This window comes from Hordeum vulgare, chromosome 6H (genome assembly GCF_904849725.1).
Source record: "Hordeum vulgare subsp. vulgare chromosome 6H, MorexV3_pseudomolecules_assembly, whole genome shotgun sequence".
NCBI lineage: Eukaryota > Viridiplantae > Streptophyta > Magnoliopsida > Poales > Poaceae > Hordeum > Hordeum vulgare.
This window is the reverse complement of record NC_058523.1, coordinates 6,807,287-6,868,234: the sequence shown is the minus strand read 5'-3', so window position 1 is coordinate 6,868,234 and position 60,948 is coordinate 6,807,287. Positions and strand designations below refer to the sequence as shown.

At 44.7% G+C, this 60,948-nt stretch overlaps 3 protein-coding genes across 4 annotated transcripts; all 3 read left to right on the top strand.

The window, feature by feature from the left end:
* The first annotated feature begins 1,495 nt into the window (after positions 1-1,495).
* On the top strand, positions 1,496-31,987 carry LOC123404857 (protein FAR1-RELATED SEQUENCE 5-like). The gene is made up of 8 exons (XM_045098801.1): positions 1,496-1,508; positions 1,666-1,810; positions 2,554-2,836; positions 2,908-3,598; positions 3,703-4,160; positions 4,262-4,567; positions 4,658-5,085; positions 31,855-31,987. The coding sequence occupies exons 1-8, from the start codon at positions 1,496-1,498 to the stop codon at positions 31,985-31,987; spliced, it is 2,457 nt and encodes an 818-aa protein (XP_044954736.1).
* A 12,629-nt stretch (positions 31,988-44,616) lies between these two features.
* Positions 44,617-47,167, top strand: LOC123402187. The gene is made up of 2 exons (XM_045096065.1): positions 44,617-44,883; positions 45,822-47,167. Exon 2 carries the CDS (start codon positions 46,231-46,233, stop codon positions 46,897-46,899), a length of 669 nt encoding a protein of 222 aa, XP_044952000.1. The 5' UTR covers positions 44,617-44,883; positions 45,822-46,230; the 3' UTR covers positions 46,900-47,167.
* A 5,360-nt stretch (positions 47,168-52,527) lies between these two features.
* LOC123402757 (MKI67 FHA domain-interacting nucleolar phosphoprotein) lies at positions 52,528-56,046 on the top strand. 2 transcript variants are annotated; one of them, XM_045096711.1, is made up of 9 exons: positions 52,528-52,644; positions 53,189-53,311; positions 53,431-53,551; positions 53,633-53,688; positions 53,773-53,820; positions 53,909-54,006; positions 55,027-55,096; positions 55,168-55,278; positions 55,788-56,046. In XM_045096711.1, the coding sequence occupies exons 2-9, from the start codon at positions 53,222-53,224 to the stop codon at positions 55,836-55,838; spliced, it is 645 nt and encodes a 214-aa protein (XP_044952646.1). In that variant the 5' UTR covers positions 52,528-52,644; positions 53,189-53,221; the 3' UTR covers positions 55,839-56,046. The 2 variants fall into 2 exon arrangements, with proteins under 2 accessions (XP_044952646.1, XP_044952644.1); XM_045096709.1 differs by having other exon boundaries at positions 52,541-52,638.
* Positions 56,047-60,948: the final 4,902 nt, after the last annotated feature.

Genomic DNA, 60,948 nt, shown 5'->3' with positions numbered 1-60,948 from the left:
AAAAATAAAAAAACTAACTGTGAATTACAAAAATGATCATCAACTAAAAAACAATCGCTGATTTTATAAGATGTTCATGCATTTTATAAAATACACGAAAATAAAGAAAACATTTAAAAAAATCACTTGTCCACTAAAACAATGTCCGTGGCTCCTAAAATGTTCACAATTTATAAAAATAAACTGTTTGCGAATTATAAAATATATGCACGAGTTTTACCATGCCACAATTTAATTTTATTGCAAAATCTAGAAATATTCATGATTTTTAAGAAATGTTGACATTTCCAAAAACCAATTGGAGAAAATGAAAAGGATATGTTAAAAATACGAAAATATTAAAATGAAATATTAAACTAAAAATAACATGAATAAAAAAACGAACATTACCCCACAGAAAAAATGAAAGGAAAACGATGGCCGGTCTACTTGGGCCGGCGCAAAATGTGTTCCTAGCGGAGCGCGGGGTACTCTCATGTCGCTAACAAGGGACCTGCACGCCGAATAGGATTATTTAGGTCAGATTATCAGTCTCGCTGCATCCAGTCAGATTATTTAGGTCACCACTTCCTTTGGTTCATGCGTGTTTTTTCTGGTTCTCATGTTTTTTGGTTTCTATTGATTTTTTTTCTTTGATTTTTCTCGGGCCACAGACTCCCGGGAGCTTATAAACTTAAAGGATACCTAAACGTGTATCCATTGAGCAGTATCTTCATTTTGTTTCTTGCTGGTACTCTTTTGTACACCGCTAAAAGAGGGGCTTTATTCATTCGTACGCACCGCCTTCTAGATCATTTGTTGATATTTTTTTTCGTTTGCGATAGCAAACCGCTCACGCCGAATGGTGACTTCTAGATCACTCTAAAGTTGAGCGAGTCTATGATTTTTTTTGCTAATATCTACATATAGATCAAGTATAGTATGTGTGTGTAATTGTGTTTAATGATGAATCTAATAATACTCCGATCAACTTTAGAAAAGTTGTCTTCCGCATGGTAATACTTGAGATTTACTCCGTAAAAACGGAGAGTGGTGTTTAAATTGGAATATGATCTGCACCTAGGTTAGGCAAGCAACCGCAGCAAGCATTGGGAGGATATCTTCTACCTACTGTACATGACAAAGAGTGTGAAGTTTGTGTGACCGAGCACCTCGGTGCTTTATATCTGCTACGTTGAGCCATGCGTGTGGATCATGAACTGTCGCGTCAGTGTCCCCTGGCAGGCTGGGCTAGCATTAGGAGCTAGATTGTGTAGGCGTAGCTACTTGGTACAAGTGTTTGACACATTGGTCCATTTACGTGAAGTGTTTTCGGAGCATGACGTCCTCTCTTGGAACATGACTTGTGACCGTGTATGTACCCAGCAGACGGAGCGCTTACCTAATCGTCAACCTAAGGGGATCCCATTTGCTCTGCCCACTAGCTCTTCTTCGTCGACCTGGGGCGCAGCTCCGTCCGCTCCCCCAATGGACCAGTCGATGGGAGAGATGCGTCATGGAGCGCCGAGGTAACAAATCCTTCAAGTATTTCTCTAGCATTTGTCGTCGGATCCGCTGCGTCGTGCTTTCCCCCCAATGGGGAAATCTCTGCGGCTAATAAAAAATCTCAGATCTCATGTGTTTTTCCCTGGATCTACAGCCTTGATCTCATTGCTTCCGGTCCAGTATGTTCTGCTCATCCGGGTGAGTCTCAAGCTTCTATGAGCATAGCTGTTGGAGAAGAAATACATGGGAAGGACTTCCTGGACGACGGAATAAGTGTCGAATTCAGTGCAAGATGCACGGAAGCAACCAACGGCTGGACTAGGAGGTATTGTCCTCGAAGGCGCTCATTTTTCATTTGATTCCAAAAAAATCGATTTCTTACTTGCTTCGAACTGAAATGCTTTGAGCAATTTGATTGTGTCTCAGTTTTTGTGTGCTGGTGGCATATTCTAAGTACTTCCCATATATGCTTTGTCGCACTGGAGTTGTAGTCAATATTTAAGAATATACAATGGTTATGAATATACAAACTAAAAGCTTTCTAATTTTGATTCGAAGTATGGATTTAGTTTGACGTCAAATTAATTTTGAGCCTGCAAGGCTTTAAGTAACTAATTCGGATGTGGTTGTGACTTGATGAGTGGCCTGGTCTTGTAAGGATTTTATGGAAAACACATCAATAGTCGAGGGGTTGAATTCGTAGTTTTAATTTGATGCATGGTGCTCGATGGATTCGATATGACGTGTGTGTTTTGTTTGATGGCTCTGCCGTTCTGCTTTTTGATCTAATAGAATGCTCTTGTAAATTGAAATTTGATTGGATAGCTTTTCTTATTCGAACTTGTAAATGTAATTTAGCCGTACATAGATGATATCAAATGAGAAGGTAGTTGCAAATTTTTTAAACTATGTGACTTTGTTGAATGCTACGTTATAGCCTGTGTTTTTGTTGTTTTGTGTTTGGATGTAGAATTTTTGTGTTTGGCTGGTCTTAATAACAATAAATCGACTAATGTTTCCTTTGTCTGTTTTATCTGCCTGGCATTTTTCTTTAATTGTATATACAAGGGTTAGGATTGGCAAGGCACCCGTCGAAAGGGAAATGAGTGCAGCGAGGAAGAGTGCATTGGAATTATCAGTGAGAGCTTACATAACCAAGCGCGATGGGAATGTTGCCAACCCTGTTATTGGAACCCCGTTCGACTCCATAGACGAGGCTTACAATTTCTATAATTTATATTCATGGGAAGTTGGTTTTGGTATTAGGCTATCAAAAAGCCGGCTCAATGTTAACCGGTCAAGGTGCATGCAAGAGATTGTGTGCGGCTGTGTGGTTAGTCTTTGTTTCGTTGTCTTGCTAGTTATTCCGTTACATTGGATACCACGGAATTTATTGGTTTGTATAATTTTTTGACTTTTCAGGGAAAGCCGGTGAAAGATAACACTAGATCATCCAGGTGTGGGTGCAATGCTATGATCAGGCTATTAAGGTCGGAAGACAATGGGTGGTACATATGTGAGCATCGCTCGTCACACAACCACCCTCTCTCGATGACGTGTGGCGAAAAAATGCACCGGCAATCTCACAGACACATTGACCGTTACACTAAAGATTTGGTTACACAGCTAAGGCAAAACAATGTTAGTCTTGGAAAGGTCTTCAGTATAGTTGGAAGTTTTTTTGGGTGTATCAAAAATGTTCCATTCACCAAGAGGGCGTTAAAGACACTGTGTGGCAAGATTAATAAGGAGCATAGTGATTCTGATGCCAGGAAAACAATGGTCATTCTATCTGAGATGAAGGCAAATGACTCGGCGTTCAATTATACTGTCCAGGTTGACGAGGAGAGCAGGATAAAGACACTTATGTGGGTGAATGGTAATAGCATCGACCAATTCATGTGTTTTGGAGATGCTATAACGTTTGACACAACATATCAGACAAACTTATACGATATGCCATTTGGATTATTTGTTGGTGTGAACAACCATTTCCAGAGTATAATTTTTGGTGTAGCGATGCTTAGGGATGAGAAAGAGGATACATTCAGATGGGTCTTTCGTGAGTTCATTATAATGGTTGGTGGGAAGCATCCACAGACGATACTTACTGGTATGTCTTGTGTTGGATTGTCATTCTTAACACAAGCTCGTCATTTTAAATGTCTATTTTGTGAATGCTTACATCTCACATCTTGCCAATGGATGTTATTTCAGATCAGGCTCGTTCGATGGAATTGGCGATTGAGGCAGAGCTGCCAAATACAGTGCACAAGTGGTGTAAGTGGCACATGTTGAAGAAAGCGAAAGAATCAATGGGCGCATTGTGGGGGAAGAATAGTGATTTCAAGACTGAGTTTCACAAGTTGGTCCATCACATGGTGAACGAAGAAGAGTTTGAAGGTGGGTGGGCTGCAATGCTGGAGAAGTACTCGTTGAAGAAACATCCATTCCTGACACAAATCTACGAGGTGCGTCGCAAATGGGCGAAGCCGTATTTTAGGGGATTGTTCTGTGCAAAAATGACAAGCACGCAACGGAGTGAGAGTGCAAATCACATGCTGAAGGGGTATGTTCCGCCTGGCTGCCCTATGCATCTATTCCTACGCCAATATGAAAAACTACAATTTGACAGAGATTCTGAAGAAAGCTTCCAGGAGAAGTGCACCTCACTGGTTAGTTAGCGTTACCGCGTAGTGTGGTCAGTCATCTGGTATCAACTTTAGTTTTCCCCCTTGTTAAAGGAGATCTAACAAAATATATTACATGTATGCAGAGTGGAGTATCATTAAGATTTAACCTGCCAATTGAGAGACATGCAAGCAAAATTTACACGAGGGCTATGTTTGAGCAGTTTGGGGAAGCTCTCTACAAGGCTGGTGCCTATGTAGTTGATGTAGTCCAGCCTATGGCAATTTATAAGCTAACACATGTTGATGCAGCAACGCGTGCGAGATGGAGCAAAGTTGAGTTCATAGTTAAAGTGAACGATGACAAATCATTTTTTATCTGTGAATGCGGGTCATTTGAGCACTCTGGCATGGTATGTTGCCACTCGTTAATAGTAAGTTTCATGACATACGTGGAACAAGATAGGTTTACGGTTTATATGAGAAGACATGATTGTGCTCGGAACTAATATCGTTTTGAACTGTGACAAGTCATGATTGAGCTGCGGCTTGGCAGAATACCAACAAAGCATATATTGAAGCGATGGACGAGGGATGCACGAGATATCTTGCCTGAGCGACTTGTCCGGTACCAAAGAGACAGTGGGCCTCCTGCTAGCAATACATACAGGCATCATACTATGTACATTCAAGCTTTGGATTGCGTACGGCTCGGTGACAGCAATGTGAAATGTTTTGAAGTTTTCACGGCGATGATGAAGGAAGTTTATAAAACCCTATTGCCTCTAAGTCAGGATAAGGATGGTATGGGACTTGAAGATCGCGAGACAGCTGTTGATGGCAACAATATGGTTGATCGTGTGCCGGAACTATCAAACTGTTCAGGAATTGCTCCCGCAAAGTCTAAACGGTCAGCGGGGAGGCCGTCTTCAAGCAGAGAGAAGGCTCCATATGAAGAGAAGCTGAAGAGGTCTAGATTTTGCACCATATGTCGGGGTGAGGGTCACAAAAGTACAACTTGCCCTGATCGAGGTGATATACCCAAAGCCCCCAGGAGGTTGCCGAAGTGTGGAAAATGTGGAGTGATTGGTCACCGAAAGACTGCTTGCGGCAAAATTGTTTATCCGTTTGAGCCGAATTTCCTTTAGGCACGTCGCATTTTCTAAAAAAAATTATGGCAGGTGCGCACAAACAATTTCTGTTGGTTTCGTATTAAGGCAGTGTGCCAGAATATTTGATGGCAAACATAACGTTGCTATGATTTATGTAATTGCGAATTTTGTACTTATATTGGTTCTGAGAATTTTTATGCTTCTATTGTGACATGAGTCCTCGATAAATCCTATGACGTTGAATGGGTGTACTTATATTGGAAAAATAGGAAGTTCATATTTTATGGAAACTGCTATATGTACATGTTTCATGCTATGTTTTTATCGTTGGTGAAAAAAGCATGCATTGTTGACCTGGAATTGAAGCATACACCAATCCTGTTTGACATCGATTTCAAAACAAAACATTGCCTGATGTGTGCCTGTAGGGCTAACATTTTTCGCACAAGGTTTGTGGGAGAAAAATATACAAATGCTGATGTCTGGCAGGGTGCCGATTAGTGGACAACATGCATTCTGGGAGGGGGTCACTTGCTAGATGGATCGGATGGTTCGAGGCTTGCGCTACAAGACAGACATGGGTCCGGTTGATGGCGATAATGGTGAGTGGACTGGTCATACATGTGCCATGCAGTGCAGCCCATGCACTTGGCACTGTTGGCACGCTGTGCGAAGCGATACTTGGTACACTGGTGAAAAGATCTCCTATTAATGCATCAGATCGACCCTTGTGCGCGCGCGACAGGCAAGCGTGCTTGATTTCTACCGAGGCCGGGTTGGGATCTGTACCGAGTGATTGATTGGAAAGCAACAATTATTACAGAGCACATACAGAGAGGAGAACACGCGGGCGTGGTCTGCGCCGCTGCCGCTGCCGCAACCCCTTCTCATTGGACTTTTTTTCCCTTGATTAATTACAACTACGGCGTGTACATACAGCAGAGGAGAACACATGGGCAGGTTGGCGTGTACATGCAGTGGTTATGCATTTACTACATCTGTACTACGCTGTGGTGTGCATGCAACACACCGATGTACTGTGTATAGGTACATATTGTGAATAAAAAATACCTTCTCTAGTTGTTGTTACCGAGGATTCAAACTTTCACCTTTGAGAGCGTTTGGGATTTGAAATTCAAAACTATAGAATTGGAGGGGAACTGAAAAATTTTCTGTTTCTATTTAAGGGGGTGGCGGGGTTGGCCGAAAACCTTAGCCAAAACGAATTTCATGGCGCCCAGCAGCAACACCAACATGTCGCCTGGCTTGACGATTTTGTCTGCTTCGACCTGGGTGGCAAGCTCGCTCGTAGTGAGTTATAGGACAGTTTTGCTAGTTAGTAAAGAGTGCAGACAAAATATACCACGTGTATCTTAATAGACTTAATTTTCTTGGCGTGCAGCTTGATGGTGGTGGTAATGTACTGCCGGTCCCACTGTTGGGGAACGTCGCATGGGAAACAAAAATTTTCCTACGCGCACGAAGACCTATCATGGTGATGTCCATCTACGAGAGGGGATGAGTGATCTACGTACCCTTGTAGATCGTACAGCAGAAGCGTTAGAGAACGCGGTTGATGTAGTGGAACGTCCTCACGTCCCTCGATCCGCCCCGCGAACAATCCCGCGATCAGTCCCACGATCTAGTACCGAACGGACGGCACCTCCGCGTTCAGCACACGTACAGCTCGACGATGATCTCGGCCTTCTTGATCCAGCAAGAGAGACGGAGAGGTAGAAGAGTTCTCCGGCAGCGTGACGGCGCTCCGGAGGTTGGTGATGATCTCGTCTCAGCAGGGCTCCGCCCGAGCTCCGCAGAAACGCGATCTAGAGGAAAAACTATGGAGGTATGTGGTCGGGCTGCCGTGGCAAAAGTTGTCTCAAATCAGCCCTAATACCTTAGTATATATAGGAGGGAGGGGGAGGGAAGAGGCAGCCTCAAACCCTCAAGGTTTGGCCGAAATTGGAGGTGGAGGAGTCCTACTCCAATCCTACTTGGAGTAGGATTCCACCTTCCCACTTGGAAACTCTTTCCACCTTGTGTTTTTTCCTTCTCAAACCTTATGGGCCTTAGTGGGAACTTATTCCAGCCCACTAGGGGCTGGTTTATCTCTTCCCATAGCCCATGAGACCCCTTGGGGCGTGACAACCCTCCCGATGGTCCCCGGCACCCCTCCCGGCACTCCCGGTACACTACCGATGAGCCCGAAACTTTTCCGGTAATGCACGAAAACCTTCCGGTAACCAAATGGGGTCATCCTATATATCAATCTTCGTTTCCGGACCATTCCGGAAACCCTCGTGACGTCCGTGATCTCATCCGGGACTCCGAACAACATTCGGTAACCAACCATATAACTCAAATACGCATAAAACAACGTCGAACCTTAAGTGTGCAGACCCTGCGGGTTCGAGAACTATGTAGACATGACCCGAGAGACTCCTCGGTCAATATCCAATAGCGGGACCTGGATGCCCATATTGGATCCTACATATTCTATGAAGATCTTATCGTTTGAACCTCAGTGCCAAGGATTCGTATAATCCCGTATGTCATTCCCTTTGTCCTTCGGTATGTTACTTGCCCGAGATTCGATCGTCAGTATCCGCATACCTATTTCAATCTCGTTTACCGGCAAGTCTCTTTACTCGTTCCGTAATACAAGATCCCGCAACTTACACTAAGTTACATTGCTTGCAAGGCTTGTGTGTGATGTTGTATTACCGAGTGGGCCCCGAGATACCTCTCCGTCACACGGAGTGACAAATCCCAGTCTTGATCCATACTAACTCAACTAACACCTTCGGAGATACCTGTAGAGCATCTTTATAGTCACCCAGTTACGTTGCGACGTTTGATACACACAAAGCATTCCTCCGGTGTCAGTGAGTTATATGATCTCATGGTCATAGGAATAAATACTTGACACGCAGAAAACAGTAGCAACAAAATGACACGATCAACATGCTACGTCTATTAGTTTGGGTCTAGTCCATCACGTGATTCTCCCAATGACGTGATCCAGTTATCAAGCAACAACACCTTGTTCATAATCAGAAGACACTGACTATCATCGATCAACTGGCTAGCCAACTAGAGGCATGCTAGGGATGGTGTTTTGTCTATGTATCCACACATGTAAATGAGTCTTCATTCAATACAATTATAGCATGGATAATAAACTATTATCTTGATACAGGAATTATAATAATAACTATACATTTATTATTGCCTCTAGGGCATAATTCCAACAGTCTCCAGGCGGTGGTGTTCCAGGCGGTGTTAACTGTGAAACAATTCCACATTGTCTTAAGTGCGCACCAAACTCGAAACTCAGATATTCACCCCCACGATCAGACCGTAGGAACTTGATCTTCTTGTTACGATGATTTTCCACTTCACTCTGAAATTGCTTGAACTTTTCAAATGTCTCAGACTTGTGCTTCATCAAGTAGACATAACCATATCTCTTTAAATCGTCAGTGAAGGTGAGAAAATAACGATATCCGCCGCGTGCCTCTACGCTCATTGGACCACACACATCGGTATGTATGATTTCCAACAAGTCACTTGCACGCTCCATTGTTCCGGAGAACGGAGTCTTAGTCATCTTGCCCATGAGGCATGGTTCGCACGTGTCAAGTGAATCAAAGTCAAGTGACTCCAAAAGTCCATCAGCATGGAGTTTCTTCATGCGCTTTACACCAATATGACCCAAGCGGCAGTGCCACAAAAATATGGCGCTATCATTGTTTACTCTAACTCTTTTGGTCTCAATGTTATGTATATGTGTATCGCTATCAACATTCAATATGAACAATCCTCTCACATTCGGTGCATGACCATAAAAGATGTTACTCATAGTAATAGAACAACCATTATTCTCAGACTTAAAAGAGTAACCGTCTCGCAATAAACAAGATCCAGATATAATGTTCATGCTCAACGCAGGCACTAAATAACAATGATTTAAGTTCATCACTAATCCCGATGGTAGTTGAAGTGACACTGTGCCGACGGCGATTGCATCAACCTTGGAACCGTTTCCTACGCGCATCGTCACTTCGTCTTTCGCCAGCCTTCGTCTATTCCGCAGTTCCAGCTTCGAGTTGCAAATGTGAGCAACAGAACCGGTATCGAATACCCAGGCACTACTACGAGAGCTGGTTAAGTACACATCAATAACATGTATATCAAATATACCTGATTTTTCTTTGCCCGCCTTCTTATCTGCCAGATACTTGGGGCAATTGCGCTTCCAGTGACCCATACCCTTGCAATAGAAGCACTCTGTTTCAGGCTTAGGTCCAGCCTTGGGTTTCTTCGGCGGATTGGCAACAGGCTTGCCGCTCTTCTTCGAATTGCCCTTCTTGCCTTTGCCGTTTCTCTTGTAACTAGTGGTCTTGCTCACCATCAACACTTGATGTTCTTTACGGAGTTCAGACTCTGCGACTTTCAGCATCGCAAACAACTCGCCGGGAGACTTTTTCATCCCTTGCATGTTGTAGTTCAACACAAAGCCTTTATAGCTTGGCGGCAGTGATTGAAGGATTCTGTCAGTGATAGCTTCTTGCGGGAGTTCAATCCCCAGTTCAGCTAGACGGTTTGAGTACCCAGACATTTTGAGCACATGTTCACTGACAGACGAGTTTTCCTCCATCTTGCAAGCATAGAATTTATCGGAGGTCTCATACCTCTCGATCCGGGCGTTCTTCTGAAAGATGAACTTCAACTCCTGGAACATCTCAAATGCTCCATGACGCTCAAAGCGACGTTGAAGTCCCGGTTCTAAGCCATACAAGACTGCACATTGAACTATTGAGTAGTCCTCCTTACGCGCTAACCAAGCGTTCTTAACATCCTGATCAGCCGTAGCGGGTGGTTCATCTCCTAGCGCAGCATTAAGGACATAATCCTTCTTTCCAGCTTGTAAGATTAGCTTAAGATTACGAGCCCAGTCTACAAAGTTGCTTCCATCATCTTTCAACTTAGCTTTCTCTAGGAACGTATTAAAATTGAGGATGACACTTGCGTGAGCCATGATCTACAACACAAATATATTCAAAGTGGACTTAGACTATGTTCAAGATAATTAGAGTTCAACTTAATCAAATTAGATGCCAAACTCCCACTCAAAAAGTACATCTCTCTAGTCATTTGAGTGGTTCATGATCCACCTACACTATCCCAAGTCCGATCATCACGTGAGTCGGGAGTAGTTTCAGTGGTAAGCATCCCTATGCTAATCATATCATCTATATGATTCATGATCGACCTTTCGGTCTCATGTGTTCCGAGGCCATGTCTGCACATGCTAGGCTCGTCAAGCTTAACCCGAGTGTTCCGCGTGCGCAACTGTTTTGCACCCGTTGTATGTGAACGTTGAGTCTATCACACCCGATCATCACGTGGTGTCTCGAAACGACGAACTGTAGCAACGGTGCACAGTCGGGGAGAACACAATTTCGTCTTGAAATTTTAGTGAGAGATCACCTCATAATGCTACCGTCGTTCTAAGCAAAATAAGGTGCATAAAAGGATTAACATCACATGCAATTCATAAGTGACATGATATGGCCATCATCACGTGCTTCTTGATCTCCATCACCAAAGCACCGGCACGATCTTCTTGTCACCGGCGCCATACCATGATCATCCATCAACGTGTCGCCATCGGGGTTGTCGTGCTACTTATGCTATCACTACTAAAGCTACATCCTAGCAAAATAGTAAACGCATCTGCAAGCACATATGTTAGTATAAAGACAACCCTATGGCTCCTGCCGGTTGCCGTACCATCGACGTGCAAGTCGATATTTCTATTACAACATGATCATCTCATACATCCAATATATCACATCACATTGTTGGCCATATCACATCACAATCATACCCTGCAAAAACAAGTTAGACGTCCTCTAATTTTGTTGTTGCAAGTTTTACGTGGTGACCAAGGGTATCTAGTAGGATCGCATCTTACTTACGCAAACACCACAACGGAGATGTATGAGTTGCTATTTAACCTCATCCAAGGACCTCCTCGGTCAAATCCGATTCAACTAAAGTTGGAGAAATCGTCACTTGCCAGTCATCTTTGAGCAAAGGGGGTTACTCGTAACGATGAAACCAGTCTCTCGTAAGCGTACGAGTAATGTCGGTCCAAGCCGCTTCAATCCAACAATGCCGCGGAATCAAGAAAAGACTAAGGAGGGCAGCAAAACGCACAGCACCGCCCACAAAACCTTTTGTGTTCTACTCGAGAAGACATCTACGCATGAACCTAGCTCTGATACCACTGTTGGGGAACGTCGCATGGGAAACAAAAATTTTCCTACGCGCACGAAGACCTATCATGGTGATGTCCATCTACGAGAGGGGATGAGTGATCTACGTACCCTTGTAGATCGTACAGCAGAAGCGTTAGAGAACGCGGTTGATGTAGTGGAACGTCCTCACGTCCCTCGATCCGCCCCGCGAACAATCCCGCGATCAGTCCCACGATCTAGTACCGAACGGACGGCACCTCCGCGTTCAGCACACGTACAGCTCGACGATGATCTCGGCCTTCTTGATCCAGCAAGAGAGACGGAGAGGTAGAAGAGTTCTCCGGCAGCATGACGGCGCTCCGGAGGTTGGTGATGATCTCGTCTCAGCAGGGCTCCGCCCGAGCTCCGCAGAAACGCGATCTAGAGGAAAAACTATGGAGGTATGTGGTCGGGCTGCCGTGGCAAAAGTTGTCTCAAATCAGCCCTAATACCTTAGTATATATAGGAGGGAGGGGGAGGGAAGAGGCAGCCTCAAACCCTCAAGGTTTGGCCGAAATTGGAGGTGGAGGAGTCCTACTCCAATCCTACTTGGAGTAGGATTCCACCTTCCCACTTGGAAACTCTTTCCACCTTGTGTTTTTTCCTTCTCAAACCTTATGGGCCTTAGTGGGAACTTATTCCAGCCCACTAGGGGCTGGTTTATCTCTTCCCATAGCCCATGAGACCCCTTGGGGCGTGACAACCCTCCCGATGGTCCCCGGCACCCCTCCCGGCACTCCCGGTACACTACCGATGAGCCCGAAACTTTTCCGGTAATGCACGAAAACCTTCCGGTAACCAAATGGGGTCATCCTATATATCAATCTTCGTTTCCGGACCATTCCGGAAACCCTCGTGACGTCCGTGATCTCATCCGGGACTCCGAACAACATTCGGTAACCAACCATATAACTCAAATACGCATAAAACAACGTCGAACCTTAAGTGTGCAGACCCTGCGGGTTCGAGAACTATGTAGACATGACCCGAGAGACTCCTCGGTCAATATCCAATAGCGGGACCTGGATGCCCATATTGGATCCTACATATTCTACGAAGATCTTATCGTTTGAACCTCAGTGCCAAGGATTCGTAAAATCCCGTATGTCATTCCCTTTGTCCTTCGGTATGTTACTTGCCCGAGATTCGATCGTCAGTATCCGCATACCTATTTCAATCTCGTTTACCGGCAAGTCTCTTTACTCGTTCCGTAATACAAGATCCCGCAACTTACACTAAGTTACATTGCTTGCAAGGCTTGTGTGTGATGTTGTATTACCGAGTGGGCCCCGAGATACCTCTCCGTCACACGGAGTGACAAATCCCAGTCTTGATCCATACTAACTCAACTAACACCTTCGGAGATACCTGTAGAGCATCTTTATAGTCACCCAGTTACGTTGCGACGTTTGATACACACAAAGCATTCCTCCGGTGTCAGTGAGTTATATGATCTCATGGTCATAGGAATAAATACTTGACACGCAGAAAACAGTAGCAACAAAATGACACGATCAACATGCTACGTCTATTAGTTTGGGTCTAGTCCATCACGTGATTCTCCCAATGACGTGATCCAGTTATCAAGCAACAACACCTTGTTCATAATCAGAAGACACTGACTATCATCGATCAACTGGCTAGCCAACTAGAGGCATGCTAGAGATGGTGTTTTGTCTATGTATCCACACATGTAAATGAGTCTTCATTCAATACAATTATAGCATGGATAATAAACTATTATCTTGATACAGGAATTATAATAATAACTATACATTTATTATTGCCTCTAGGGCATAATTCCAACACCCACATGAAGCTTCCCATTCTTCTTCGCTAGCTACCGCCATTGATGAGGTTTTTAAACTACATCCTTGAAAGAAAAATGTATGCTTATTTTCTGGGTTTAACTAAAAATAGCTGCTATTATCTAAAGGCTAGTGTGCTAGGACAAGGTCCGATAGCAAGGTATGTGGTGGATGATAGCCGAGATGGTACACAGGTTAACTATAAGCTTCTGTACTAAAACTTGTATGCGGTTCAAAAAAATATATAGACTCATCGTTTTCTTATTGCTAACCATGCTGCTGTGGGGCCGGATTGCAGCTCGTGAAGAGCATGTGTACATCGAGAAGGGCACAGGGGACTTCGATCCGATGGTTGCAGGGGTGTGCTTGTTGGGGAACGTCGCATGGGAAACAAAAATTTTCCTACGCGCACGAAGACCTATCATGGTGATGTCCAACTATGAGAGGGGATGAGTGATCTCGTACCCTTGCAGACCGTACAGCAGAAGCGTTAGAGAACGCGGTTGATGTAGTGGAACGTCCTCACGTCCCTCGATCCGCCCCGCGAACAATCCCGCGATCAGTCCCACGATCTAGTACCGAACGGACGGCACCTCCGCGTTCAGCACACGTACAGCTCGACGATGATCTCGGCCTTCTTGATCCAGCAAGAGAGACGGAGAGGTAGAAGAGTTCTCCGGCAGCGTGACGGCGCTCCGGAGGTTGGTGATGACCTTGTCTCAGCAGGGCTCCGCCCGAGCTCCGCAGAAACGCGATCTAGAGGAAAAACTGTTGGGGAACGTCGCATGGGAAACAAAAATTTTCCTACGCGCACGAAGACCTATCATGGTGATGTCCATCTACGAGAGGGGATGTGTGATCTACGTACCCTTGTAGACCGTACAGCAGAAGCGTTAGAGAACGCGGTTGATGTAGTGGAACGTCCTCACGTCCCTCGATCCGCCCCGCGAACAATCCCGCGATCAGTCCCACGATCTAGTACCGAACGGACGGCACCTCCGCGTTCAGCACACGTACAGCTCGACGATGATCTCGGCCTTCTTGATCCAGCAAGAGAGACGGAGAGGTAGAAGAGTTCTCCGGCAGCGTGACGGCGCTTCAGAGGTTGGTGATGATCTTGTCTCAGCAGGGCTCCGTCCGAGCTCCGCAGAAACACGATCTAGAGGAAAAACTATGAAGGTATGTGGTCGGGCAGCCGTGAGAAAGTCGTCTCAATTCTGCCCTAAAAGCCCCATATATATAGGAGGAGGGAGGGGGACCTTGCCTTGGGGTCCAAGGGATCCCCAAGGGGTCGGCCGAGCCAAGGGGGGGAGGACTCCCCCCCAAACCGAGTTGGACTTAGTTTGGTGGGAGGAGTCCCCCTCCCTTCCCACTTCTTCCCTCTTTTTTTTTCTTTTCCTTTGATTTTCTTATCTTGGCGCATAGGCTCCCTTGGGGCTGTCCCACCAGCCCACTAAGGGCTGGTGTGTCCCCAAAAAGCCTATGGGCTTCCCCGGAGTGGGTTGCCCCCCTCCGGTGAACTCCCGGAACCCATTCGTCATTCCCGGTACATTCCCGGTAACTCCGAAAACCTTCCGGTAATCAAATGAGGTCATCCTATATATCAATCTTCGTTTCCGGACCATTCCAGAAACCCTCGTGACGTCTGTGATCTCATCCGGGACTCCGAACAACATTCGGTAACCAACCATATAACTCAAATACGCATAAAACAACGTCGAACCTTAAGTGTGCAGACCCTGCGGGTTCGAGAACTATGTAGACATGACCCGAGAGACTCCTCGGTCAATATCCAATAGCGGGACCTGGATGCCCATATTGGATCCTACATATTCCACGAAGATCTTTTATCGTTTGAACCTCAGTGCCAAGGATTCGCATAATCCCGTATGTCATTCCCTTTGTCCATCGGTATGTTACTTGCCCGAGATTCGATCGTCAGTATCCGTATACCTATTTCAATCTCGTTTACCGGCAAGTCTCTTTACTCGTTCCGTAATACAAGATCCCGCAACTTACACTAAGTTACATTGCTTGCAAGGCTTGTGTGTGATGTTGTATTACCGAGTGGGCCCCGAGATACCTCTCCGTCACACGGAGTGACAAATCCCAGTCTTGATCCATACTAACTCAACCAACACCTTCGGAGATACCTATAGAGCATCTTTATAGTCACCCAGTTACGTTGCGACGTTTGATACACACAAAGCATTCCTCCGGTGTCAGTGAGTTATATGATCTCATGGTCATAGGAATAAATACTTGACACGCAGAAAACAGTAGCAACAAAATGACACGATCAACATGCTACGTCTATTAGTTTGGGTCTAGTCCGTCACATGATTCTCCTAATGATGTGATCCCGTTATCAAGTGACAACACTTGCCTATGGCCAGGAAACCTTTGACCATCTTTGATCAACGAGCTAGTCAACTAGAGGCTTACTAGGGACAGTGTTTTGTCTATGTATCCACACAAGTATTGTGTTTCCAATCAATACAATTATAGCATGGATAATAAACGATTATCATGAACTAAGAAATATAATAATAACTAATTTATTATTGCCTCTAGGGCATATTTCCAACAGTCTCCCACTTGCACTAGAGTCAATAATCTAGTTCACATCACCATGTGATTCCAACGAATCCAACACCCATATAGTCATGGGGTCTGATCACGTCTTGCTCGTGAGAGAGGTTTTAGCAACGGTTCTGAAACTTTCAGATCCGTGTGTTCTTTACAAATCTTTATGTCATCTTATAGATGCTGCTACTACGTGCTATTCGGAAATGCTCCAAATATCTACTCTACTATACGAATCCGTTTCACTACTCATAGTTATTCGGATTAGTGTCAAAGCTTGCATCGACGTAACCCTTTACAACGAACTCTTTAACCACCTCCATAATCGAGAAAAATTCCTTAGTCCATCAGTTACTAAGGATAAATTTTGACCGCTGCTAGGGATTCAATCATGGATCACTCTCTGTACCTCTCAACAGACTTGCTGCAAGGCAGACATCAGGTGCGGTACTCAACATGGCATACTTTAGAGTCTACGGCTAAGGCATAGAAGACGACCTTCGTCTATTCTCTTTATTCTGCCGGGGTCGGGTTTTGGGTCTTACTCAAATTCACACCTCACAACGCAACCAAGAACTCCTTCTTTGCTGATCTATTTTGAAATCCTTCAAAAACTTGTCAAGGCATGCATCTTGTTGAAACTTCCATTAAGCGCTTTCGATCTATCTCCATAGATCTTTGATGCTCAACGTTCAAGTAGCGCAATCTAGGTATTCCTTTGAAAAACTCCTTTCAAACAACCTTGTATGCTTTACATAAATTCTACATTACTCCTGATCCACAATATGTCAACCACATATACTTATCAGAAATTCTATAGTGCTCCCACTCACTTCTTTGGAAATACAAGTTTCTCATAAACCTTGTACAAACCCAAAATCTTTGATCATCTCATCAAAGTATATATATTCCAACTCCGAGATGCTTGCACCAGTCCATTGAAGGATTGCTGGAGCTTGCATACTTGCTAGTATCTTTAGGATCGACAAAACCTCCTGGTTGTATCACATACAATGTTTGCTCAAGGAAACCGTCGAGGAAACAATGTTTTGACATCCTACGTGCAATATTTCATAAATAATGCATCAACAACTAACATAATTCTAACAGACCTTTAGCATCACTATGAGTGAGAAAGTCTCATCATAGTCAAATGTTTGATCTTTGTCGAAAACATCTTTGCGACAAGTCGAGCTTTTCTTAATAGTGACTTATCACCATCATCGTCTGTTTTTCTTTAAAGATCCATCTTTACTCAATAGTCCTATGACCATCAAGTAATTCTTCCAAAGTCCACACTTTGTTTTCATACATGGATCCCCTCTCGGATTTCATGGCTTCCAGCCATTTGTCGGAATCCGGACCCACCATTGCTTTCTCCATAACTCGTAGGTTCATTGTTGCTCAACAACATGACCTCCAAGACAGGGTTACCGTACTACTCTGCAGTAGTACGCGACCTTGTAGACCTACGAGGTTTGTAGTATCTTGATTTGAATGCTCGATGATCACCATCATCAGCTTTCACTTCAATTGGTGTAGGCGCCACAGGAACAACTTCCTGCGCCCTGCTACACAATGGTTGAAGTGATGGTTCAATAACCTCATCAAGTTCTACCACCCTCCCACTCAATTCTTTCAAGAGAAATCTTTCCTCGAGAAAGGACCCGTTTCTAGAAACAAACACTTTGCTTTCGGATCTGAGATAGGAGATGCACCCAACTGTTTTGGATATCCTATGAAGATGCATTTATCCGCTTTGGGTTCGAGCTTATCAGACTGAAACTTTTTCACATAAGTGTCGAAACCCCAAACTTTCAAAAAACGACAGTTTAGATTTCTCTAAACCTCAGTCTATACTGTGTCATCTCAACGGAAATACGCGGTGCCCTATTTAAAGTGAGTGCGGTTGTCTCTAATGCATAACCCATAAACGATAGTGGTAATTCGATAAGAGACATCATAGTATGCACCATACCAAATAGTGCGTGGCTATGACGTTCAGACACATCATCACACTATGATGTTCCAGGTGGCATGAACTGCGAAACAATTTCCACATTGTCTTAACTGTGTACCAAAACTCGTAACTCAGATATTCATTTCCATGATCATATCGTAGACAGTTTATCCTCTTGTTACGACGAACTTCACTCTGAAACGGAATTGAACTTTTCAACATTTCAGACTTGTGATTCATTAAGTAAATACTCCTGTATCTACTCAAATCGTCAGTGAAGTAAGAACATAATGATATCCACTGCGTGCCTCAGCACCCATTGGACTGCATACATCAAAATGTATCACTTCCAACAAGTTACTATCTTATTTCATCTCAATGAAAACAAGGCCTTGCTCATGTGGTATGATTTGCATGTCACTAGTGATTCAAAATCAGGTGAGTACAAAGATCCATCAGCATGGAGCCTCTTCATGCAATTTATACTAACATGACTCAAGCGGCAGTGCCACAAGTAAGTGGTACTACTATCATCAACTTGTATCTTTTGGCACCAATATCATGAACATGTGTAACACTACGATCGAGATTCAATAAACCATTTAAGGTGATTATTCAAGAAAATAGAGTAACCATTATTCTCTTTAAATGAATAATCATATTGCAAAACACGTTCCAATCATGTTCATGCTTAACGCAAGCACCAAATAACAATTATTTAGGTTTAACACCAATCCCTATGGTAGAGGAAGCGTGCGACGTTTGATCATATCAACCTTGGAAACACTTCCAACACGTATCGTCACCGCGCCTTTAGCTAGTCTCCGTTTATGCCGTAGCTTTCATTTCGTGTTACTAATCACTTAGCAACCAAACCGGTATCCAATACCCTCATGCTACTAGGAGTTCTAGTAAAGTACACATCAACATCATGTATATCAAATATACTTCTCTTGACTTTTGCCAGCCTTCTTATCTACCAAGTATCTAGAGTTGCTCCGCCTCAGTGACTGTTCCCCTCATTACAGAAGCACTTAGTCTCAGGTTTGGGTTTAATCTTGGGTCTCTTCATTAGTGCAGCAACTGTTTTGCCGTGTCACGAAGTGTCCCTTCTAGCCCTTGCCTTTCTCGAAACTTAGTGGTTTTACTAACCATCAACTATTGATGCTCCTTCTTGATTTCTACTTTCGCAGTGTCAAACATCGCGAATCACTCAAAGATCATAGTATCTATCCTTGATATGTTATAGTTCATCATGAAGCTCTCATAGCTTGGTGGCAGTGACCTTGGAGAACCATCACTATCTCATCTGGAAGATTAACTCCCACTTGATTCAAGCGATTGTCGTACTCAGACAATCTGAGCACACGCTCAACGATTGAGCTTTTCTCCTTTACTTTGTGGACAAAGAATCTTGTCGGAGGTCTTGTACCTCTTAACAAGGGCACAAGCATGAAACCACAATTTCATCTCTTTAGAACATCTCTCATGTTCCGTGACGTTTCAAAACGTTTTCGGCGCCTTGCTTCTAAGCCATTAAGTATTTTGTACTGAACTATCGTGTAGTCATCAGAAACATGTATGTCGGATGTTCACAGCATCCACAGACGACGCTCGAGGTGCAGCACACCGAGTGGTGCATTAAGGACATAAGCTTTCTGTGCAGCAACGAGGACAATCCTCGGTTTTACAGACTCAGTCTGCAAAGTTTGCTACTATCAACTTTCAACTAAATTTTCTCTAGGAACATATAAAAACAGTAGAGCTATAGCGCAAGCTACATCGTAATTCGCAAAGACCATTAGACTATGTTCATGACAATTAGTTCAATTAATCATATTACTTAAGAACTCCCACTCAAAAAGTACATCTCTCTAGTCATTTGAGTGGTACATGATCCAAATCCACTATCTCAAGTCCGATCATCACGTGAGTCGAGAATAGTTTCAGAGGTAAGCATCTCTATGCTAATCATATCAACTATACGATTCATGCTCGACCTTTCGGTCTCATGTGTTCCGAGGCCATGTCTGCACATGCTAGGCTCGTCAAGCTTAACCCGAGTGTTCCGCGTGCGCAACTGTTTTGCACCCGTTGTATGTGAACGTTGAGTCTATCACACCCGATCATCACGTGGTGTCTCGAAACGACGAACTGTAGCAACGGTGCACAGTCGGGGAGAACACAATTTCGTCTTGAAATTTTAGTGAGAGATCACCTCATAATGCTACCTTCGTTCTAAGCAAAATAAGGTGCATAAAAGGATTAACATCACATGCAATTCATAAGTGACATGATATGGCCATCATCTTGTGCTTCTTGATCTCCATCACCAAAGCACCGGCACGATCTTCTTGTCACCGGCGTCACACCATGATCTCCATCATCATGATCTCCATCAACGTGTCGCCATCGGGGTTGTCATGCTACTCATGCTATTACTACTAAAGCTACATCCTAGCAAAATAGTAAACGCATCTGCAAGCACAAACGTTAGTATAAAGACAACCCTATGGCTCCTGCCGGTTGCCGTACCATCGACGTGCAAGTCGATATTTCTATTACAACATGATCATCTCATACATCCAATATATCACATCACATTGTTGGCCATATCACATCACAATCATACCCTGCAAAAACAAGTTAGACGTCCTCTAATTTTGTTGTTGCATGTTTTACGTGGTGACCATGGGTATCTAGTAGGATTGCATCTTACTTACGCAAACACCACAACGGAGATATATGAGTTGCTATTTAACCTCATCCAAGGACCTCCTCGGTCAAATCCGATTCAACTAAAGTTGGAGAAACTAACACCCGCCAGTCATCTTTTGAGCAACGGGGTTACTCGTAGCGATGAAACCAGTCTCTCGTAAGCGTACGAGTAATGTCGGTCCGAGCCGCTTCGATCCAACAATACCTCGGAATCAAGAAAAGACTAAGGAGGGCAGCAAAACGCACATCACCGCCCACAAAAACTTTTGTGTTCTACTCGAGAAGACATCTACGCATGAACCTAGCTCATGATGCCACTGTTGGGGAACGTCGCATGGGAAACAAAAATTTTCCTACGCGCACGAAGACCTATCATGGTGATGTCCATCTACGAGAGGGGATGTGTGATCTACGTACCCTTGTAGACCGTACAGCAGAAGCGTTAGAGAACGCAGTTGATGTAGTGGAACGTCCTCACGTCCCTCGATCCGCCCCGCGAACAATCCCGCGATCAGTCCCACGATCTAGTACCGAACGGACGGCACCTCCGCGTTCAGCACACGTACAGCTCGACGATGATCTCGGCCTTCTTGATCCAGCAAGAGAGACGGAGAGGTAGAAGAGTTCTCCGGCAGCGTGACGGCGCTCCGGAGGTTGGTGATGATCTTGTCTCAGCAGGGCTCCGCCCGAGCTCCGCAGAAACACGATCTGGAGGAAAAACTATGGAGGTATGTGGTCGGGCAGCCGTGAGAAAGTCGTCTCAATTCTGCCCTAAAAGCCCCATATATATAGGAGGAGGGAGGGGGACCTTGCCTTGGGGTCCAAGGGATCCCCAAGGGGTCGGCCGAGCCAAGGGGGGGAGGACTCCCCCCCCAAACCGAGTTGGACTTGGTTTGGTGGGAGGAGTCCCCCTCCCTTCCCACTTCTTCCCTCTTTTTTTTTCTTTTCCTTTGATTTTCTTATCTTGGCGCATAGGCTCCCTTGGGGCTGTCCCACCAGCCCACTAAGGGCTGGTGTGTCCCCAAAAAGCCTATGGGCTTCCCCGGAGTGGGTTGCCCCCCTCCGGTGAACTCCCGGAACCCATTCGTCATTCCCGGTACATTCCCGGTAACTCCGAAAACCTTCCGGTAATCAAATGAGGTCATCCTATATATCAATCTTCGTTTCCGGACCATTCCAGAAACCCTCGTGACGTCCGTGATCTCATACGGGACTCCAAACAACATTCGGTAACCAACCATATAACTCAAATACGCATAAAACAACGTCGAACCTTAAGTGTGCAGACCCTGCGGGTTCGAGAACTATGTAGACATGACCCGAGAGACTCCTCGGTCAATATCCAATAGCGGGACCTGGATGCCCATATTGGATCCTACATATTCCACGAAGATCTTTTATCGTTTGAACCTCAGTGCCAAGGATTCGCATAATCCCGTATGTCATTCCCTTTGTCCATCGGTATGTTACTTGCCCGAGATTCGATCGTCAGTATCCGTATACCTATTTCAATATCGTTTACCGGCAAGTCTCTTTACTTGTTCCGTAATACAAGATCCTGCAACTTACACTAAGTTACATTGCTTGCAAGGCTTGTGTGTGATGTTGTATTACCGAGTGGGCCCCGAGATACCTCTCCGTCACACGGAGTGACAAATCCCAGTCTTGATCCATACTAACTCAACCAACACCTTCGGAGATACCTGTAGAGCATCTTTATAGTCACCCAGTTACGTTGCGATGTTTGATACACACAAAGCATTCCTCCGGTGTCAGTGAGTTATATGATCTCATGGTCATAGGAATAAATACTTGACACGCATAAAACAGTAGCAACAAAATGACACGATCAACATGCTACGTCTATTAGTTTGGGTCTAGTCCGTCACATGATTCTCCTAATGATGTGATCCCGTTATCAAGTGACAACACTTGCCTATGGCCAGGAAACCTTTGACCATCTTTGATCAACGAGCTAGTCAACTAGAGGCTTACTAGGGACAGTGTTTTGTCTATGTATCCACACAAGTATTGTGTTTCCAATCAATACAATTATAGCATGGATAATAAACGATTATCATGAACTAAGAAATATAATAATAACTAATTTATTATTGCCTCTAGGGCATATTTCCAACAAAAACCGTGGAGGTATGTGGTCGGGCTGCCGTGGAAAGGTCGTCTCAAATCAGCCCTAAAACCTCCGTATATATAGGTGGGAGGGAGGGGGACCTTGCCTTGGGGTCCAAGGACCCTCAAGGAGTCGGCCGAGCCAAGGGGGAGTCCCCCTCCCTTCCCACCTCCTCCTTTTTTTCCCCTTTTTCCTTTGATTTCTTATCCTTGGCGCATAGGACCCTTTTGGGCTGACCCACCAGCCCACTAAGGGCTGGTGCGCCACCCTTATAGCCTATGGGCTTTCCCGGGGTGGGTTGCCCCCCCCCCCCGGTGAACTCCCGGAACCCATTCGTCATTTCCGGTACATTCCCGGTAACTCCGAAAACCTTCCGGTAATCAAATGAGGTCATCCTATATATCAATCTTCGTTTCCGGACCATTCCGGAAACCCTCGTGACGTCCGTGATCTCATCTGGGACTCCGAACAACATTCGGTAACCAACCATATAACTCAAATACGCATAAAACAACGTCGAACCTTAAGTGTGCAGACCCTGCGGGTTCGAGAACTATGTAGACATGACCCGAGAGACTCCTCGGTCAATATCCAATAGCGGGACCTGGATGCCCATATTGGATCCTACATATTCTACGAAGATCTTATCGTTTGAACCTCAGTGCCAAGGATTCGTATAATCCCGTATGTCATTCCCTTTGTCCTTCGGTATGTTACTTGCCCGAGATTCGATCGTCAGTATCCGCATACCTATTTCAATCTCGTTTACCGGCAAGTCTCTTTACTCGTTCCGTAATACAAGATCCCGCAACTTACACTAAGTTACATTGCTTGCAAGGCTTGTGTGTGATGTTTGTATTACCGAGTGGGCCCCGAGAGACCTCTCCGTCACACGGAGTGACAAATCCCAGTCTTGATCCATACTAACTCAACTAACACCTTCAGAGGTACCTGTAGAGCATCTTTATAGTCACCCAGTTACGTTGCGACGTTTGATACACACAAAGCATTCCTCCGGTGTCAGTGAGTTATATGATCTCATGGTCATAGGAATAAATACTTGACACGCAGAAAACAGTAGCAACAAAATGACACGATCAACATGCTACGTCTATTAGTTTGGGTCTAGTCCATCACGTGATTCTCCCAATGACGTGATCCAGTTATCAAGCAACAACACCTTGTTCATAATCAGAAGACACTGACTATCATTGATCAACTGGCTAGCCAACTAGAGGCATGCTAGGGACGGTGTTTTGTCTATGTATCCACACATGTAAATGAGTCTTCATTCAATACAATTATAGCATGGATAATAAACTATTATCTTGATACAGGAATTATAATAATAACTATACATTTATTATTGACTCTAGGGCATAATTCCAACAGTCTCCCACTTGCACTAGAGTCAATAATCTAGCCCTCACATCACCATGTGAATTACATTGTAATAAATCTAACACCCATACAGTTCTGGTGTCGATCATGTTTTGGCCGTGGAAGAGGTTTAGTTAGCGGGTCTGCTACATTCAGATCCGTGTGCACTTTGCATATATTTACGTCCTCTTCCTCGACGTAGTCGCGGATGAGGTTGAAGCGTCGTTTGATGTGTCTGGTCTTCTTGTGAAACCGTGGTTCCTTTGCTAAGGCAATGGCACCAGTGTTGTCACAGAACAAGGTTATTGGATCCAGTGCACTTGGCACCACTCCAAGATCCGTCATGAACTGCTTCATCCAGACACCCTCCTTAGCCGCCTCCGAGGCAGCCATGTACTCCGCTTCACATGTAGAATCTGCTACGACGCTTTGCTTGGAACTGCACCAGCTTACTGCACCCCCATTAAGAATAAATACTCATCCGGTTTGCGACTTAGAGTCGTTCGGATCTGTGTCAAAGCTTGCATCAACGTAACCTTTTACGGCGAGCTCATCGTCACCTCCATACACGAGAAACATCTCCTTAGTCCTTTTCAGGTACTTCAGGATATTCTTGACCGCTGTCCAGTGATCCACTCCTGGATTACTCTGGAACCTACCTGCCATACTTATGGCCAGGCTAACATCCGGTCTAGTGCACAGCATCGCATACATGATAGAACCTATGGCTGAAGCATAGGGGACGGAGCGCATATGCTCTCTATCTTCATCAGTTGCTGGGCACTGAGTCTTACTCAATCTCGTACCTTGTAAAACTGGCAAGAACCCTTTCTTGGACTGTTCCATTTTGAACCTCTTCAAAACTTTATCAAGGTATGTGCTTTGTGAAAGTCCTATCAGGCGTTTTGATCTATCCCTATAGATCTTAATGCCTAGAATGTAAGCAGCTTCTCCTAGGTCCTTCATAGAGAAACTTTTATTCAAGTAACCTTTTATGCTCTCCAAAAGCTCTATGTTGTTTCCAATCAGTAATATGTCATCCACATATAATATTAGAAACGCCACAGAGCTCCCACTCACTTTCTTGTAAATACAAGATTCTCCAACCACTTGTATAAACCCAAATGCTTTGATCACCTCATCAAAGCGTTTGTTCCAACTCCGAGATGCTTGCACCAGTCCATAAATGGATCGCTGGAGCTTGCACACCTTGTCAGCATTTTTAGGATCGACAAAACCTTCGGGTTGCATCATATACAACTCTTCCTTGAGGAAACCGTTAAGGAACACCGTGTTGACATCCATCTGCCAGATTTCATAATCGAAAAATGCAGCTATTGCTAACATGATTCTGACGGACTTAAGCATCGCTACGGGTGAGAAAGTCTCATCGTAGTCAACTCCTGGAACTTGTGAAAAACCCTTTGCCACAAGTCGAGCTTTATAAACGGTCACATTACCGTCAGCATCCGTCTTCTTCTTAAAGATCCATTTGTTCTGAATAGCCTTGCGGCCCTCGGGTAGTATCTCCAAAGTCCACACTTTGTTCTCATACATGGATCCTATCTCGGATTTCATGGCTTCTAGCCATTTGTTGGAATCTGGGCCCACCATTGCTTCTTCATAATTTGCAGGTTCATCGTTGTCTAACAACATGATTGATAAGACGGGATTACCGTACCACTCTGGAGCAGTGCGTGATCTCGTCGATCTGCGTGGTTCAACAGAAACTTGAACTGGAGTTTCATGATCATCATCATTAACTTCCTCCTCAACCGGCGTCGCAACGACAGAGGTTTCCCCTTGCCCTGCGCCACCATCCAGAGGGATGAGAGGTTCGACAACCTCATCAAGTTCTATCTTCCTCCCACTCAATTCTCTCGAGATAAAGTCCTTCTCGAGAAAAGCTCCGTTTTTAGCAACAAACACTTTGCCCTCGGATTTGAGATAGAAGGTGTACCCAACTGTCTCTTTTGGGTAACCTATGAAGACGCACTTTTCCGCTTTGGGTTCCAGCTTTTCAGGCTGAAGCTTTTTGACATAAGCATCACATCCCCAAACTTTAAGAAATGACAACTTTGGTCTTTTCCCATACCATAGTTCGTATGGTGTCGTCTCAACGGATTTTGATGGTGCCCTATTTAAAGTGAATGCAGCTGTTTCTAATGCATAACCCCAAAAAGATAATGGCAAATCAGTAAGAGTCATCATAGATCGCACCATAACAAAGTACGATTACGACGTTCGGACACACCATTACGCTGTGGTGTTCCAGGCGGTGTTAACTGTGAAACAATTCCACATTGTCTTAAGTGCGCACCAAACTCGAAACTCAGATATTCACCCCCACGATCAGACCGTAGGAACTTGATCTTCTTGTTACGATGATTTTCCACTTCACTCTGAAATTGCTTGAACTTTTCAAATGTCTCAGACTTGTGCTTCATCAAGTAGACATAACCATATCTCTTTAAATCGTCAGTGAAGGTGAGAAAATAACGATATCCGCCGCGTGCCTCTACGCTCATTGGACCACACACATCGGTATGTATGATTTCCAACAAGTCACTTGCACGCTCCATTGTTCCGGAGAACGGAGTCTTAGTCATCTTGCCCATGAGGCATGGTTCGCACGTGTCAAGTGAATCAAAGTCAAGTGACTCCAAAAGTCCATCAGCATGGAGTTTCTTCATGCGCTTTACACCAATATGACCCAAGCGGCAGTGCCACAAAAATATGGCGCTATCATTGTTTACTCTAACTCTTTTGGTCTCAATGTTATGTATATGTGTATCGCTATCAACATTCAATATGAACAATCCTCTCACATTCGGTGCATGACCATAAAAGATGTTACTCATAGAAATAGAACAACCATAATTCTCAGACTTAAAAGAGTAACCGTCTCGCAATAAACAAGATCCAGATATAATGTTCATGCTCAATGCATGCACTAAATAACAATGATTTAAGTTCATCACTAATCCCGATGGTAGCTAAAGTGACACTGTGCCGACGGCGATTGCATCAACCTTGGAACCATTTCCTACGCGCATCGTCACTTCGTCTTTCGCCAGCCTTCGTCTATTCCGTAGTTCCTGCTTCGAGTTGTAAATGTGAGCAACAGAACCGGTATCGAATACCCAGGCACTACTACGAGAGCCGGTTAAGTACACATCAATAACATGTATATCAAATATACCTGATTTTTCTTTGCCCGCCTTCTTATCTGCCAGATACTTGGGGCAATTGCGCTTCCAGTGACCCAAACCCTTGCAATAGAAGCACTCTGTTTCAGGCTTAGGTCCAGCCTTGGGTTTCTTCGGCGGATTGGCAACAGGCTTGCCGCTCTTCTTCGAATTGCCCTTCTTGCCTTTGCCGTTTCTCTTGAAACTAGTGGTCTTGCTCACCATCAACACTTGATGTTCTTTACGGAGTTCAGACTCTGCGACTTTCAGCATCGCAAACAACTCGCCGGGAGACTTGTTCATCCCTTGCATGTTGTAGTTCAACACAAAGCCTTTATAGCTTGGCGGCAGTGATTGAAGGATTCTGTCAGTGATAGCTTCTTGCGGGAGTTCAATCCCCAGCTCAGCTAGACGGTTTGAGTACCCAGACATTTTGAGCACATGTTCACTGACAGACGAGTTTTCCTCCATCTTGCAAGCATAGAATTTATCGGAGGTCTCATACCTCTCGATCCGGGCGTTCTTCTGAAAGATAAACTCCAACTCCTGGAACATCTCAAATGCTCCATGACGCTCAAAGCGACGTTGAAGTCCCGGTTCTAAGCCATACAAGACTGCACATTGAACTATCGAGTAGTCCTCCTTACGTGCTAACCAAGCGTTCTTAACATCCTGATCAGCCGTGGCGGGTGGTTCATCTCCTAGCGCAGCATTAAGGACATAATCCTTCTTCCCAGCTTTTAAGATTAGCTTAAGATTACGAGCCCAGTCTACAAAGTTGCTTCCATCATCTTTCAACTTAGCTTTCTCTAGGAACGTATTAAAATTCAGGATGACTGTCGCGTGAGCCATGATCTACAACACAAATATATTCAAAGTGGACTTAGACTATGTTCAAGATAATTAGAGTTCAACTTAATCAAATTATATGCTAAACTCCCACTCAAAAAGTACATCTCTCTAGTCATTTGAGTGGTTCATGATCCACTTACACTATCCCAAGTCCGATCATCACGTGAGTTGAGTATAGTTTCAGTGGTAAGCATCCCTATGCTAATCATATCAACTATATGATTCATGATCGACCTTTCGGTCTCATGTGTTCCGAGGCCATGTCTGCACATGCTAGGCTCGTCAAGCTTAACCCGAGTGTTCCGCGTGCGCAACTGTTTTGCACCCGTTATATGTGAACGTTGAGTCTATCACACCCGATCATCACGTGGTGTCTCGAAACGACGAACTGTAGCAACGGTGCACAGTCGGGGAGAACACAATTTCGTCTTGAAATTTTAGTGAGAGATCACCTCATAATGCTACCGTCGTTCTAAGCAAAATAAGGTGCATAAAAGGATTAACATCACATGCAATTCATAAGTGACATGATATGGCCATCATCACGTGCTTCTTGATCTCCATCACCAAAGCACCGGCACGATCTTCTTGTCACCGGCGCCACACCATGATCATACATCAACGTGTTGCCATCGGGGTTGTCGTGCTACTTATGCTATTACTACTAAAGCTACATCCTAGCAAAATAGTAAACACATCTGCACGCACAAACGTTAGTATAAAGACAACCCTATGGCTCATGTCGGTTGCCGTACCATCGACGTGCAAGTCGATATTTCTATTACAACATGATCATCTCATACATCCAATATATCACATCACATCGTTGGCCATATCACATCACAATCATACCCTGCAAAAACAAGTTAGACGTCCTCTAATATTGTTGTCGCATGTTTTACGTGGTGACCAAGGGTATCTAGTAGGATCGCATCTTACTTACGCAAACACCACAACGGAGATATATGAGTTGCTATTTAACCTCATCCAAGGACCTCCTCGGTCAAATCCGATTCAACTAAAGTTGGAGAAACCGACACTTGCCAGTCATCTTTGAGCAAAGGGGGTTACTCGTAACGATGAAACCAGTCTCTCGTAAGCGTACGAGTAATGTCGGTCCAAGCCGCTTCAATCCAACGATACCGCGGAATCAAGAAAAGACTAAGGAGGGCAGCAAAACGCACATCACCGCCCACAAAAACTTTTGTGTTCTACTCGAGAAGACATCTACGCATGAACCTAGCTCTGATACCACTGTTGGAGAACGTCGCATGGGAAACAAAAATTTTCCTACGCGCACGAAGACCTATCATGGTGATGTCCATCTACGAGAGGGGATGAGTGATCTACGTACCCTTGCAGACCGTACAGCAGAAGCGTTAGAGAACGCGGTTGATGTAGTGGAACGTCCTCACGTCCCTCGATCCGCCCCGCGAACAATCCCGCGATCAGTCCCACGATCTAGTACCGAACGGACGGCACCTCCGCGTTCAGCACACGTACAGCTCGACGATGATCTCGGCCTTCTTGATCCAGCAAGAGAGACGGAGAGGTAGAAGAGTTCTCCGGCAGCGTGACGGCGCTCCGGAGGTTGGTGATGACCTTGTCTCAGCAGGGCTCCGCCCGAGCTCCGCAGAAACGCGATCTAGAGGAAAAACCGTGGAGGTATGTGGTCGGGCTGCCGTGGAAAGGTCGTCTCAAATCAGCCCTAAAACCTCCGTATATATAGGTGGGAGGGAGGGGGACCTTGCCTTGGGGTCCAAGGACCCTCAAGGAGTCGGCCGAGCCAAGGGGGAGGACTCTCCCCCCCCCCCCAAACCGAGTTGGACTAGGTTTGGTGGGAGGGAGTCCCCCTCCCTTCCCACCTCCTCCTTTTTTTCCTTTTTCCTTTGATTTCTTATCCTTGGCGCATAGGACCCTTTTGAGCTGTCCCACCAGCCCACTAAGGGCTGGTGCGCCACCCTTATAGCCTATGGGCTTCCCCGGGGTGGGTTGCCCCCCCCCCCCCCGGTGAACTCCCGGAACCCATTCGTCATTCCCGGTACATTCCCGGTAACTCCGAAAACCTCCCGGTAATCAAATGAGGTCATCCTATATATCAATCTTCGTTTCCGGACCATTCCGGAAACCCTCGTGACGTCCGTGATCTCATCTGGGACTCCGAACAACATTCGGTAACCAACCATATAACTCAAATACGCATAAAACAACGTCGAACCTTAAGTGTGCAGACCCTGCGGGTTCGAGAACTATGTAGACATGACCCGAGAGACTCCTCGGTCAATATCCAATAGCGGGACCTGGATGCCCATATTGGATCCTACATATTCTACGAAGATCTTATCGTTTGAACCTCAGTGCCAAGGATTCGTATAATCCCGTATGTCATTCCCTTTGTCCTTCGGTATGTTACTTGCCCGAGATTCGATCGTCAGTATCCGCATACCTATTTCAATCTCGTTTACCGGCAAGTCTCTTTACTCGTTCCGTAATACAAGATCCCGCAACTTACACTAAGTTACATTGCTTGCAAGGCTTGTGTGTGATGTTTGTATTACCGAGTGGGCCCCGAGATACCTCTACGTCACACGGAGTGACAAATCCCAGTCTTGATCCATACTAACTCAACTAACACCTTCGGAGATACCTGTAGAGCATCTTTATAGTCACCCAGTTACGTTGCGACGTTTGATACACACAAAGCATTCCTCCGGTGTCAGTGAGTTATATGATCTCATGGTCATAGGAATAAATACTTGACACGTAGAAAATAGTAGCAACAAAATGACACGATCAACATGCTACGTCTATTAGTTTGGGTCTAGTCCATCACGTGATTCTCCCAATAACGTGATCCAGTTATCAAGCAACAACACCTTGTTCATAATCAGAAGACACTGACTATCATTGATCAACTGGCTAGCCAACTAGAGGCATGCTAGGGACGGTGTTTTGTCTATGTATCCACACATGTAAATGAGTCTTCATTCAATACAATTATAGCATGGATAATAAACTATTATCTTAATACAGGAATTATAATAATAACTATACATTTATTATTGCCTCTAGGGCATAATTCCAACAGTGTTGTGCGGAAGAGTTGGTTCTGGATGATGGCGATAATGCGTCATGCGTTGGAGCTGTGGATGAGAAAGCAGATGAAGACGACGCAAAGAGTCGTCCAACGAAGCGCGCCAAGCTCTAGTTTGCGCAAAATAAATATGGTGATGGAATCTACGAAGTTCACGTCTGTGTGATCAAAAATGATGTAACTTGTAGTGCATCTGAACTTAATGGGAAGAGGATTAACTGTTAAGATGAACCTCCTGATATTGGTTTGGCATCGTCGTAATTACTTCTTTTATGCGAGAAATGGTTTTGCATGCATGCATGGGTGGGTGATTTGCATTGACGGGTGGGGTAAGCATTGAGTAATCATACATTGAAGAAGTAAAAAAATTGAATGACTAGGATAACCGGTCTCACCTACCCATGTGCCATCAGCCAGCTTGGCCACCAGTTCTATTTAAAGCATGCCCTGGACCGGCCCATGCTTATCCCCACAAGAACAACAAGAATATCCGCAGGTTCAGGTGGGGGGTCTGCACCAAGAACACCAGCAAGAAAGAGAAGGTTGGTGATCTTAATCTCCTCGTGTTAACTGCATCTCATTGAAGCTGGCTTGCCATCTAATAGTGTTTCTTGTTTCGATGCTCTTGTTCCACATAACAACGTTCCATTCGGAGACGAGCATGGCGCGTGGTCGTCCAAAGGGGAGCTCGCCGACGGCATTGAGGCAAGGAGTAGCCGTCGCATCGGCAACGACTAGGAGTGTTCGGACTGTGCAAACTAGCTTCACCTCCATGGCCTTGCAATCCATCGCAGGTGAATGGAACCCTCTGGTCCGAGAAGTATTCGCTGAAGTAGGAATGTCAGAGCTTTGCAAGATTAGAGTCTTAGGAAACACAAATAGGATCTTCTCCATGTCTTTGATTTCTAGGATAGATCTGGATACCATGACGATGGACATGGGGGATGGTGTTTTTCTAGAGTTGAATGCTAGAGAGGTTGCCAAAGCTACTGGCCTACCTCCGGGTGGTAGGAAAGTAGACATCTGAGCTGGGCAGTGCCTTGCTGACCGTGAGGTTTTGCTAGCAAAGGTTCATGCTATCCTTGGCACTGACATGCCTCGTTCAAACAGCATCCCAGTTTATAAGGTGAAAAAAATAGTACAATCTGCTAGCAAAGATGCTATACAGGGTGATGAGCGGACTGCGATGAAGGCGGCTGTAACACTTTTAGCTAGTTCGACCTTTCTTGTTCTGAGAGGTGCGACAGCCAAGATAGCAAATGAGCTACTGCCGGTTGTAGATGAGCCCGATAACATCGCAGAGTTCGATTTCTGTGACTATGTTGTTGAGGGGTTGAGGGAGGCGGCAAGAAAACTTAGAGAGGACCTATCAATGGATAATGCAAATGTAAAACTGGAGGGATGCCTTATAGTGCCACAGGTTAGTTTTGTCATGCTTGTATATTTTTTGTTGTGGTGTAAACTTCTCTCAAAAGCATCGCTTCTGGCAGATCATGTGGCTGGACTATCATGAACATGGCCTGCATGGGAGAGAGACTCTTCAGTTGCCAAGAATTGGGCATTACTCGGACACAAAACTGAAGGACCTCATCAGGAAGCATGCCACCGCGCAAGGGATTGAATGTGGCCTGGAGGTAGAATTATTCATACATTGCATTTAATTCAATGTTCTTTCTGTTTTCACCATTCCTTCCGGTTCGTTCCTTTTTGCTGCTCAAAGTTTGTTTGCGTTTTCTCTGGTTCTTGTTTTGTGGTCCATGCATTTCATTTGTTACTCTCTGTTGTTCGTTTTTCAGTTAGGCGATGTTCCCCGATCACCAGCAATTAGTGTACCTAGGTCATGCTCACAGGCGGCGCGTGCACAAGCAGTTGCCGCGCAGATGGTGGGGCATGCTAGTGGGTCACGCAGCGCAGCTGGCCCGGTTGATATGGATAACTTACCACTGTTGCCAACAAAGGTTTGGCGATGGATTAATTTTCATGAAAAAATGTTTCTCTTTGAAACGCGTATTTAGTAAAATGCATACTAAAAAAAGTTTGGTTGTCTTTTTTTAGGTTGTTGAAGCTTTCAAAGCTACCATGGAGTTCCATTACAAGAGATGTGAGGTGGAGATGATGAAGCTGGTGGACAACATGAGGGACAAAATCGCAGTAGAAATTAGAGTCGCGTCGTCAGCAAAAAGGCAGCGGGATGCTGAGGAAGCTTTGGATTTCTTTATTGGGCAAGTGAAGAAGCAAGCTTCTCTGGCTGTGGCTTCCCAAGTTCGTGTTCCTCATCAAGCTTCTGGGTCCGCGGCTCCAAAAGTTCATGTTACTCATGGGGCGAGTGCTTCTACATCTGCAGGTTGGCATAGCATCCCTTGCTAGTTTCGTGTACACGCATGCTACCGTTTGCTACATTTGCATCCTAGTATTTGTGTTGTTGATCATCTGCAATTATGCACCTAATTAAGTATAGCAGCAATTTGGCATAGCATCCCTTGCAGAGTTGCTCGTGATTTGGCAGCAATTTCAAGAGAAGCAGTAAAGTCGATGATGGAACTAGACGTTTGTGCTCAACATTCTGCCGATGGAGGTAATACGCCTAATGCTCATGAGTTACATCATAATAAAACCTATCTCCTCATTGATTACCATCAATTTCGTTGTGAGCCAGGTGCTAGTTGTAGTCATGGATTAACAGATGCTTCTACTAAAGGGCAGCCAGGTATTGTGGAAGGGAGTTATTCGGCTGCACATCATCGGCCTCGAGGTACGCAAACAAACATTGCTGAGTAGTTTCACTGTTGCCATGCATGGGAGAGTAAGGACAAATTTTTAATGACCTCCAACATTTCATATAGGAGAGGTACTAGCCAATCTGGGTAGCGAACCGCACGACAAATGCATGGTTGTGGATCTGAAGTGCAAGGGAATAGCTACAGGTTTGCTCGATCAGTATAATCCTGCTGTTGTTTTACTTTGGTACTAATTGCTCCACTCGATGCATGTGAGTCAGGTGTCCCAAGGCCCACCCGTCAGCAAACCATGCATGAACTTCTCCCACCCGCGCCTAACGTAGAGGTCGCCGCTCCAAATGCATACCATGAGCCTATGATCGACACTTCATTTCTTTATCTCATGACTGAGGGTATGAATTATTAAGTCTCACTATGTTGCAATATATGTGCCATACATCCATGGAAAAAAATTTGCGGCACCGTACCTAAAAAATCTATTATTTTCTTAGACACGTTACCGCATCAAATTGTTGGGCAGAGCTCTTCGGGGTTGGTTAGTCCAACTACTAGTTCGATTGCAACTTGCACGCCGATAAGTAACAAGAGGATATGTATTGCATCCGTTGACACAACTTCTCCGCTCGGTACTAAAGTTCATTCAATCTCAACACTTCCAAATGATGTTTAGGGTTGCATCCTGATATTCATGTGCACGTGATCGCGCAGCTGTTATCCCTGCTGAGGAGTACTTTGCACAAGAACAGGAATACGGTTTCTCACCGTTTGAACTTGAGTTGTCTCACGCCGACCTGTACCCCGATCATGTCTGCCAAAACTTTTACGAGGACTTCATTTACCTTTCTTGCGCGAAGAGTCTAAGCAGGTCAGCTCTATGAGCCGCCAAAAAATGTGTTGATCTTTTATGTCGGTGTATCTCTTGTGCTAATGATTTACATTGTTTTATGGGCAGCACCTGGTACAAGAGTTCTTCCCCAACAATTTTGGTGATGGATGGGCATAAGCTGAAGTATCAGTTCAGCCTGGGTGGTGCGATGTTCCACAACGGCATGGAAGCTTGGGTCCGTTGGTTCAACGAGAGGGAGAAGAAGATGTTTTATAGGGTTGGATTGCCAGTTTCCAGGGGTCTCCTCTCACCAGATGTACCTGTAAGTTAAACAATGGCAACTGCGCATGATTAATTTGCATGTCTGTTATGGTTTGATGCGCTTGTGAACATTTGTTTTGTGTTTTTATTGTATTTCAGCTACATATGGAGAACACGTGGAACAGAGAGGCTCCATCCATGTTGAGGAGCTTGATGTCAACAAGTAGCCTTGGTTATGCACTCAGGCTTTGGAGGATGGTATGTACCATGCACATGTTAGTTCACTGGATAAACGTGATGTCTAATTTATTTGTGTTATATTTGCAGATCATGGTTCCAATAACATTTGATAGGGATTGGTGTTTGTATGTGTTTGACAAGCTTCTCAAGCGCTTGAGTGTGCTTGACCCCATCTTTACAGGGATGGCAAAAGAGGATTACAGAGATAAGCATGGCGTAACTATTGACTACATGCTTAAAGGTATGAAGTACGTGGGGGAAATGCTAGATGACGGCTGGTCCATGCATATACCAGATTGGGGTGTGAAGTACAACATCTACATGCATCTTGCGTGTCCCAGGTAACTGTACAAACTTGATTTAAGATTAAGTTCTTTCATTTCTATTTTCCAGCGGTGAATCTCCTGGTTACATTGCTTAAACTTCAATGGGACTAGACTAGAGGAGGACATACCTCGGGTAATTTGCAAAACATGGTTATGAGTATTCCTATCAAAAAATTTACATTTGCGCGATCTTTTGCTAACCCTCAAATGTGTTGTGTTTGGTTCTGCAGGCTGGATTGGCGTCTAGGAGGAAGAGGATGTTGTACGAAACTTTGGCGGCCCAGTGCAACACTGCTCCTCGCACTGGCTTCATGGTCCAGGTGGCAGAAGAAATTTAGGTTAACATGCGGATGAAGGAGTTCCATCCCGTGTCGGTCAAGCGCATGTGCGTTGGCTTGGTTAAGTAGCGTAATAGTTAAGCTTGCTGTCTTGGCGATCCTTTTGTGAACCTATCAGTGACTATGGTGCTTTTGTGAACCATGTATTATTCTGCTGTAATATTACTTATTGCCGAGACATCCTAATCACTACACCAGCTAAGTCTGTGTGCTAGCCGTTGGTATGTGCCTAGCCGTTTTCAATATGCTTGCATGGTGCTTTCGCGTAACGTCTCTACGTATTTTGAATTGGCAAGTAGCCGTCGGTATTAGGATTGGACATGGGGGGTCTATAAAAACGACCCAGCTTTCCTTGGCCAGCCTCATCCTCGCCCCACAACTTAGAATACACACAAAATGGCGTCTTCCGGCTCTTCGTCCTCAGCAGCTCGGTCTTCTTCGCGTAGAGGGTTTGGGGCCCCCATGAGGTCTCCCGTGAGGTACCGCCATGGGCCTGTAGACTACGAGCCAGCTGATGTGTGTGACTGCAAAGAAAAAGCAGCCATGTGGATATCGTGGAGCGATGATAATCCAGGGAGGAGGTACTTTAACTGTATGCGTTTCAAGGTGAGCAAATGCAGAAACTTGCTCTTCGTTATTCTGTCGAATCTTTTCTGGTTTTTATATTTCAGACCAAACACATTGCTCTTTCCCCTTTGATCAGCAAGGCGGGTGTGATTATTTTTCATGGCGCGATGACCCTATCAAGGACCCGTTCCTAAAGCAACTAATAGTTGATCTAAGGGACAGGATCTGGATGCTTGAGAGGATGAACGAACATCTACATAGTGCTGCAAGGACCGGTGAGGAGGAAATCGCCAATGAGACTCGTCAGCTGAGAGACAGACTTGAAGCAATGAACGAAGGTGCCCTGGCTGCTGAACGAGCTGCGAGAGCTGTCAATGGTACAAATCAAATGAGGATTGCTTTGCTCATTCTGGTGTTTGCTGTGCTTTTGTACCTGACGGCGACACGTTAGGTTTTTAGTATGCTTCCAATCCACTTAGCTACTTTTATATGTGTTCCCCTATGGAGTTTCATTTCGGTTTGTCCCCCATCTACTAGCTTAGTTAGTTGGTGGCAAGTTGTCCAACTAGTTTATGATTTGGTTGGTAGTCATTTGTATCAAGATAATTGCTGAGTATGTTGGTTGTTTGCAAAAAAAAAGATAAGTGTCAAACCACTGGACAAAAATGGAGGAAATACCATCCTGATTCCATTCGATTATGTGATGTGCAGTAATGTGATACAGGAAGAAGGAACACATGAAAACATTTGCCATCTTGGTCTATTTGAGAAAAAAATATAAAAACAAAAATATTTGGTGTTCGTTAAAGGAATTGAGACATGGTGATCTTCATAGAGCTAGGAATGATCCCTTGATGGCTTCAATGGCGTCCGACGGGATCATTGACTCGTTACCATCCGTGCGCATCATCTCATAAAGCAACCAGTTCTTATGTCTCTCCAGATTGTCCTAGTTTCAAAATCAAAGTGTATCGAGTGTTAATACACGAACACATACAAAAACAGGAGCTAGCTTCCATGTTAAAAATGGTAGGTACTAACTTTCGTCACTGGGATTTGGAACTTCTCCCCGTCGAAATTCCATGCAAGGAATGTAGTCCCTGCACCATGATTATATCTGTGGCAAAAAACGATGAAGCAGGTTTGTAATTCAACTTCAATCTATATTAAAACAAAATAATCTTTAGGGTGTTAAGGTTATAGAAACATACTTTTCCATATTCTCAATCATCGGGACTGGAAAAGACCTAGTCCATTCTCCGCAGCTGCAATGCCAGTTCTCAAACATAATTTGCAAACATCTAAAAAGTGCACTATGAAGTTTGTCTGAGACGTATGTGTGCATGTTCACTTGGCGATTGCTGAAGCCAAAAGGTCCTACTGCAGGGTCAAGTACTACGATCCTTCTTTTCAGCATGTCAAATGAGTAAAGTGCCCAACCATCAGGTAGAATTGCTGGGATATGCCACTGCGAGAAATATTAATCAATTTTATCAAAATATGATCTTATTCCGTTGTTGAGATGTATCAAAAAATAAAAAACTTACAAGCCTGCTTGATGCTGGGTTCAAATCAGCCACTCCGTCCGTGAAGCTTGTCCGAATAGATTGGATGGTCAATGGGTCAGCGTTAGACAATACCGCGGTCTGTTGCAATGATAGTAGTGTTTAACATTTACAATGAAAAAAAAGTATTTTGTCGCTGTATATGAGTTGACAACGTATGCAATGATCTTACAGCGAAATCAGGCTCCAGGAATTTCCTCCATATCATTGTTGTTGTGTCCTTGTTGTAGAACTTGTCCATTTGGCCGAATCGCCTGAAGATGATAGCGCCCACCTCGTGGCTGAGTTCGTCAATACCGGCTAGTTGTTGATGCAGTTCAATGCCATCTATACATATGAGCCTTGGCTTTGGGTGGGCAATCCATTGTCTATGCATTGGTAATAAATAGTTAGCGCGGATGCCGCGAACTAGCAAAATATGAGATTTTGGTAGAAAGGTGAGTTGATCACGAAAATTTTGTTTCAAAAAGATGAGTTGATTACCATACAAGAAAAGAATATGGTTTACTTTTCTAGTGTTAATCGTGAAGCTGCTAGGAACCAATCCTTGATAGTTCTCAGAACAGTTTGGCTTGGGGGGAGTGGTACTGATCCAACTGACCATGGATCACGTGCCAATTTACATTTTGGTAATCATATCTTACTCGGCACAACATCGTTTGTAGTTCCGAAAGTGACGTAATTAGATGATGGTCTTAGCTCGACGTAGTAGCTGACAATACCTGATCAAAAAATGAATATACAATGTCGGCAACTTGATTGTGTGCACCGTCCTTTGCAAATATAGATGAGTTGTTCAGAATATCGATGCCAGATCGCGTTCGAACTTGGATTGGTTCATTTGGTGAAACACATATCTTCTTTTGCGACTCGGTTGCATTGCTGCTGCCCATCACACAATTCCTCTTCCGGGCATTTGAACTATTCCCAGAATAACTACCTGCCGCATAACAATTAAAGTTAGACACACAAAATAATAGACTGTGTGTGTATGAAATAGCAATGCATGACAATTTGGAAAACAAACGATTAAGCGTTAACAAAACGGACCTTCGTTAGCAAAAATGCCTTCTAGTCTAGTGTTTATCTTATTGGATATCGGGGTAAAAAAAACAGTTCCTTCAATGTTAGGAGCTGGTGCATTTTCCGCATCGATGTCATCTTCGTTTTTTAGCCTGCATTCTTTCCTACCAAACGCCTTGCAGCAGGTGCAATTGTCAGCAATGCATGATACTAACTTGTCTACAAAGTTGAACATTGTTGACTGGAACGACTGTCTCATTTCTGAAATATGAGCCAATCCCCGTGCATTGTGTTCGTTGAGAATCATACCAAGCTTTTCTCCCGACTGCATTAAATGGTAATTTCATAAAAAAAATATGAGAGACGTTTTAGGCGTCTAAACAGAGTTACGGTTGGGCATCAAAGGGGCATGGACTTACTATTGTCGGGTATTTTGTGCGTATATGATTAGCAAATTCTAGTGGACCAGTCTTGATGTAGCTTGCTCGTTTGACGGGAGCAGATGTAAACTATGCCCGTTTCGGTGTCGGTGTAGGCCGAGGAAAATTGTTTGCAGGATCGTTGACACACACGAGTTCCTTGCTGACATTTTGTTCCCTATGAACCTGGTGCGTTGAACAAAAGAGTTTGGAGCGTCAGATAAAAAAAGTGTGATTGGATATTATAGAGAATGTGATTCTAGGACTAACCGAGGAACGGTGGTAAGATATTTCTCCTCCTCCCATGTTTACAGATATGGCGTCAACCATCTTTTTCATGGAATCATAATCAAAAAGTGCAAATCTTGGGTAGACACCCTGCGGTTTGCTGTTGACGTCGAGATCTAGACTATCTAGAACAAGAACCTGCACATGTGTTTGGTGGGGTTAACAACATAAATTACCTGTGCGTGTGCCATGTTGTGAAAAAAAAATTGGTTTCGTGTACCTGCAGGAAAAGATGGCACCCAACAATGTGTATGGTTGGGGGTCGCCTCAATACATCTGACTTGAACTTCCTCACAGCTTGGAATAGGTGAGATAGCAGGTAACGACACCAATTCCATTCTTTGATTTTGGTAACATCGTTTAAGGCTGACCAGAAATCAATTTTGATGTAGTCGTGTTTGGCAGATGGCGCAAGGGCATGCCCAACTACAAAGATTACAAAAGCAATTTTGAAACAGTCCTTATCTATCTTCCTGGAGTCAACTGTGATGTCGCGGTTAAGGTATTCCTCTGATGCCTTCAGACTATGTCGCTAATGCCTGCTGCAACCCGTGTAAATTCAACGCAAGCATCTGATGGCTCCACACCTTCAGAAAGAATTGTGTGCTCACCGATTGGGATGCCAAACACATAATGTACTTGGTTGTCTGTGAGCTCGAGCATCCCCTGGCTTTCTAGATTGATAATACTGTTCTCCACATCAACTCTATCCATCAAGTAAGCGTTGTACTTTAGATTTATCTTCTGCCAAGACTTGATATGCAGCAATCCATCAAACCCAGTTTCTCGGACCAACTCCTTCTTGAAATCCGAGAACTTTGAAATCACGGCGCCTATTTTCAGCAATGACAACCTAGATGTTATTGTTGGGGTTCCAGGAGGGCCGGGGGATCCTCCTGAACCGTCGCAGTCACTGTCAAAACAGTCTGGTGATGATTCGTTCATTGTTTCTTGATTTACAACTACTGGTGCTTCTTCCATGCTAAAAAGATTATCCAACGCTCGTTTTTCCCTAATATTTACATACAGACGTTTCTCTATCAATCTCGTGGATGCGATTAAAAACCTATTTTAGATCTACGCAGTCGATGCATGGAACGATGGCGAAGTGTTGGGGGAATTGATAACATACCTTTCAGGGAGATCCTCGGCTAGCCTCTGAGCAGCTCCCCCGCACGCGCATCCTTGTCCGTGTTCTTCAGGGGCGTGCAGGAGCTGGTAGGAGGAACGAAGCATGCGATATGTATCAGGCGGGGGGTGGACGAAGATGTGGTAAATGCCCTCCCTGCCGCCAGGGCTAAGAAACAATAAAGAAGTACTTCTGATTTGACTTGAGCATGCTGCTGAATTGATCACAAAGTTTCTACTTTTCACATGCATGTACAGTGCTTGGCCCTGTATTTGCAGCGCTGTCATGTACCAACACTGTTTATTTGACCTTCTGTTTCGGACTGCATGCGCTAGCTGGCCTCGCCCCGGCTTGTGTTAGTGTTAAATGTGACCTTGGTTTAAGGGGATTAAGCTCAATTAGATAGTACCGGTACTAGTGAACGTTGTATCACCAGGAACAATTTACGAGAAAAAGCTCACAAAAAAAAGTGAGCTCATGGCCCCTCCATGTCCAAATTAACAACTTCCTATTAAAATCCGAACACCGCATGGATTATAATCTTATCCTACTAATCGCTGATTAATTCCAAATGATGATATAATTAACGACGGCAAGCTTGCGTTGGAATCTAACCCTGACATCTATTGGAACATCACGCGACGTGTACTGCTGGTCCACTATCCGTCGATGGTACACCCTGGTACATGGGCCAATCCAATGGATGTCGACTGAATAACCCATGAATGTGCCAAGTATCATCGACCGGTCCACTGCATGACGATAAAACATGGACCAGAATCCCTCCACTCTAACCCGTAATACAAGGAAAGCTGCCTCCTATACGGGGGACACGCCAAAACAATACGATGACGGCGCGGATCCCTAGCGGGTGTGTATGGACAGGATGCCGAGCACCGAGGTGCTCGTCCTCAAATCCGAATTTTCGACATGACAAACCACTATCATTATTTTTTACTACTTTTCTTTGTTCGTTTTCCTTTTTTATTTGGATTTTCTTTTTTGGTTTTTGTTCTTTTTCTTCTTCTCTTTTTCAAATTCGATATACTCTTTTTGAAATTCCATGATTTTTTTTCCAAAATCTTTGTTTTTTTTCAAATTTGATGAACTGTTTTAAAAAATGATGAACTTTTATCAAATTCGATGAACTTGTATTCAAAATCGGTGATTTTGTTTTCCAAAATCTGTATACTTTTTCCAAGTTTGGTGAAAAATTTAAAAATTGATGAACTTTTATAAAACTCGATGAACTTTTGTTAAAAATTGGTGAACGTTTTTTAAAATTCAATGAAAGTTTTTGTAAATTCAATGAAAGTTTTTTGATATTCAATGAATTTTTCTGAATTCGATGAACATTTTTAAAAATATGAACTTTTATCAAATTCGATGAAATTTTAAAAAAATCGGTGAATGGTTAGTAAATTCAAATGACGTTTTTAAAATTTTATGAACGTTTTTATAATTTGATGATTTTTTCAAATTTGATGAATGTTTTTTGAAAATCAGTGAACTTTTTTTTGAATTCGATTGACCTTATAAAAATTGGATGAACCTTTTCAAAATCCAGGAACTTTTTTGAAATACCGGTTTTTTATTCTTTTTATTTGTATTTTTATTTTCTTCTTTTTACTAAAGTTGACGGTTGACTAAATAACTGATCAACCATGCACGACCAAAACAGGTCTCGAGCGAGCGAGGGAACGATCAGGCGGGAGCGAGCGAGCGGGCGATCAGGCAGGAGTGAGTGATTAGACGAGCATTATATGGGCCGGCCCAAAACCAAGCCTCTGCAGGCGCCAGTTCCTGATCAGGCGTCTACAGCATTGATTAGGGACTCCCCGTTTGGTCGACTTACCTTGCACCACGCGTGGAAATGGGAGGTCCCAAACAAAGAATATTCTTGTAGTGCGGTCTGGCACATGTAGTAAGTTCATCAGATGACTAAGAGCATTGTTAATAGTATAGCCAACTGCTGGCTATAAGTCATCTTATAGCCCACCTTATAGCTAGCTTGTACAATAGTTAGCTACAAAAAAATATTATTTTTATCATATATGGCTCACCTTTCATTCTCACAAAGCACCTAGGAGCACGTGCTAGAGCTGGCTCTTCACGAAGAGTCCGCTTCCCTTCTCTTTCATCCAACTCAGCAAAAATATAATATTTTAATTCTTACAGTCTGCTGACGGTATCTTATTGTACTTGCTCTAAAGCCAAGATAGGGGGAGCTATTATATCTCACTTCCAACGAGACAGAGCATAGGCTCAGGTCAGGGCGCTCAATACATGAACTGCCCTAGCGCGGGGGAGCATTTACCTCATTTTTCTATTTTTCTTTCATTTCTTATTTTCCTTCTTTTTTCTATTATTTTGTTTATACTTCTGAATAGTTAATAAAAAGCATTTGCATAAAAACATTGTCAATATGTTATGAATATTTTTAACATTCCATACAAATTCTATCAAAAGACATGAGCGTATTTTAAAATGTTTGAACATTTTTTTTTGAAATGTAGGAAGATTCTTTTTTTACTTTCCATTTTTCTTATTTTCTTCTATTTTTCATTTTTGGTTCTCATCTGTCGTGGGCATTTGCATTTTTTTACTTTTTAATTCTTTGTTTATCATCATGTTTTTTCTATTATTTTTTGGGTCTGTTTTAAAATCTTGAACATTTATCAGTTTAGCATTTTCCTCGAAATTCACACTTTTTTTCAAACTAATGACATTTTTTTGGAAAAAATTTCACGAGTTCTTTTTAATTTTCCAATTCATGTTTTTTTTTCTTTCATAGGTAATTTGTCGAATCCGAGAAAGAAAACCTAATGACCCAGGCGAGCGAGCGGCGGGAGGGGGAGTTGGCGACATTGGGCCATAGCCCACAAGCCAGCAGGTAAACGACATTCAGGTACCCTTTTAGCACTAAAGGTGAGGTAAACGCTATTCGGGCCCGGCCTTCTAGAGGCGGTTGGCTGGCCGGGCCTTTGAATGGTGCCCGAATGAAACCGGATTAACATGCCCATCCCCATAGGAAAAAAAAAAGGAAAAAACCAAAGGCCCATCCCGGTAACGGGACAGCAGTGCGAGCAGGGATTTAGCAGCGGTTGCTTAAAAAAAAGACAAGGAGGTAGCAGCATTATTGCTGGCACGAGTGATGTTATTGTTACCGACGGCTAGTACGGGTAGCTAGCTTTGCGGATAAGATAAGGTACGGTAAAGGTAAAGGATGGCGCCTCCTCCTCCTCATCCTGTGGACTATGGACGTACCACCACCATCGTCATCATCATCGTCAATAATGCAGCTGGAAAAGACTGTACTGTACTACATGCAGCTAGCAATAGCAATGGCAATGGCAAATTGGCAGTAGCAATAGCAATAGCACGCCCAAGTGGCCGAGGAGGAAAGCAGAGGCGGCACTCATCATGCAGGCAAGGCAGTCAGATGGGGTTGGATCCGGCGGTGTCGCTTCCTTTTGCAGCCGCACCCGCACCCGCGCAGGGAAAAAGGAGGGGCCCGCGTGTCATCTGCGCGCCTGCCGGGTGCGCGTACCAGGTTCCTCCCACCGCGTGCGTGCGTTCCTCGTCGGGTGCACGTGCCACCGCTCCCCGCTAACGCATCGCTAGGCGGCTAGGAGGGGAGGGGAAAGGAGGAGAAATTCCTAGACCTCTCTCTGTTTCTGTCTCTGTCTTTGTGTGTTGCTTCCATTCCACTTGACTCGCTCTCCGCACATCAAATCCACCTCCAATTCCCCGATCCACCAGCGCAGCCATCCACCCCACCCCCACCCGCGACGACTCCGCCAGAGCGAGAGAAAGAGAGGGGACCCTCCTTCCTTCCTCCTCCTCCTCCCCGCCCAGCGGCCAGATCGATCCCCCGTTCCCACACCCACCGGCGCCCCCCGCCTTCCCGCCAGGTAACCAACCGCTCTCCCCTGGTCAACCCGGATCTCGACGTTCCTCCGCGTTCGATTAGGCGGGGGAACCGATCGGCGCATCCGTTGCTCATACCTTGCGCCAATTCCCCGATTCGCTCCAACTACCGTGTGTGTGCGCCAACGCTCCTCGCAACCCCAGCCGAATCGGGGAATCGCGCTTCTAGGGCCACCAGGGAGCCCAGCGGACCTGCCTCCTCCTCCCTCAACCGCGACCACCGCTTGTTACCAAGGAATTCGGCTAGGTTTTTCTTCTCGGCGGAGATCCCGTCTCCTCGGCAGCACCACCCGCGCTCCCGCTCCCGCTCCGGCTCTCTTTATTCTAGCAAGCTTATTGTTTCGCAAACTTTTACTGGGCACATACTGTGTTAGATCCCGGGTCAATGATGTGGAGCGCTAGTACATCCTTGCCTACCCTTTTCTCTAGGGAAATTTACTTCTGCCGTTCGTTAGATACGCCCGCCCAAATTGACGGCAATTTTAACTCCCAAGCCTCTGTATCTGTATTTATCTCTCATCTGCTCCTGCCAGCCTCCACCTGGAAGAAAAAAAATGAGGTCTTTTCTGTTGTCCTTTTTATGATGTAGAGCACCTCAAACCTGAGACGATCCAAATCCTTACAATTATTTATGTGCCAGTAATTCGGGTCTTGTATAGTACTGTATATCGTCCATTAATCGGGCTTGCTCATCGGCTGCCATTAATCTCTCGTTAGATCATTTTTCGTACACGATGTGTTTCTTTGCAAATTCTGTCTTGCAACGTTACTGCTGGATCGCTAAAGGGTAGTACATTTCTGCGCAATCTATGTACGTTCATGTTTCGCAAAAGTTTGCTGCAGTCTATTTCTAGATAAAATTCATCACAGTTTATGACCTGACCTGACGAAGCTTCTTCCTCTTCTATTGTTATTGTTGCAGTATTCGGTCCCTTATGAGCTGGCTGGCTGCGGTTTCACTTCAGTTTTGGGGCTACTAAGATGGGTCAGCAGCTGGGCAGAGACAAGATTGGATCAGACTTAACAGCTGATGACATAGCCAGCGCCTTCTACTTCTCCCTCCTGCTCTCCCCCGTCGTCTCCTTCTGGGATTGCATCTTCCGCAAGATAAGATACTCCTTCAGACCCGAGTGGGTGTAGCATTCCGCAGCAACCGCCTCAGCACTAGCCGGTCAGGGAGTAAATCGGCGGGCCCTTAGGAAGAAAGCATCTAGACAGGAGTCCAATAACTATGAACTTTGCAGATTTTGGTTTTCCGTAATTATCATAACTGGTAGAGGAGTCTAGCTGAGATAGTACTAGTCAGTAGCAAGCAGTCACAGTTGTTTGTCATGGAGAAGCCTGCGGGTAATCAGGCAGCCAAGGTCTTGAAGAAGGGAAAGAAGAAACAGGCGAAAGATGAGCTGGACCGCCAGAAGCAGGCTGAGAAGAAGCGGCGACGGCTCGAGAAAGCGCTCGCAAACTCTGCTGCCATCATCTCAGAGCTGGAGAAGAAGAAGCAGAAGAAGAAAGAGGAGCAGGAAAGGCTGGACGAGGAAGGCGCTTCGATAGCCGAAGCAGTCGCTCTTCATGTTCTCATAGGTGAGGACTCCGATGAATCCCGCCATCTGGTGCTGAACAAGCACAGAAGATGCAACGACTGGGACCCCTCGGCTGGTCTGGATTTCACGCTGGACATGCAAGGCGCGGGTGATATCTACTCCCCCGGCGGACTTATGTGCGCCAATCAAGCTTATGCTTCCAGGGGGAGGTGGATCGACTGGGGCAACGCGCATCCGCTGCCAACCTGGGGAGAAGTGAGGGACCTCAAAGCGTCCTACTACCAAGGAACGTTCCACCAGTCAACGGTCGCCTGCCCGGGCTTCATGGCTGCCCAGGCCGTCTCATCTCTGCAGATCCGAGAAGACTCATCCTCTCCAGGCCAAGGAGTTGCCGCCGCTACCGTCGTTAATAGGATGCTCGGCGGCACCAACAGGCTCAACCTTTACAGGGAGATATGATATGAAAAAAAAGGAAGATATATACAACCTCGTCGTCGTCATAGTGTTTCTTGTACATAATAGTCACCGAAGGTGTGCTGACTATTTTGCCTGCGTGCCGCTGTTCCAGCTATCAGAAGAATCTGATGGCGCAACTTGTTTCGCCCTTTTGTTGTTTCTGTCGGTCGGTGTAATAGGATGTTTTGCGTCTGTTGTTATCGTCGTCGGTATTGTAATGAATCAAATATGATTTCGATTCCCTTGCTGCTAGCTGGGATTTCTCTCGAAAGTCTATATATATATATAGTTCTTATTTGCTTTTCCTCCCATAAGGTAAAATCCTAGAAGGTAACATGCATGTGCTGATCATTGTACTGGATGGAGCTGTGTATTATAAAGTGCAGAGTTATGTACAGGTGAGAACTAGAACCAGAACAGATTCCGCCGTACTGAAGACTTGTTTACCAATCGCTGCACAGTACTGTGCATTATAGATCGATCTATGGTGACCCGATTGATCAGCACATTTTTTTCGATAAAAAGGAGTGACCTTTTTCCCCTTAAAATGGAGCATCAAGAAGATATAAACACTATGAACCTGTTAGGATGCGCACAACCAACACCCACATAAAACACATGCCGACACCTAGCAAAGAGTCATATAAGACGACGCTATGCGTACATAAGAACAGAAAATGGAAATAAAATCCAAAGTGATTGGCTTCACGATCGGTCGATTGATACGTACATGGACAAAGGTTAGGCCTTATTTGATTCACATGATTCTCAAAATGCAGAAAAATAGTGTCATGCAGTGACGGAACTAGGAAATATGGATTAGAGGGGCCGAGTGCAGTTTAATTTTACATCTTCGAAAAAGGCTCAACTCCAACAGATTATTCAAAATGGAGATGTAAAAGAAAGCAACTCCAACAGATGGTCCAAAACAAAGATGTAAAATCGGCCGGCGGTCGCGCGGCTGCTGTTCAGTCACTGTACAACCGTAATCTTGCATTCAAATATCACTTAAAATTTGAAATAAAATGCATCATCATCATCGTTCAAACCCCCAACAAAAGTGCATCAGCATCATCATAGTTTAAAATCCATCTATCCAGATTATTTGAATATAAGCCGTGTACACAAGCAAAAACACCCGGTAAAAACAATGCACTCGGCTTATGCTATCATATAAGCCGAGTGTCCAGAAAAAGCTCTCGGCTTATAGTTTTCACACGGTATATATGAAGAAAGCACTCGGTTTATAGCCTGTCACCCGGTAAAGGTACCTGCCACGTGTCTACAACAGCGGTGTTTGACGGCGCCGTCACGGCTTGAGCTATAAGCCGTGTGCTTGACAAGTACACACGGCTTAGACACACTATAAGCCGTGTGCTTGACAAGAACACACGGCTTACACATAGTATACGCCATGTGCTTGGTAAGTAGACACGGCTTACACACTGTATGCCGTGTGTTCTGCAAAAGCACTCGGTTTATATTTTATAGATTTTCAAATTCAAAAAAGTTCTAAAGTGATTTCTCTTTCATTTATCTTTAATCCCTGAATGTTATTTATTTATTCATTTTACCACAGGAATGTCTCTCATGTCGGCTATAAACCGTGTGAGGGGGGTAGAAAGATCACCAAAACCCTAGAAATGCAATAAATGTCTCAAATAGTTGTGGGCCCACCCGGAACGTGCCCAAACTTTTACGACACCCTACAAGGGGCATATGATGACGTCGTGCCTGATCCTGAGGATTTCTGGCATCGTATCATTTTCCGAGGCTTCAAACGGTTTGATGAGGCATGTCACCCAAGTGATTTCGTACCCCCGATGGCTGGGACTGCCCCTCCCACGCCTGCATAAGGCATACCCATGTCACAAATACATCACATAGGATTTTCCATGCTTCTTCTGGGCATGATTTCATGTGTCGCTGCTGTTCAGTCACTGTACAACCGTAATCTTGCATTCAAATATCACTTAAAATTTGAAATAAAATGCATCATCATCATCGTTCAAACCCCCAACAAAAGTGCATCAGCATCATCATAGTTTCAAATCCATCTATCAAAAGTGCAACGTCCCAAGCAAAGTTTTTTGGCCTACAAATTGAAATGCACATGAATATCATTCATGCGGATCATCAACAACACCGGCATTGTGAACCGTGGTACGATCATCATCATCACCGACTTCTTTGTCGATGTTGTCAAGTGGTGAAGTATCGTTGCTGAGAGCACGACGACCGAAAGCACCTTCATTGCCTCCCATGCCGGCCATGTTGCCGCCATAGCTACCTCCATAGCCACCCATCGTGTTGCCACCAAAGCCACCTCCCATGTTGCCACCGAAGCCACCTCCCATGCAACGGAAGCCGCCTTCCATGTTGCCACGGAAGCCACCCCTCATGTTTCCGCCAAATGCACCATTCATGGCACCTCCCATCATGTTCATGTAGCCACCCATGGCACCTCCCATGCCTCCTCCCATCATCATTTGCCTCATGAGCATTTGTTTCTTTATGAGCATTTCATCGCGACAAAAAGTCCTGTTGTGATATGACTAATTAAAACTCAGCACGGATTTAATGCCAATAATAATTGGGTAGGACAATGATTTTCTTATAGGATCTCCTTTCCCGACTGGGCAGTCGATCTCCAGCACCAGGGAGCCTGAAATACGTTAAACAATTCCTTCACTCCAACCAGATTATCGCTAGCTTTGGCCTCCTTGACAGTTCTGCATGCTCACGGCAGCCTATCAGCAAGCAATTTTTGCATCTCTGGTACTCCATGCACATAGTTAGCGTAATCATAGCATTGTAGGCCAAAAATACGAATCCATATGTAATCTGAATCTTCACTGAACTTTTCAGGTTTGATCGTCCAGGAGCTCGTTCACACAAAATTTGACAGCTCAAACTTTTACCCTTAACGATCTACCATCATCCATGTAAAATCCATCACATACTTGGCTTCACATTGAAATGGTTCATTAGCTTCATCTCACACGACTTGTCACAATGCATATCCACGAACCAATTCAGTTAATGTTTGACGATTAGTAAAATTTCAGAGTAAATCGACGGATGCATGAATAAATTGACTGGTGCATTGCAATGGGAGAAAACAACACCATACACACACACCACCAAGCTCTAGAACCTTTCCCTTCAGCATGTCAATCAGGCATACTCAGCCCCCATGCACTCGGTCGCACGATGATCTTGTACCCCTGCAGCCCAACCAACGACGTCGGCGGCGAGTTAAGGCAATATCGATTGACAAGCGTTGGCGACCTACATAGGATGGAGAAAAAAGGGCAGAACAGGGAGGCTTGTATCTATCAAGCATAAATATTTGCTGAACCTAATCGATTTGATCAGTACCAATTTGAGCAAGATTGTCAAATACCTTCTTGATATGGCATCTACATCAGAAAATCCAGCACACCAAATATATACATATGTTTAGTAATGACACGGAGATCAGATTGTTTCAAAGATAGTGAGGATTGACAGAGGGTCTTGAAGAATTTTGACAATGTAACATAATAGGTCATAACCTCCATCACAATGTAAACCGTACCAATATGAACATGATTGTTTCAAGGTTATAGTAATTGTAACCTCAAAAATATTCCATCTAAATCCTGGTATATGTTCCTTTTTTAGATCGTTTATAGAATCAATAATATATAACGACATCAGGATCAATGATCAAAGATCGACTAAGAAACTCAGGGATTAGGGAATCATACTTACCTTGTTAAGAATGGTATCGATGGAATTAGTGAAGGGATGTGTGGCACACAGACCAATAGATCTGTGCGTCCTTGATACACGCATGTACGTACACGAAGGTTGCTGGGTTGAAACTTGAAAGGAGATTGATTCATCTCTCGACCAGACAATACAAGAACATGATTTCGTTCTGTATCTTTAGCCCAAGCACCCCTATCTCTGTGTTCTCTTATTTCTTCGCACTGTCCTCATCACCTCGGCATCCCGATCTAGTGCCTCTGGCCATGCCACCCCGGCGACGTCGCCCCAGCCTGCCCACCTGTGTTGCACGGCTTCTCCACAAGCTTTTGCTTCTGTGTTTGCTGCGTCAGCCCCACCATGCCATGGCCACTATCTCGCGATATGGGAAAATCTGGAGGGGAGAGGCAATTAAAAAAAATTGGTTCTTGCTTTCCAATTAAGATCTGAATGAAGACGTTGTGGCGTCACGAGACGGCCATCTGAATTTCCACGACGACACAAAACTGAATGCAAGTAATATTGCTCTATGAAAATCTACACAGGAGTACACCAAGAGCTGCAGCGACATTTTCTGCATGTAGTATGGTTAAAACTACCGTGTTCCACTGTTTCTCGTTTCCAAATCTGCAATTCATAAGCACAGAAAGGTAAATCCTTAGGTTCAGTATTTTGTTCAGAACAAAAAAACAAATCTTCTTAGTTGGGATGCACCTTATGCAGATGTATAAAAGTCTAGTACTCTGTTCCTCCTTTCCAAATCTGCAATTCCTTGCTTTTCCAAATCAGACTGCTTAATTTACAAACAAAGAAACTTGTGTTGCTTGCCATGAAAGAGATGGAGGCAGGGAAATAAAACCGTAGAAAACATGATTCTTATGCTGCTTGTTGTGGAAGAGATGGAGGCTCAAGATGTGGTCTGTGTCGCTGCCGTGGAAGAGATAGGGGCTGACGGGCTCGGGAGCGGAGCACCTTGAGAGGACGCCCGAGCAGATCGGCGCCCGCACCTCCTGCCTCGCTTCAGTTGCCTGATGCGCACCCCCTCCCCGAGCGTAGCACCGCCTCCCCGCCATTGCCGCCGCCCTTGCCTCTCCATTTTCTCCTCCTTCGTTCCCGTGCGGCCTCCCGCCTCGCTGCCGCCGCTTGATGCGGCGCCCGAGCACAGTGCTGCATCCCTGCCATGGCCTCCGCCCCCAGCAAGCCTGAGCCTTTATCTCTGTGCTCCCCTCCCACCTCGCTGCCTTTGTCTGATGCGAATCTGGGCTCGAGACTACCATGGGCGCTGGCCCTCGACCAAGATGAACGCAGGGCAGTGCGGATCCCGCGTCAGGAGGGTTGCGGTGGTAGCCTTTGGGGTGAGGAAGGGCGGTGGTGCAGGGGCGGGGCCGGCCGACCGGAAGGGAGTGGAGGCACGGCGGTCGGCAGGGAGGAAGAGGATGAATGGCTGAGGGGAGGTGTTTTTAAAAAAAATCAAAACGTTTTTTCAGATCCACTTAATAAGGGACCGCGGGTGGAATACCAAACAAACATAAGGACTTTTTTATAAAAACGCCGACGACGGACGACCAGAAACTCTATTTGCTTTATTAATAGGTAAAGATATAAGATATATGATATATATATACACACACACATATGGAGCATCTGGAGCAACGTTTTTTACACGCGAAAAGATTCAAAAGTTAAAATATTTTTATATATGAACCTTTTATTGAAGATGCTCTAACCACGTGTAAAGTGGGGTAAATGATCCAAATCACCGTTAGTCCGTTAGTGAGGAGGAGATGGGCTGAAGCTGGATAGGCCGAAAAGAGCGAACCGGCATCAGCCCATTATACCAAGACCTAAGTCGAGCCGCACGCCCCCCTTGGCCCGAACCCTCTAGGTTTCCACCCCCGCCGCCTCCAGTCCTCGCTATCCGCCCCCTTCCTCTGCCCTGACGCAACTCCGCCGTCCTCCGCGCCGCCTCGCCGGACCTCCTCCTCCTCCTCCTCCGTAAGTTCCTTCCCTGCGTCTTCTTCTTTTTCTTGTTCCCGTTGCTCGCTAAGCATTGCTCACGTTTCTATTGATTGATCATGCACACACGGCGTTGCTTTCGATTCTACGCGCTACTTAGATACTCCACTGATGATATGGCTGTAAAATTGTCTGGTTGGTGCGTACGTGCCATGCTTGTCTCCTCCGACTTGAAAACCGGATTTAATGGTTGCTCGCTCTTGATTAAACACCCAGCTATATGAATGAATGGGCTGACAACAACGACTGACTTGTATGTTTTCCAGATTCATCATCGTTTACTTGTATACCGGTGATACTCTTGTAAGTTAGTCCGGTACACGCCATACTTTTTCCTCCGGTGTTTTTTTGTTGTTGTCAGGATAATAGTGTAGCTAACTAGCTAAGCGAACGCCACGGTCAGTGTTCGTCCAGGTTGAACACGCTGCTGTAGGGATGTCATCTTGTAGTAGTTCATGCCCACCTGCAGCTGTGCTGTTGTATTGTGCGTTTGACGATAACCTGACTTCTTCTTCACTTACAGGGAGCTACGCAGAGGTTTGATTGAGCGTGCGAGATGGGGCTGAGGGACAAGAAGAGGAACCAGAGGCGCGTGCTCTCGCGCCGCTCGGCCGGCCCCAAAACCGGCGACGGCAAGGATTTCCTGGTGCGCGCCCGCTTTCCTTTTTAGTTTGAACCAAACCGAACCCAACAGAAAGGAAAAACGCCCACACCTCCATTTTGTTCTTTCTTGTCCCTGATGTTGTGTTGCGATTGGTGGTGCAGCCGCTGGAGGGGAAAGAGCAGAGGATCCGGGAGAAGAAGCAAGCCGAGGAGCCGGAGAACACGGCCACCGTCCTCTACATCGGCCACGTCCCCCATGGTTTCTATGAGGACCAGATGCAAGGTCTGTCTCCCTCAGTAGAGCTTAGAGAAGCGGGGTCTGGTCTTAATATTCCGTCTTTGTTGGTTTGGTTGTTTCCTGCAGGTTTCTTTCAGCAGTTTGGGGCTGTTAAAAGAGTCAGGGTTGCACGGAACCGCAAGGTATGATATACTACATCACAAGGCATTTCATATCTGTGTGTGTTTTCTGCAAGCATCTGACTTGCTGTTTGGTGATGTGTTTAGACAGGAAAGTCCAAGCATTATGGGTTCATCGAGTTTGAGAACCCTGAGGTAAGCACTTGCATTTTTTGGATATATCACGGCACACTGTATGCTTGTTGTCTGCTTACAAATTCCTGGCGTGTTCTTGGTATATCAGGTCGCGAAGATTGTCGCTGATGAGATGAATAACTACCTGTTGTTTGAGCACACTCTGCAAATTGCGCTTGTCCCACCGGAGAAAGTTCATGCCAAATTGTAAGCACTGCAACTATGCTGGTCATTCTGTTTATTTTTGCTTTTTAATAACGGAAGCATAGCCTTTATCTTCTGTTTAGGACTACTCTCTTAGGACTACACATTAATTACCATTAAATAAGGTCAATATTGTATATTCTTAGGGGAAATGCTGTCTACTATGTGTTTCTGTCATGGAATACTGTTTACAGTGATATCTTTCCCTATAGGCTATAGACGCTCAGTAAATATTACCAGGCTATTTGTTAACACTGCATCGCACAGCTGGTTTTATGCCTGTTCATAGAAAGAAAATAATGATGGAAGCTATAACTAGTGATGTGTGCTGACTGCGTTACACAAACTGTAAGTCATGTTAGAAATACTCCCTCCGTTTCATTTTAGTCTGCATATATATTTTGTCTGAAGTCAAAGTATCTCTAGTTTGGGCAAACTTATACAAAAAAGTATCAACATTCACAACATCAAATCATTATCATTAGATTCTTTATGGAATGTAGTTTCACATTATATATATTTTCTATTGTAGATGTTGGTATTTTTAATACAAATTTGGTCAAACTTTGTAAAGTTTGACTGGACAGAAATCTTATACGCGGAGTAAAAAGAAACGGAACGAGTATATATGAAATAGTTATAATGAGTGATATGTGAATCCCAAAAATAAAATTGTACACCAAGAATTCACTATGATGATAAAAACATTCAATAATGGAGGACTATGAGTCAATGGTTTTTGAGAGTAATATGAATCGGTATATATGCCACTGCATTGATAAGTGCACCACCGAAGCTTGGTGGTAATCTCTTGTAAGAACTTGCAAGGTTCTTGTCTTAGATTTCATTTTTGTGCCTTTATATATTCTCGAATCCTTTTTCTTTTTGTGTACTTTATGAACACGGAGGTTGTAGTAATTCTTACATCACTACAGTTCTGTTTTCCTGTACTTTGTAACATATATCTGTACGTAGTCACTGTTCTTTTTCGTGTTTTGATTCCGCATCGTGTATCACTTTTAGATGGAAGGGTGTGCGGAAGGGATTTATACCAGTTGACCGGGTAGCAATTGAACGGAATCGGCTTAGTAAGGTAATCTGTTGCTAACTACAACCGGAAGACGAAATTTTACGCTGTAGATTAATAAGCTGTTATGTTACCAGGATAAAACAGTGGAAGAGCACAAGAAGATGGTCGAAGGAATTGTAAAGCGGGATGAGAAGCGTCGCAAAAGAATCAAGGCTGCTGGTATCGATTACGAGTGTCCGGCCCTTGTAAGTAACACTTGATGCTCTGCTCATTGAACTAATAAATTGGTCTTATTTAACCAGATATGAATTAGTTCAGCAATTTGCCTGCAAATTTCAACTTTTTTATTTACCTGGAGCAAAAGGCACACAATTGTAGTGTTCTAGAGCCTGTTTTGCCATGCGTTACTTTGTAGGTCGATGATAGTTATAGTAGTGCTTATTTATTCTTATTTGCATTCGCTTACTGGATTCAAATAATTTACGCAATAGCACCAATGTTCATCCCAGGCTTTGCTTAATCATATTTTGTGCTGTGCTTCAATTGTTTTTTTATTTGGTTTCATGCCATATGCGGCCGGTACACTGGAGATAGGTTGTAAAGGATAAACATTTCATGATTGATCAGTATATTAGCTTTTGCTTTCTGTCTGTCTCTTTTAGCTAAATGACGACGTTTTTTTCTGATAGTATGCTGTGTGAGGTGATGACAAGATATTTGGCTGGTTGCTAATGTTTTTCTTGGTTATACACAGATCGGAAGCGTTCAGCCTTCAGCTAAGAAGATCAAGTTTGATGAGGATTAGCTATACAGGAGGCAGATGGATCTTTATCCGGTGTGAGTGATGGGACTCTGCTGAGTTAACCTGGCTGGTCTGTTTTAGTAGGGATGAGATGGCGGTTTCATACTTTGGTTTTGTATCCGTCTTTGGTTGATGTTATGTAAGTTAAATGACTGGTTTATGCTGGTGAAGAAGCATCAAGCTCTGGTTGAAAATTAATGAACTTGCTTTATTTCCTGCAGCCAGATAGATATTTACATCTTTTCAGATATCAAAAATGCAGATCCGCCATAATACTATCTCAAGAAACATAGGAGACCTTTTAGATTCTACTCCCTCCGTTCCTAAATATAAGACCTTTTAGAGATTGCATTATGAATTACATACGGATGTACATAGACATATTTTAGAGTATAGATTCACTCATTTTGCTCCGTATGTAGTCTTCTAATGGAATCTTTAAAAGGTCTTATATTTTGGAACAGAGGGAGTAGTAGATTTCTTTCCATCTACTTAAACAATTCACTACTTCAGTGATCATTTCTTGGATTACTTTATGTTTCAACCTTCAGAACTTATAGATCTTTTTTGGGGAGTGCATGACACTGTTATGGATTGCTAGAAATACACATATAAGAAAAACTGCAAAAACAATTCATTATAGGTGTTACGCCTTAGGCCGTGCTTGGATTGGGTTTAAAATAGTTTTGTTTACAGGTGTAACTTATCGGCTGATGAGCAATTTTCACTCGGAAATGACCCGACCGAGGCATGTATAACTTTTACGGGGTTATTTGAAACGGAAACGTTGATCCAAACAGGGCCTTATGGGCAAGGTTGGTCGGGCATCAACGATTGCCCTGAAATTTTGGTACAACTTGCCCATAGCTATTTCTCCTCCTTTTTTAAAATCTATTATTATGCTCTAGGAAGGCCGAGTATGTATTATGCTACTCCCTGTCAATTAATTTGGATGAGAGGGAGTGGCATAATTTATCTGACTGACACACATACATCGTGTATCCAATAAGCTCAACCTTGGAAGACAATTTTGTGGGCTGTGGGAGAGCATTCCTGCGGTCCAGCTTTAGGACGATCTTTCCGATGATATCAAGTAGAATTTCACCAACAGCGGAATTAACTCCTCGGCTTCGCCTACAATGCTCAGTTTGAGGGAGCTCTATTATATATATACCATTCTCTCTCTCTCTCTCTCTCTCTCTCTATATATATATATATATATATATATATATATATATATATATATATATATATATATATATTATATTACCTATAATAAAGTGGCTATTGCTTTTGTCAGAAAACCCGCCGTGAAGTTTTTGCAAAAAAGTCCATGTGTTTTGTTGAAATCAACCCGCAGCCCTTACTTTAGTGGATTCAGAAAAAAACGTTTCGCTTTTATTAAAAAAAAACTTGTAACTCATCTCGGGCCGTACAAGACCGCACCGCCGCCCGCAGCTCATCCTGCCTCGAGCTCCCCTCGCGCCCGCAGGCCACCTCGCCGGTGACCCCACAACGCTGCCACGCCCTGTCGGACCTCCGAACGCTCTGCTGCCTCGCCCCTCTCCCTTCTCATCCTTCCTCTCCTCGCCCCTCCCCCTTCTCCCCCTTCCTCTCAATCTTCTCGCATCTCTCCCTCTTTCTCGCTGAACAGGGACCTCCAGGAGGGCCATGGCGCCGCCGGCCCTCAATCTCGCCCGTGGAGGCGTCATCGAAGTACACTACTACGACTTTCTTAACTATATACTCCATGGTCTGGACACCAACAATTATTTCTTTAATTACTGGCACCAAGCTCGTATTTTTTAAGATAATGAGCGTTTCTAATTGTTCTTGGTTTAAAAATAGATATTTTGTATATGTTCATACTTTTTAAATTCTCAAAAATGTTCTGATTATAAACATTTAAAATTGTTCACAAAATCACTTACAAAACATGTGTTCATTATATGTTCGTCTTAAGAACATGTTCCAACTCTAATAAAATATTACATACGCTCAGTTTCTTACAAAATAAAGAAATATTTGTGCCTTTTCAAAAAGAAAAACACAATAACAATAAACAAACTATTTCATGCACCACTACTATTCCAATAGACAAAGGAAGTTAGGCTAGCTTCTTCATGTCCACACTTCATGCTCCGAATAATAATGAAAATGTAAACTTATTACCAACGTTTACTATAACTTGCTATAAGAAATGGAACATGATGACACACGGAGCAGACTTTGCATTTTTTTTGCCCGTTACAACGCACGGGCATTTGTACTAGTTGTCTCCAACATGACCAAGGTGGCGTGCAAAAATTCTTTGCCTGGCTTATTATCAAGGATATAATTTGGACCGCTGATTGGTTGCAATTTGATAAAAAGGAACTCTAGGTCTTCCTTGAACAGTCCCGACGGCTTCCACGCCGACCCACAGAATATTCAATATTGTTTTATTTGCATATCTTTTCCTTTTTCCAAGTAAGGGATATGTGTCCATGTTCATTATGAAAAAAGCCGAGATCGTCAACAGAAAGTTAATTGTGTTCATCAACGGATGCAAGTTGCATGAGTTGACTAAACGTGGATGCAACTCTTTCCCTTCGTGTCGTGGGAGTGGAGCTCTGCGCGGCCGCACATAGTTTTATATTTTAGTTAAAAATATGTTCAAAACATAACCGTTTTCGCCTATGCGGCTATGGTTGGATGGCGGCCTTCCGCATCCGTATCCGCGGACTGGTTACCCCCTATCCACGGACGGATTCGGGAGAAAATTAACAGGCCGTCATTAAAGATGCCCTAAATGTGTATTCCCGACCAACAAATTGATCGATATTTCTTTTTGAATTGTTTGGATTCTTATATACTATCACACAATAAATAAAAAACTGATGGATGCTTCCCCAACCAACAATCAGTCAGTACAAGCTAGTTTTTTTCCAACACATACTGTTAGGGAAATCTCTGGTTCGTGGTATTACTAATTTTGATCTAAAAATCGTACTATAAACCAACGGATTTTTGGAAAACCAATGAGTGTTGCCTTCTACCGCAAGGCGCGGAGGCGGCTCCGGCGCAGCCAGCACCGCCGGCCGCCGGGCCTCTGCGTCGGCCTCCTCGACCCGGTCTCCAACATCGTGATCAACAGCCTCATCTCCTCCTGCAACCATGGTGGATCTAGTCGTTGCTGCAAGGGTGTGCAACAGGACCTGGAGCGCCGCTCGCTTGACGGCCTGGTGGCCTTCCTCACCCGCTTGTTCCCCAACCTCGCCGAGAGCCTGGCCGTGCACTACCTGCGTCTCGCCGACGCCCTCGTCGCCGCCCGCATCATCGTGTTCCACCATGGCATGAAGAGGTTTGATGACTCGGAGCCCGCCGTCCTGGACATGGCCCCTCTCAAGTGCGCCGCGCTGGCCGTCGGGCACCCCGACCCCGACCGCCTCGTCCATGCCTGGCGTACAATCTCGGTCCGCATGAACGACGCCCTGCGCCTCCTCGCCTTGCTGCGTGAACCGCCGTCCCGTCGCTACTACGGCACTGGCAAGCTCGACAGGATGCTTAACACACCACCTTCCCGGCGCTCACACATCATTAGCATGCTCGCCAAGATGGTTAACGACGGACCGTCGCCCGGCTGTGAAGAAGACGTACGTGTGGTGGGCGTGGCGGCTCGCCGCTTCTCGTCGCAGTCGTCCCTGCACCGTCTTGCTCAGCCGGACGCTCTAGGACGCCATCCACGGGTTCTACCTCCAGGCCCTCGCCCGGTTGCCAGCAGGCTCTCGCTTCCACCGCAGCCTGCTCAAGGCCGGCTACTGCTATGGGCCTCTTGATCCCGTCTCGAACATCATCGTCAACACCGTCTGGCATGACACCGCGTTCCCACCGACCATGAAACTCGAGCTGGACCTGGATGTGATCGGCACGCAGGGTCTCCACCGGGTGGAGAACCGCTCCTTGTATGGCCTGGCCTCCTTCCTCTGCACACGTTACCATCGCTTCGATTTCCATCAAGCAGTGAAATGCCTGCTCCAGGCAGATGCCAACCTCGTGCAAGCCGATCCCAACCTTGCTCCTTTCGCTCCCTCTACTCGGCCAACTGCTGCCCCCACTCGCAATGTTCTTGAACCTCAAGAACACCCGGACACCAGTATCGAGAAAGCCTTCTTGGCCGCTGCCACCGCAGCCTCTCACCCCAAACCCCGAAGCCCAAGTAAAGCTTCTCACTTCGCGTAACCTGAAGTCTGCCTTTCGTCTGCTGCGTCGTCTCTCTGACAGGCTCTCTTCTCAAGGTGTTAAGCGGCTTGCCATGTTGCGGTGTCCCGAATCTGCTCATGACTGCAAGAGGTCATTTCTCCCACTCCCCCTCACAGTTTACCCCCGTGCAAAGCTTCATACGATTAGAGGATCCCAAATTCGAGCTTCATACGATTTGTGGTGTGAATGATCGTGTCTGCGGCCCTACTTCCTTTCCTCCTAAGTATGGCCACTCTCACATCAATTTCGCGGCTACTCCCAAAAGCCCTGGTGGTGCTCCCATTTTGTTTTTTGCTGAAATTAGCAACAATGACCAAGATGACGAGTCCTTCTGCTGCCCTGTTGCTCTACCTCCGCCATGTGCTGGTATGCTAATATAACCAAACCACATGCCAATAATTGTTTTCCCATGTCCTATCTGGTATATCTTGTTGTAAATGTTATATGCATCTGTACGATAACTGACCATTTGACTGTTTTATTATACCACCATGCTAAGCCCTCTTATCCAGAGTAAAAAATAAAAGGGGGGGGGGGGGGGGGGGGGGCATTCAAGAAAAAGAAATGTCGAGGATAAACATAATTGAATGCCTTTACTTGAATATCTACATTTTTATAGGTTCGTTAAGTCAAAACATTTCGATCAAGCAGCCTGCCATAGTGATCAACATGTAGCTAAATGACCCCTTCATAACCGTGCTCATTTCCCCCATCCAAGAAAATAATAATAATGGTTTAAAAGCAGCTATGTCGGCCATCCACGCCCCCTTTCTGTAGGCATCACGCATGGTTTATGTCAACATTCTAAGAGCATCTCCAACAGCGGCGCAAAAAGGCGCGCGCGCTAAACCGGCATTTTACCGCGCGCGGG

Excerpts from the sequence above, each read along its gene's own strand:
- LOC123404857 (XM_045098801.1), top strand. Across the intron at positions 1,811-2,553 it reads ACCAACGGCTGGACTAGGAG|GGTTAGGATTGGCAAGGCAC; the intron begins GTATTGTCCTCG and ends TGTATATACAAG. Across the intron at positions 4,161-4,261 it reads AGGAGAAGTGCACCTCACTG|AGTGGAGTATCATTAAGATT; the intron begins GTTAGTTAGCGT and ends ACATGTATGCAG.
- LOC123402187 (XM_045096065.1), top strand. The coding sequence starts at position 46,231 with ATGGAGAAGCCTGCGGGTAATCAGGCAGCCAAGGTCTTGAAGAAGGGA.
- LOC123402757 (XM_045096711.1), top strand. The coding sequence starts at position 53,222 with ATGGGGCTGAGGGACAAGAAGAGGAACCAGAGGCGCGTGCTCTCGCGC. Across the intron at positions 53,821-53,908 it reads TCGAGTTTGAGAACCCTGAG|GTCGCGAAGATTGTCGCTGA; the intron begins GTAAGCACTTGC and ends TTGGTATATCAG. Across the intron at positions 55,097-55,167 it reads AACGGAATCGGCTTAGTAAG|GATAAAACAGTGGAAGAGCA; the intron begins GTAATCTGTTGC and ends TTATGTTACCAG.